Genomic DNA, 72,089 nt, shown 5'->3' with positions numbered 1-72,089 from the left:
ATGGATGTATTGGATGGCTTGATTTATTAGTAAGTGTCAACAATGAAGTGATTCCCAGTAGAATTCATGGTTAGTTTTGTTATTAATTGAAACATTTCTGAAAAAGAAATCTCATATTTACAGAAATTTCATTTAATCTTTTAAAAAAATGCTAAAAATTAGATAAACTGACAACTATAATATTCTAGTGATTTCACCCCCTAAAAAGAGTACATTATAATGTGTTTTCTGATTAGTGAATTTGTGGGTTTTTGGCTAAGAGAAGCACTTTTACCTAAACATAGACAAATGCAGGGTTTCTCAAGCTCATGTACTTCTGGGATGCAGAACTTGTCACAAGCTAAGGCAGATTGTTTTTTGCAAGAACCTCATGGAGAAATAATTGGCAGAGTATGATTGAGAAGGCTTCATGAATGCTTTGCTAGCACTCTGTTAAAAGAACTTCCTCTTCTCATCAATAGAGTTTAATAGAATTGAAGGTTAAACATTTAAATTACAGAAAGTGGAGCAAACACCTGTTAGCTTCTGTGAATAGATGTATATTCAACAACAAAAACTTTCATTTTAATGTTTTGTAGACAAAATCTCTTCAGAGCTTCACAGCTACATATCCCATTAATTATGATGTGAGTTAATTAGAGGCAAGAGTACTAGGATGGAGTGCTGTCCTTGAAAACCTCATGATGTTGGAAAGAAAAGATGTGCAAATGATTGTTTGATTCCTGGATAACTTATCCAGCTTTTGTCTCAACTGGAACCTGGGTCTGTATTTGTGTGAATTTCTCTGTGAAGGATTGCATCTGCAGGCATTTCAGTGATGTTAACGTGGCTTAATATCCATCACAGGCTGTCTCTTTAAAAATGAATTCCATAGAACCACAAACAAAGTTCAGTGGTGAAATTGTAAAATAGGGTTTGCAAAACAAATGTGGTTTCCATTCTTCTTTCATGGCTCCGTGTTCTCCTGGTCGCTGTGTGGGAAGTACCTCAGTTACAGATGAGTGGTCCAGCACAGACAGGAGGAGGACATAAGAAGCATCACTTGGAGAAAACGGACAGCCAGTTTTATTTTTTTTTTATAACAACATAATATTGAACAAAACAAATGCAAAACCAGAGAAGAAAGAAGATATCACAGTAAGATATCTATTGTTTTCTGTGAAGGCAAGCAGGTGTAAAGATCCCTAAGCCATTAAGTCTCCCATTCTTACTACTTTAAGATGACTCTATGACAAGATTATACCTGGATACTGAGGTATCAGGGAGAAGGGCCTTTATTCCCTAGGTACCCTCTTACGAAAGAAATGTGTGTAAATTAGCTGAGGTTGGCTTAGGCAGAGGTCATGTACCAGGTACCACTGTTGTTAGAACACAACGAAATGAATCAAGAGAGGCTAAAAAGAGGAAGAAAGTCAGGTAGACAAATAAAAGAATGCACAGGGATGTGGAAGAAGAGAAAAAATAATCTAAAAATGTCGGGAAAATCCCAACAGAGCAAGGTGTAGAGAGATGGAGAAAAAACTGTGTTAATTTTGAAGATGGTAAAGAAAAAAAAGATTTTTTTGTTTTCTATTAATGAAAGTTTGTTGCAAAAACAGATTTACATGTAGTTGAAGTTGTTTTCAATGTTGTGTCCATAGATTTATGGATGCTTGTCTATATCTTAGAGTCACTAAATCTGATTTCTCTACATTCTTGCAGAAGGTGGTTTTGTGCAATATTTTATTGTATTTTAAGTGTATTTGAAAGAAAAATATTGCTTTTCTAGTGTAAGTGCATAGAAGAGGGTTTTGGTTGCAATCCATGTAATTACAAGATGGAAAATTCCTCTTGGCAGTAGTGCTGACATTCTTCTGCTCCTATCATTTAAATTTCAGGCAGTCCTGGAAATTGTTGCTCGTTTCATACTCACTTAATAAAGTAAGAGGCCCAAATATAGTCTTTAGTCACCTTTATTCATCCTTTAATTGTGTTCAAAATTTGCCTCGTGACACAGTGGTTTTAGATTGTTCAATACATGTTTATTTATACGAACCTCTTCTCCCACACACTGACTATTCCTCACTGTGCTGGGGTAGCCTTAGTGAATTTATCTCTGGGTTAAACAAGCAAATCTTCATTCTGATCTTATTTCAAGGGAGCTCACTGAGCTGGGAAAAGACCCCAAAGCCACTCTGGGTAACAAAAGACATTGAGAAAAAAATATCAAGCACTATTTGTATCCCTGAATCAGTTTCATTGTGATCTGGGTGAACCTGGTTAACTGGGGAGGTCCCAGATGACTGGAAATTAGGCAGTGTGATGCTCATCTACAAGAAGGGTAAGAAGGAAGATCTGGGGGACTATGGGCCTGTCAGCCTCACCTTGGTGCCAGGGAAGGCTATGGAGCAGATTACCTTGAGAACCTCACAAGGCACATACAGGACAGGGGATACACAGCAGGGGATCAGGCCCAGCCAGAATGGGTTTAGAAAAGGCAGGTCCTGCTTGATCAGCCTGAGCTCCTCTATAACCAGTTGATCCACCTAGCAGATGAGGGAAAGGCTGTGGATATTGTCTACCTGGACTCCAGCAAAGCCTTTGATACTGTGTCCCATGGCATTCTCCTGGAGAAGCTTGGACAGGTGCTCTGTCCTGCTACTGGGTAAAAAACTGGCTGGATGGCTGGGCCCAGAGAGCAGTGGTGAAAGGAGCTACATCCAGTTGGCAGCCAGTGACCAGGAGGGTTCCCCAGGGCCAGTCCTGTTTAATACCTTTGTTGATGATCTGGATGAAGGGGATTGAGTGCATGCTCAGCGAGTTCATAGGCAACACTGAGTTGGATGGGAGTGTTAATGGGCTGGAGTGTTAATGGAAGGCTCTGAAGGGTTCGGGACAGGCTGAATCCATGGCCTGAGGCCAACTGTGTTAGCTGTAATAAGGTGAAGTGCTGAGTCCTGCCCTTGGGTCACAATAATGCCAGGCAGTGCTGCAGGCTGCGGGCAGAAGTCAGAGTGGAGGGTGGCCCAGGGAAATACGCCAACAGCTTAAGGGAGACCCCTCAGCTGGTCTTCCCACTTTTTGACCCTTCAGTGGGTTTTCCTCTTTATTTGCATGTGTTACCCCCTGCCAGGGACTGCCAGCACCTGTGAAGGACTCCCACCAACAGCTTATGGAATAACACTGTTTGTAAATATAAAATTGTGACAGGTTAAGGTTCGGGGATTGTCAGTGATAGTACCTGACTGCAAAAACATATTTAAAGCAATACACAGAGAAGCTCTAATCCCCAGTAAATGTATTCTGCATGCATAGAATATGATTGTTACCCAATAGGTATCCCCATGGGGGAGAAGACAGGTTCAGCCTATCGACAGATCCCAGCAGTTACGATGGAGGCTTCCCTAACTTTTTCCCCATTCTCGACTTACTTTTATACTATTTCTTTATGTTTAGGTGGAGCTTGAGTGACTTGAGTCATAAATACCTTTGTTACTGATTGGTGTAAAATTCTCTTGCTTTGCTGTTAAAGATACTGTCAAAACAATATAGAGCCCATGCCCAGTGAGGGGTGGTTGTACCGGTTGTACCTTGGGGGTGGGTAACTTTGGGGTGGAGGTGTGTGTTAACATTACAGTCAGGCTATAATGAACCAAGTGCATCTAAGGAGAGAGATTTCGCCACAGTTGTTGGCTCAGCAGCAGGACATCTCCTGTCTCCCTTGGCTGACAGGTGGTAAGCAGTTTATCAGCTACAAAGTGCCATCGAGTTCCCTTCCCTGCAAGGATTCCAACAGAGCCGGGCCCTCGATGTCTCCACTCTGCTCCACCTTCCATTCCATCTCCCTTAGCAGGTGCTTACTGTTGTATCAGGAATCATTGTGGACCATGCCAACCATTTTCCATCCAGGGAGTAGCAGCTACATTTTACCCTATAATTTCCATAGCATTGTAACTCCTGTTAGGATGTGAATATAATTTCTCAGTTTCCCCTGATTTTACTGCCAGCTGTCTTTCCACAAATGGGATAGGGAATAAGTTTCTTCCTGAATTAGCAATGGGTTAAAAAACAGGGGGGAAAAAAGAGCATAGGATAGATAATTGTTTTCCAAAAGATTTCATAGATGAATGGATGGAGCTGTATGTCACTCAATATATTCTTAATTGATCTAGCAAAGGGTGCAAATAATGAGACAATTTTTGGCTGATATGAAATCATTCAGGATAGCCAAATCTTACTGTAAAGAGTTTTGTAAGGAATTAGTGTTGAGTGGTTGGGTGAGAAAAGACTAAATTAATGCTAAGTAATCCTCCTGAGGGAAAAACAGTTTTAATGATGAAGCTCACAGTGGTGGACTCTAAATTAGCAAAGATCTTGAAACTCTTCTGATTAATTCCTTTAAGACATCAGCCCAAATCTCAGCAACCATCAAAACAGAATATTAGGAAGCACTGGGAAAGAATAGCAATTAAAAAAAAAACCATCAGAAAGCTTGATTATGTGTACATCGATGAGATGGACACACAGTAAATGATCTGTGGAAGTGTAGAGGCAAACAGACCTAGAAAGGGCAGAGAGAAGAGCAGAGAGGGAAGGTTAAAGGTATGGGACAACTTCTGTGAGACATATAACTGTGTAGCAGTTCTCTTCTGCTTGGAAAAAAGACAACAAAATGTGGGTGTGAGGGAGGAATAGCAAATTATGAATGACATGAAGAAACTGAATAGGGAGTGATTACTCACTGTGGGGTACCCAAGGAAACTATTAGGCAGCAGGTTTAAAACAAACAAAAGAAAGCCCTTTCCTGCATAACAATATTACATATTGAGATTCATTTTCATTGGACACCAAAATTACAAGTAAGTTTAAAAAGTGATTAAACAATTTTGTAAAGGAAAGACTGTGAAGAGCTATTAAACATGAGATGGATGATTTGAAACAGAAGTAGCTGGCAACTACTGTTCTACTTTCCCTCTTTCATATGTTCTTTTTTTCTTAACATCAGCTGCAGGCCACTGGCTGAGAAAAATCTTTTGGTTTTTAGTTTGATCTAGCATATCTGTTTTTATGTAAAGCAGCCTAGAAAATATGGTTTATTCAAACTAAATATGTAAGCTCTCATTCTGCTATCCTTTATCCCAGCCTATTGTCAATATAAAAGCTAACCTGGTGTCATTTCGGTGGCATGATTAAATGTCATATAACTGAGCACTTCTGAATCGATAATATGTCAATAATAACCCAGCCAAAACCTTCTATTAAATGATCCTCTTTTAGACATTTGTCATGTATGTAATGGTCTACAAATATTTTCAATGTTGCTAAGAAAAATGAATAGATATAGAATATAAAACTTGAGCCTAATAAGCGATGCCTTTTCTTGGTCTTAATATCAAGAGTCATACATGGTTAGAAGGGGAAAAGGGATTTTACTTCGGTATTTATTTTTAAGGATCCTTAGGTATACATGTCTAGGTCATATGCATCGAGATGCACCCTGGCGAGTGTGTGTGTGTGAGTTCTCCCCCCAGCATCGGGTATAACATTATAGGTTTTACTAATTAGCATATCTATCAAAGATTCCCCAGTGACAGGCTCAAGTGAGCCCCCCTCCCCAAGGAACCTTCTCCTGGATGGTTCTATCTTGGTTTACAGAATGTGTTCTGGAGAGGACCTTGGGATCTGGGGCACACTGATCCCTAGTTACGAAGCTTCTAAAATGTTTAGTCTCTTAGCTTGACAAACAAGTCCAAGAATGTAGGCAAAAAGCACGGGGAATACAGAAGTTGTAAACAGGGGTGTAAAAGAAAAGGCAAAAATCTTCATGGCATCATAAGTGTTGCATGGTTAAGGACAAATGGGAGAGATATACCTCCACAATCCAGCAAAGGATGCGAATTCTGTTTCTCTACAGTTTCTCTAATTTTGCTTTAGTGAAGCAAAATTTGGAAGGAAAGAACAGTTAAGTATTCTCAGTATCTTTACGTTTACAAAATAGTACCAGAAGATCAGTAATCCAGGCGGTTTTTGTCCTTTATTACTGTATGAATATATAATATAATATAATATAATATAATATAATATAATATAATATAATATTTATTTCAAGGGCTTCTCCCAATAAATGTGTGATTTCTGTGGGAACAGAAAACAGCCTTGTTGGAGAACATTGGTGTCTTCACAGATCTTCAGAGCTAATGTGACCATGATTCTTTCTCTGTCAAGGCCCACCATGAACAAAACTGCAGCTTTGGAATTGGCACATGGAAGGTCTACAAAATGTTAGCTGAGTTGTCCCTGAGAGAGAGGGAAAAACCCTGAGGGTTTTTTCCAACGAGAGAAAATGAGATTCTCCTGACAGCAAAGTTAAGAAAAATACAGTTTGAGTTTGCTCTGCCGATTGAGAATGCTGAAAAAAAAAAGACTTAAATTTATGAGGAAGAATGAAGCCCTTAGAGCTCATGCCATGGGAGAAATGCAAGAAAATGGAAAGGCTGGCTGTTAAAGGTGCTATCAACCACTGAAATACTGAGTAAAACCACTGAACTGTCAAGAACTTAGCGCTCTCCTATTATTTTCAAATTTATGAACAGGTACTGTTGCATTTTCTGGAATATTCACTTCTGAAAGCTGAAAAATGACAGAGCTCATTCGAATGGGTGCCCTGCCTCTCAGGCAGCTTCCTAAGGAGCTGGGACTTGTACTGACATTTGTTTCCAGGATAAGAGGTCTGGCAACATTAGGCACGGCAGTGGCATCATGTGATGATGCGTGTGTATCTGGACAGGCTCAGCTGTAAGAGTAGCACGTCTGCTGTGTCAAGTTGGACTGGCTGGAAATACCACGTGGAGGTGGATGTTGGTGGTGTTGGATATATCGCACAATGGCAATGGGCTGAATGGTCCTGTCAGGTTGTAAGCCTGTGGTGTAAGAGAAGAACTGTCTTGAGCACTGCATCAACATCCTGACATTTGAGACTTGGACAGACTCTGAGAACATTCTCTCTTCTCCCTGAGCAGAGCTCAGGTGTCATTGCATGTGCTTCAGTGTCCATGTTTAGGTGCTTCGAGAAATTTGTGTCAAAAATTCAGGTGCAAATTGAATGCAGGTATCAGTGAAGATAAGACTTCAAAATTACTGTCTTGAACTTTTCACATTTTTCTCATCCACACTGTCATGTCTGATGCATCATGGCCACTGCCAATTGCTTTCTGATTATGTTGGATGTATGTTTGCAGCTGGTGGAATCAAGTAGTTATTTGCAGAAATGTGCTGAACTCACTTATTGAACTCCTGGAATGACAGTTCCATGAAACCAGAATAGAAATGGGATCTGCATTTATGCTGGAGTAGGAATACTCAAAATGGAAAAATTCCTCATGATCAGTCTAGGTGAGATAGTATCAATGTAGGTTTGTTTTCTGTGGGCTACTGGAGAGAAAGTATTGGGTGAAAAGAAAGAGCAGGATTCAGTTCCTGCTGTTACTCTGCAATTTTAAATAAAACATCCAAGACCCACAGGCTTAATTTCTTCATGCTGTTAAAATGCAGGTAGTAAACCTTGACCATACTTGAAAATGATTTTGTATTTAAAGTTGATAATACAATTTGGAAATTATTTTAACAAAGAAATTAATATGAGGAGAAGAAATATTTCCTCAAAACATTTGAGAATGGTAAAATAGAAATTTGTCTTCTTGGCGACTTATCCCTACAAGTTTGCTTTGGGCTTCAGAAATGAGGCTGTTTTTTGGTTTGTACAGTCACAGAAGTGCTGGCCCACTGAAGTGAGTCTGATATAAGTAAGGTATAAACAATAACTCCTCTCCTTTTGAGGAACAAAATACTGGAAAATAATTGTCAGTTCTTGTAACAATATTCAGACTATAATATTTTAAAAAATGTGCTCTCTTTCTCTTAGCAATAGTTTCTGCTGTCAGAATTCAGATCTTTCAAGTTTCAAGCAAAGCTGACAGAATTTTCTTCTTAAGTACCCATCCAAAATGAATGCGTTAAACAATGCATTTGTTTGTTGTGTGTTTAGTTGTGAAACTTCAACAATTTAACATAAATGTGTAATCTAGTGCTGCTTGCATGCAATTATACTGGTGATAGTTAATAACTGAAGGAAGGATGGGGAGAGCAGGCATACTTCTTTTCATTTTCTAGGATTAAAATAGTGGAGCTATGGTGCAAAATATTCGTCATGTTAATACTAATTACATTTTCCCATACTTTTTCATGTATGGGACACATTTTAACATGCATTATCCTCTATTAATTGCATGACATTTCTATAGGGTAGTAGAGCAATAGCAGTGTTGGGGAATGTGACAGGGAATGGTGCTTTTTTTTTTACCCACCATTACTCCCTGACAAGGTCACTGTGTGAATGGGTGTTCTGCTTATAGCCTTTTGTGTTGTACAAGTAAGAGATTTTGTGATGCGCTTGTCAGATATTATTAAAAAGTTCAATTAGATTTTCTAAATTTGAGCGTAGATTTTCTGGCTTTCCTTCTGCATCTGCATTTTTGATAGTCTTCAGATTTGTTTCTTGATTTGAAAACATGCTTTCTCATATATCCCCTGTCTGGTCACATGTGGTACTGTTGTGTTTTCCTGAAGCTGTTTTTGTTTGTGATGAATAAGAACTACTGGGATAATCTGTAGTGACGCTAATTCAAATTCACTTGTAGTGCTGCTGCCTAGATACATAGTAATTGTTACAGGACCCTCCATTCTGATAAGGACAAATATTCATGATGAAGACATCACTGATTTTTAACTCATTTGCTCTTTAAGCTCAGAACTACAGTGTTTTTTCCCAATGAAGAGAAGCAAAAGGGCAGGTATATGGAAACAGGTTTTGAGGATGTATATGTATGACTTTAATAACCCTAAAATACCGTGACTAATCAGTCGAACACATGTGATGTACATTGTTTGAATCTTGTGTGGCGCAATATATTTAAAGTATGAATGTCTTGGATACCACAACACCAGCACATCATCCATTGCAACCCCCCCATCCATCCCCACTATTAAGGCACTGTTGTACAAAAGGGATTTTCCCTGAAGATAAAATCAGGAGTGTTCCTCAACCAGCTGTTGGTTTCAGGTGGTAGTGCACCCTGTTAGGATGCACAGAGCTGCACCAAGCTGAAGACCTGTAGACTGTCATTAAGTTTAAAATTATTTAGTTTCTGTGTTTGCAGCCTTTAATAAACTGAAGATAATTTATTTATTCCAGAGTGGTTTGCCTGTTTTTAAATACAGTAAAATAAAACAATCACTTGGGGATTTTTCTTGCATGTGTGGGTGCGTATAGCTATGCAATCAATTGCATAGTTGTCATTTGCAAATGCAGGTATTTGTGAACAAGGGTTTCTGCGATAGTTTCTAAGATCAGATTAGAAAACATTATTCTAGAGTGTCCATTTGGAGTTTGGATATCTGATGGGAGAGAGAGGTAGAAAGAGAGCTTGTAGAAAAAAAACACTGAATCATTGACAGTAGCTGTGAAGTGACCATTTTTAATACCAAAGGTTAGGTGGTGTAATCTATATTTTCTGGCATTTTAAAATCAAAACAGGTTATCTTTCTAAAAGTCTTGGAATGCATAAAATAATTTGCTTTGTGTCATATGTTCTGTTGGGCTCTGAAAGTAAAGCCTGTAGCTCTGCAGTGAAGGAAAACTTATTAACTCAGAGTACTCCCCTCTGAGTGTGCTGCTGTTGCTAAGCCCTAAGTGGTCAGGGTGCTCACGAGACAGACAACATGAAAGTTCTAGAAAGTTAGAGGAATGTTTTTTTGTATTAATAATACCACGTTTGTTTATTTAACTGCACTGGAATATGATAAAGAGGTTATTTGGTTGGCTTTTGCATTTCATGAGCATTTGAAGAGTTTTATTTCATTTAACTCCTCAGCTTCAGTCTTCTTGCTTTAGTTGGCAACTGCTAATTTGAACCAAACTGAGAAAATGCTGGAGACCTTCTTTTGTAATGGCAGTTTGCTAATCTGACTTCTTTGTCCACAGAGAAGTCAGGGAACTGGCTCTCAGAATAGCTGCTCTTTGTTCTATCTATAGTATTCTTAAAGGCCTTTTAAAAAATGGTGATTGCTAATTACCATATATCAAGTACAGAGAACCTATATGAGAGAACAGGAATGTAAGAGAAAATAAAACTGCATTCCAGAAAAAATGTACCATAAAGAAGAATGAGAACCTAGGAAAAACTACTCTTCATCTTCTAAGCAAGAATTTTATAATCTCTTACATGCTTTTGCTCCTAGTTCTTATCCAGGAAATGGATAATTAAAGTTTGGATGAATAGCAATTAAATTAAAACTAAATGTATATTTATTTAGAGAGTATATAGATTTTAGAGGTTTTAGAGGTACAATTTAATATAACACTCACTTATGGAATACTGGAGTATGTCTCAGGTTTACTGGCCACCGCTTCTCCATATTAGCATTTAAATCATTTGTTAACAGTGGAACTTAGTGAGCAATAAGCAATAGCTTGCCTGTTCTTACATCGGCCATTGTGGACTGACTGCTTGTTTTTCTAACTCGTATGGACTGGTATTGTCTACTGGCATTCTGCTTTTGGAAATGAATTAAAAAATATATAATACTCTCCCTAAACAATACTATCTCTTGGCAAAGAAAACCTCTGTGAATTGTATATCTAAAGAATCAAACATATGTTTTTCAATTAAAAATCTAGGCATTTATTTCTGACTTACTCATATTGACTCCACTGTTGTCAGTAACTGCCATTGGTAAGTTCTGCCTTTTAAAGTGCTGATGGTTCATTACAATAGCCTTCATTACATCATATTAAGAAAATGTTGAGAAGCTACTGCTTTTGGTTTCCCAAAAACTCCAGAACCAGTGACTACACAGACATCAATTTATTTGGGTAGGATAGTTGGTGGAGGAATTGACTTGCAAAAGATCGTAGGTGGAGTAACTGCAGAATCTTTTTCAAATGGATACAGTGATAAGACCTTTTTTCCCACCTATTTCTTCCCTTCCTCTTGCCTTATATAGATGCTCTGTTACCAAAGTCCCTTTCTGTCTTCCAGTTCTACCCATGGTCCCCTTCATCTGGTTTTAGGATCTACATTTCACTGATATTTCTTTCTGTCACTACAGCTCCTCTTTTGATAATTTTAGTGAGCAAGTATTCCAGCTTTATCCCTTGGGCTTGTTATTTCCTCTCAGCCCACCTCTCAGCCTTTGATTTGCTCAGTTCCTGTCCTCTTCTGTTTCCTACCTCTGAACACTCTGAGAAGTATTCCCTTAAAAAGTTGTCCTACTCAGCATTCTTAGAATTTTTATAGTGGTTCTGAATGGACTATGTCTGTTCTCCTAACTGTGTCTCTACATATCTGCTTGTGAAAATATGAAACCTTTTAGAAAAGGCCTCACAAGCCTGTCTCTCTATTCCAGTCTTGACTTATTTTGTCCAAATTGAAATCTTAGACCAACTTTCTTGCATAGCCTTCAAGAGACCTGTGAACTCATGTTCAGTTCAGAGATAGCTACTAACCTTTGATTCTAATTCCAGCCTACATTTTCCAAGTATGAATGCTGCTAGGCTTGTCAGTGAGGCACATAGCATGGGTTTGCTATGTGTGTTATTCTTCCATTCAGGCTGTCTTGATGATTCTTTCTGCAATATTTCAAGTAATTCCTGCATTTTTATGTAGCAGAAGTTGGCACTATCTTGTGACGCCATTACGATGGCATACTTTTAGTCTTTTGTTGTAATTTTGTTCCTCTGACAATTCTTCTTATTGCTGCAAAGATCTTCCTTCCTATGTTTCTATTACCTTTGATTCCCTTGCTTTGCAAAATCCATCCTCCCTTGCTTCTCTAAACTTAAGCTGTTGATTAATTCTCGAGGCTTTTCACAACTGTTTGCAGCATACTTAGGACCTTATCTTCAAGGGTGAGGGTGAACACCAACCTCCAGTTGGCTCTGGAACAATTACTATGTATCTAGGCAGCAGCACAGCAAGTGGATTTGAATTAGCATCACTACAGATTATTCCAGTAGTTCTTATTCATCACAAACAAAAACAGCTTCAGGAAAACATAGCACTACTACATGCAACCAGACAGGAAATATATCAGAAAGCATGTTTTCAAATCAAGAAACAAATCTGAAGACTATCAAAAATTCAGATGCAGAAAGAAAGCCAGAAATCTGTGATCAGATTTAGAAAACCTAATTGAAGCCCAGCCTTCTCCATCTACTTGTTGAAGTTCCAGGCAGACACATTTGGTTTTTCCCTGTAGTATTCCTCTACCTAAGCTGGGAAACGGGAATATCCCTATAAGCAGACCAAATCTTCTTCATTATCCTCCAAATCCCTGCTTAATATTCTTCTTAACTAAGACTAATACATGAGAGCATGAGCACAGTCTCCTGAGATCAAGCTGAGCAATGCCAGTTGCTTTATCTCCACCATTGATGTCTGCATTAATTTCCTCTGTACTCTGCAAAATAAGTCGTCTGAGGCAGGAGCAAGTAGCATAAACAAAGTGTTACTGCAAAGCAGTTGATAAGTAATGACTTTGGAAGTCTGGCACTTCTAGGAGATTTTGGAGTGCTGGCCTATGCTATATGAATGCTACAGAACATGTGCCTCTGGCTGAACAATAAGGTGTTATGGGATTTACTTTTCATTTCCTTACTTCTATGAAAGGTTTATTTTATAGAAACCTTTATTGTTTCTCAATTAAGTTATTTGTATAATAATGGCATGTGTGGGTAGCACAGGATGATAAATATTGAATATGTGGAAATGATTCATATTTCATGAACTCTGATCCTGACCTTCTTACAATTACCAGAACAAATTACATTAATTACACCAAATTACATGACAGGTGGAGGAAGTTGTCATTAGTATCCATTACATACAGCAATATAGAAACTCCCTGGTTTTCTGTGGTAATTGACTGTAAGTGTGACCACTCTTACATAACAGCAGTACACACTCAGGAGGTGATGTTTTGTTTGTGTAGTTTTCATGTAAAAAGAGCTTACTTATTTCAGAATAAAAAGGTTTTTCCTGAGTGATAAAATCAGTGGAGCCTGGGTTGCTATGGATTAGGATCTACTGTGTCCAGTACTGCAGCCCCTTTTCCACCTCCCTCTAAGTCCTCTCTAGTGTCCTAAGCCAAGCAGCCATGTGGGTGCCCTACATGGACCTCCCGTCAGTGTTTGTGCCAGCTGCATTGGCAGCAGCAGAGGCTATCTGTGCTCCTCTGGGGTGGACTTATGTTCCTGTCTTTTAGACTTTATTGCTAACTGCTGGTCTTCAGGAAACCTGTAGGAGTGCAATCGTTTGTAAGTTTCAGATTTGGGTTAGTAGTGATTGTGTGTGTGTGAAATTAGATGAGAGGGAGATACTGTGGTAAGAGAAACCACATTTTCCTAGGAAAAGAAACAGTGAAAAATACTTTGTGCAAAGGTCAACATCTGAAAATGTGTGCCTGAGAATGATCTAGGAGGGTCATACAGTACGACCCATGTGACAGACTGCTGTAGCATGGCTTTATGCTCCACTGGGAGCCCCACCGGGACCTCCCACAGCGTAGACATTCCACTGGCTTTTCCTTTTTAGTCGTAGCGCAATTTTTCTGAGGTGAAAGACGGTGATAAGGAAGGGACATATTTTGATACTGTTGCATTTTAACCCCAGCCAGCAACTAAATACCCTGCAGCTGCTTGTTCACTCCATGCCGTTCCTTGGTGGGATGGATAGGAGAGCTGTAAGAAGGTAAAACTTGTGGGGTGAGATAAGAGCAGTTTAGTAACTGAAACAAAGTAAAATATAATAATAATAGTAATAATGGAAATAATAATGAGAATGAGAAGGAGAAAGAGAAGGAGGAGGAAAAGGGACATAAAAGAGAGAGGGTAATAAAACCAAAGAACAACAAGTGATACACAATAGAATTGCTCACCATCCACTGTCAGATGTACAGCCTGCCCTCAAGCAGTGCTCAGCCCCCCCCAGCCAACTCCTCCCAGTTTATACTTCGGGAATGGCATTTTATGTTGTCAAATGTCCCTTTGGTCAGTTTGGTCAGCTGTCCTGGCCAGGCTCCCTCCCAGCTTTTTGTGTACCTTGCCACTGGCAGAGCACGAGACACTGAAAGTCCTTGACTCAGGGCAAGCACCACTTAGCAACATCTGAAGTATCAGTGTGTTATCAACACTATTCTCATACAAAACCCAAAACACAGCAGTGTACCAGCTACTAGAAAGAAAATTAACTCTATTCCAGCCAAACCAAGGACAGATATGTACAAATTTTCTTCATGCCTGACATAGTTGAATTGTTTACTACGCACAATGGAAATCTGCATTTTACTAAAAATAATTTTTTCTTCAGTTTTTTCAATGGGACAAAGAACTGAAGGGTACAGATAAAATCTTGTTCTTCCTTCATTTTATAAAGCCTTTCATTGTGTTCTTCCCTGTAATGTGTGCTTTTCTTTCCTTTGCTCTTCTATCTTGCTCCATTATTCATCCTTAAACAAAGTTTTATCCCTGTTGATAATTCTTTAAGAAAAAGAGTTTTAATTTAAATCTTTCAAGGTAATATTATGAAAAAAAGAGAGAAAAATGTATGAAAATAACTGAACAACTTCCTCCTAATTTTTAAAAATCTCTGATTGTCTGTGAAGAGTTTAGAGAATGTGACTCTAAACATGTATGGTAGAGACAGGTTTATTCCATTATTCATTATCCATATTATTTAATTCCCTTTATAAACAGTTTTTAGCCAGTTGAAAGGCTCAAGTAGTGTAATATAAATTGAGACACATTCCTTTTCTGGATATCTGAGCAGAGCAGGCTTTGGCATTGCATGTCATTTATGGGCACTATATCCCTAAATACCTCTTAGGGGCCTGAGACCCTCTTGTGTAACTGACTCTTGTTAGGGTCTTGGAGCAGCTTCATGAAGGACCATGTGCAAAAATAGCATGTACAGGTATTTTCTTGTACATACATAGTTTTTTTATGCAGTAGGCATGATAAAAGTAAGTCAAACTGCTTCCATGAACTTGAGTTTGTTTCCCAGGTAGGTGAATATATAATTTGATATATGTAAACAAACCCAGTCATGAACAACAAATGGGTCTTGCTTTAAAAAAATGCAGTGAATCCCCTATGTGAGTGATGAAGCAGTCATTATTTTCACGTAAGCTCTTTGGTTACAAAAATGTAGTAAAATCTCATATGTGAAGTTAGGAATCCAATCAAGAAATTAACACGTAGCAAATCTTTGAAAAGAAGACAACATAATCTGTTGGAGGAGACAGTGGAAAGGTTTGAATGAGGACTAAAAAAAAGAAAAAAAACCTTAAATAATCCTTTAAAAAGTGAATGAATGTGGTATATGCACAGTGGTATCCAATGCAGTATCACTGGAGGAAGTGGTATGGTTAGTGTGGCTTTCTGTGACCTTCCACCCCATCTGGGGCATCTTTGGCTGGACCAACCTCAAACTGGGAATGTCAGCTCCTCTGCTGCAATTACCTAGAAAGTATCTTTAAACAGTTCAAGGTTTGTATATGATTAAAAAACCTTGCATCTTATTGATCTACCAAAAACTTTGGAATGATGGCCCAGCACTCTAGTTGGTGGAATAAACAGTGTATTTCTGCTATAGGTGCACTTTGTCACTAAGATGAAGGATGCTAAGAGAGCCCTGGGGCTGGGGACAGTTGTATTGTGTATAATGAGATTTCTGCAAGAAAAGGTCTAAATGTTGTAGAAAACATAGGAATGGAAAACCTGAAGGAAAGAGTAAGGTTTGTGCTTTGCCTTGCACTGACTGAAGCATGTATTTGCTGAATTTGTGCAAAGGAAGCTTTTCTTTTTTGAGGCTGCCTAGCCCAATAGGAGAACTTATCTTACAGCTGGAATCAGAATTTATAAGGGTTTTTATATTATAACAAACACACATACCTTTTAAGCTATGGTCTTGAAATCTAGGCCTTCAACAGCATAGCCTGAAATGTCATATGCACAAGTCAGCCCACGATGTGGAAAGAGTAGAATACTTAGAGCACAGGATTTAGCCATTCCACAGTAAATGAAATACGACTTCTAAAACCTTTTGAAATGGTATTTTTTAAATTTTATGACTTTTAACTTGTTTTATAAAAGTTAAGCCTCACTGCCCTTTCCTCGAAAAACTATGACACTAACACAAAATTTACTTGTTTGATATGTTATTACAATTTTTCTTCAAGCCAGCATTGAGCTTTAATATTTAGTACCATCTAACACTGCATTATAATTTAAATCCATCTTAATGACTTCTGTAATATAAATGTTTTAAGTAAATAACAATTATTTTAACAAGTGTTTCCTGATTCCAGGCATATGTAAAGAAGATAGGGTATGTAGTATAGCTGACCAGATAACTGCTTTCACAAATTATATTCGTTCTTCTTTATTTCACTGCAAAATGAAGAGAGTTCAGGGTAGTTCAAGGAAAGCATTGTGATAAACAGACAGCTTAAATGTGAGCAGTGTAAAGAGCAGCAGCTTGCAGAAATATTGCTATAGATACTAAGACCGTATCCTGCCTCGCTATGGACCACACGTAATTGAATCATGTTCAATAGAAGGCCATTACAAAACAGTGCTGATTTGCAATGCTAATATGGTGAAGACAGCTGTCACTGGGAATTAAATATGATCATTCAAAGCCTGAATAAATGAGGTGCCCATTATCTTCTGGCTCTGCTACAGCCTGCTTAAAGAACACAAATAAATGATACTGTCTCAATAACCAGCTCAGTTTTGTCTTCCAGCCATAGAAATATGAAGAAGACAGAGGGAAGAGGGAGGACACACAACAACATCAACAACAAAAAGCAGAGTCAATTTACAAAGACACACAGAAAACCAATGCCCTACGACTTCATTTGCAACAGAACAGTATTTGTGGAAAAATGGAGAAAAGGCTCTTTAACCAAGCTAACATGTTGTAGTGTAGAGCATGCATACTTATTTACAAAAAAAAAACCAACCCAGTGAAAAAACCCAGGTGTTAAAAACTCACTCAACGATTGTCAAAAGAAATCAGTTAGAGATGCCAAAATGTCAGATGAACTGGAACAGAGTCTGGCAAGAGCGATAAAGGACAGGCCAAGGTAAATTTCTTTTCCTTTTGCCATCCAGTACTTTTAATGTCACAAAATATTTCAATTCAATTTTAATGTGAACCATAATCTATACACAAGGAAAATGTTGACCAAGAGGAAGAAATCTGAATTTGTTTGAAGAAAAAATCTGTGGGAAGTTTGTGTCATTTCACAGAGAGCAAAAACCCCAGCAGTGGTAAGAAAAAGGAAAAAGAAAAGTTAATATAAAAATGAAGAGTATTTCTACTTCAGGTAAGACTGTCAGCCAACTTAGTAGTCCCTCGCGTAGCTAGCTCAGTGCTAAGTGGGATCTGCCTGTTTGAAGCTGCAGCTGGGCAGTGCACAGAAGCCGCAGAGCCCAAGTGAGAGCTGTGCAGGGCTGGGGATCCGCATCATGCTGGGTAGGGATCCTCTGGCTGGCCTGCTCCGTGTCCTGGCTGAGCAGCTGCCCAGGCTGTGGTGCTGGGTTGCTGGCAGAGGGGATCACTGACAGCTGCTGTGGTAAGCAATGCCTTAGTTGGTATTTAATTACCAGCTCATGCCTATAGAAAACACTGTGCAAAATTTGCACCTTAAATGAGAAAGAAGAGAGAATACAGAGGAGCAACTTACAGAAGTCCTACTGACAGCAGGTGTGAAAGTACTTCTTTAGATCTGTGATATCAACTAAGGAGAGCAACATATGAAGGAGTACAGATTTGCTTTTCTTCCATTGAAGTATTTGCCCACCCCCTGCCTCTTCAAAGTGTTTTGCATTTTCCAATAGGAAAAACAGCTGTTAAAGCCTGGAAATGTCAAAATGAGCTGGACAAAGTAGAAGGAAAGGAGCTGAGCATAATGATGACCTGGACCACTGTTTTGTGTAATGCCAGGTCTCAGAACAAGTGACTGTTCTGGAACCTTTGACAAACTTGTGTAAGTGCACAACAGGCAACAGCTTTCACAGTAGAGCTGGCTAAACATGTGAGGACATATGCTGGTCTAGAACAGTGAGATAATTGCAAAGAACATAAAGGTATGGGTAAGGATTAGAACATTCATTCTACAAAAACAGCAAAAAAAAAAAAAAAGCCTTAGAAGGCATATGACTGAAAAACTGCATCTGACATAACATTAAATGCCAGTAAGTGTAAGGTTATATATGGCACAAGAAAGAAAACCAATAGGGTGGATAAAAATTGGGGATTAGCTCTTTGGAAGTTAAGTTTAGATATGGGTGGAGTTTTAAAGATAAGAAAAACAAATGTAAATTTGCAAATTGAAGCACAGGCTGATATTGGTGAAACATTGTGACTAAGTGCACAAACAAAAAGCCACAGTGTTTGCAAGACACATGGCATTAATGCATCTGCACTTGAAATGCTGTGTTTGCTTATATCCTCACGTGTACTGAAATGCTTATGAAGTCAACAAGAAGGACATTTAATAATGGAGAAAAACATAATAGAGAGTACGTGTGTAATGGCCACTAGCACCATATCTGTCTTCTTTAGAAATCAGAGGATTCAGGGACACAAATAAGTCAAGCTATACCTGATGAAGTGGAAATGTTTATATTTTTGAAAGAGATCATGGATGTACGAGATACCCATGTAAAGCAGGTGTGAAAGGAGTTTCAAGGCCAGAATCCTTTGGTATCTAAAATTTTTTGGATAAACTTCTCTTGTGAAAAAAAATAGAGCACGGCTGAAGAAATACAGATTTGAAATCACTATTTCAAGTTCCTTCATCTGTCATTTACTTGATAACTATGTGCTTTGTAAACCCATTATCTGTGAGCCACTAAATAGAAGGCCTATTGTGCCCTACTGTGAGAATATCTTTAATGGATTCTCTATTTTCACAGTTTCACTTGGGGTTTAGTATTCTTCCTGTTTTAAAGCCCAAGGAGTCAAAACCTTGTATTAACTGTTTTGAAACTCTGTGGGTGCAATACATCAGCTGTACATTTAATACCAAAGCCTTTGATTATGTTTAACTGAGGGGGCTCTTCTTCCCTGCCTCAGTGCCTCAGGCATTCCCTGCAGATTTATGCATTTTACCACTTCAAGGTTTTCAAAATACATTTTAATTGCTAGGTAACTTTTTCTGTAAGACTCTTGTTGATGGGGGTTTGTAATTTTTTAAAAATGTGACTGGCAATACCGCAGGTGAAATGCAGCCAGAGAATGAACCAGGGCATGGGCAGATTGTCACACACTGCACAATCCCACAGTGCTTTGCCTGTGCACATCTCTCAGATAAGTGGAATGTGCATCGCAAGGCCTTTCAACCTCTCTTCTCTGACTCTGGTCCTTTTGTGGTGAGACTTGGGGCAGGATTCCTCCCATATGTCTTCATTCCTCACATCTTACAACTCCCTCAGCCACAGCATTATCTTGTCCTTTTCCTTTTTATTAGGTGCTTTAATTACCAGACAGATTATTATGCCCTTGTAATTAGCAATTTTACTGCCAATATTACTGCATTTTTTTAGGCAGGGACTAGAGTATTTATTTCATAGCAATAAATACAAGACTCATTTGATATTTTTCTCCTCAGGAGGGCCTTCAAATGCCACTGGATGAATGTATGATCCTGATGTTTTACAATGAAAAGCTAGGATAAGTCACAATTCTCCATTTTCAATAAGGCACTTAGTGTTTTCATGTGTTGTCATTGTAGCATTTAAAACTGTAGATATGGTAAATGGTGAGCAATTAATATATTTGCCAAATGGAAGTATGGCTCACCCATAAAGTTTCCTGCTAGCAGTGTGAAACCAAACTTTAGTGTTGTTAAATAAATGATTGTTCTGTTAATAAATAAATGTTCTATGTCAAAGTGACCAGTGTAGCAGGTGAGGGAAAGAGGTTTTTTACCTGGACTTCAGCAAAGGATTTGACACTGTTACCCACAGCATCCTCATAGAGAAATTGTCTGCTCATAGCTTGAACAGGTGCATTGTTTGCTGGGTATAGAACTGTCAGAATGGGTGATGCCAAAGAGTGGTGTCAAATGGAGTTAAATCCACTTGGCTCACAATTGCTACTGGCGTTCCCCAGGGCTCAGTCTTGTGCTCAACCCTTTTCAGTATCTTCATCTGGTTGAGGGGGTCGAGCGCACCCTTAGTCAGTTTGCAGATGACACCAAATTGGGTGGAAGTGTTGACCTGCTGGAGGGTAGGATCTCTCTGCAGAGAGATCTGGACAGGTTGGCTCAATGGGCCGAGGCCAGTTGTATGAGGTTCAATAAGGCAAAGTGTTATGTACTGCCCTTGGGTTGCAACAACCCCAGCCAGTGCTACAGACTGGAAAGCAGAAAAGGAACCTGGGGGTGCTGGTTGACAGCAGCTGAACATGAGCCAGGGTGTGCCCAGGTGGCCAAGAAGGCCAATGGCATCCTGCCCTGTACCAGAAATAGCTGGGGTTTTTTTTCAGACTTGCACAACTCACAGATTAAATCAATGTTTACCATAGTAAATGGTATGTAACTGATGGAAACTAATTGCAGTGTCTCATAAACAATGATTGCTGTTAAAATTTGATCTTTATATCTTAATTTTTGCCTATCACTGCAGGACTCTCTGAGATTTCACTTTTCATGATAAGACAAGCTTCACTGTTTCCTAAATTCCCAACTGCATACTGCCTCATAACTTTGCATTAGGGCTTCAGGTATTGCCCAGTTCTTATTTTCACGGTGTAGAAGAGATGCACTGCTGAGTGGAACTCTATAAAATCTCTGAAACCTTTAAGTTAGAGACCCATGTGCCTAGATCCCTACATAATCTAGCAATAATTACTCTTTTCCTGCTATATGTGGCAGGTAGATGGAGGCAATTGGGCTAATTAAAACTGTCTTGGGGTGACTTTATGATGTGATATCCCCTATCACTGCTCTATGCCCAGACATGATTTCTGTGCCTTTCTGTGTCTTTAAAGCTGGGTGTGAGAGGAGAAAAAAAAAAAAAAAAAAAGCCAGACAAACTTTTCAAAGCAGTTTTGTGCTCCAAGGTCACTACTCCTGCGCATTCTTGTGCTGCGGCAGCCAGAGCGGAGCCCTTTGCTGCTTTTCAGCCAGCTTTCAGCTCTGTTTCTCCGGAGAGAGGTGGAGAGTTAAACTCTTCTTTTCCTGGGACTTCGTCTTTTCCTTTCCTCTCTTCTGGACTGCTTCAACAACATAGAACATACCGGGAGAAATTCCCACTGAGGCCCTGGAGGGCCCATGCCAACCCAGCTCCAAAGACAAGGAGAAAGAGCACTCCCACAGAAGGACTCTAAAATCTTCCCTGGTTTCTCTCCACTGCGAGAGGTTTTATTATTCAGAATTATTATTCTGTTCCCGTGTGTTTGTTAAATAAATAGGTTTTTTTCTCTTTCACTTTCCTCTGAGGAAAATTTTTTTCCCCCTAACCTGGTGGGAGAGGAGTGGCTGTAACCCGCCTTCTATCAGAGGACGTCCAAATTTGGACATTCTTCTGAATTTGTCTCAAACCGGGACAAAATCCAGCATCAAAACACTGAGTTTGTTGATGTATTTTTTTGTACTTCTGCTGTTAATCCTGTGCATAAATTGTAATTTATTTCCTTTTCTCATTATGTGTTTGAGTAGGGTAAGTGTTGGTCTACAGTGTTTGTGTCGTGTTGATAAGGTTGGATTCATAGCTATGAGGCTGTTGCACAGCAACGAGTTGTTTTATCTTTACATTATGACACTACAGTAATTTTTGTATGTTATACTCAAAATACTAAAAGAAATGGTAGAGGAAGGAGTAGAGCTTTGTTTTCAGTTTGCATTTTTTCAGTCGTTTTGTGTCTTTTCCAATGGTCTAAATTGTATTATACTTCCTGTCAAATTTAATTAAAAATAACGCCCCAAACTTCATACTAATTAGCTGATGGGGAGAATAAAATGTTTTTTCTGTCCATCTCTATTTTTATTCTTGTTTACTTTTGAAGTGTGAAAGGGGTGGAAAATTCTTCCACTAAAAGGCCGATGGAGATAATTGAACTCTGTTCATACAGTCCCAGGTAGAAATCAAATCCAAGACCCAGAGGTGAAAGGTGAGCTCTGTAACTACTATACCAAACTATCCTTGGTAATTATCAGCATGAGCATAATTATTAACATTTCAATTATACTCACAGTATTACATCTCTCCAAGGGGTTTAACTCCACTGATTTTCAACTTGTCTTATTTTTTTGGTAGACATCCAGTTGGAACAAAGTTGCTGGATAATATTTTTGACACAAAAGGGTAACATACTTTTCAAAATACAGGATCTATATGTTTTGTCCTCAACTACACTTGTATGCTTCCAGATTTTGATTGCTTGGTAACACTGCTTGGCATAGCGAGTAGATTCAAATAGATTTAAATAACACAGGAAATAAAAAACTATACAGGAAATAAAAAACTGTATCCAAACTCTTCTCTTGTAAAATACATAGTTTGAAATTGAGACCTGGATTAATAATAATTCATACTTTAATTTTAAAATGTTATTCACTCTTTGTCTGTTGTTTAATAATTTTTACATAGGTTTATTAAAATTTACTTAGACAACGTATGAAGCCAAAAAATGTATCTTACTTTAAAATATTTTGTTGTTAGGTATCTAAACTTTTTCTGAGTATTCAATCTTAAAATGCTTAATAAAATAAGGATTTATGATCAGTGGGAATCACATGAGATATTTTTGTGCCTTTATTAATTCTATATAATCATCTTTACTGCTTGTACATTATGGCTGAGTTCAAGTTACTGGCTATGTGAGCATCTCTGAGTAAAGGTGTTGTATTATTCTGTATTTATAGAAGTGGTACTTTCAGGAAGGGCTTATGAGAGAGACCAGCCTGTCTGGAAGAGGAATGGAGACTTCAGCTTGAAGACAGAGTATAACAGCAAAAGTGACTCACATCCTAGAGACACATGAATCAGCACAAAACAAATTAAACAAAGCAACATTAAACAGCAGCAAAGGTAGTATCCTATATTCCTGCTTCTCATCACATGGGTGTGAAAGAAACCTTGTTTAGCAACTGTTTGTTTGCTTGTTTAGAAATCCTTAAATCGTCATAAGAAAATGCCAAACATCCAACAGGGCTGGAAGAGAGAAGGTACAGGGTGACATAAAATGGAGGATGCTGCAAGCAATAATGAAAAGGAGAGATGAAGGTCAGAGAGATAAATGTCTACAGTAATACCAGGGACAGATGCTGTGGGCATGGTAGTACAGAAAGGAAATCTGATATTTTTAAATGAGGGTGGAAACTGATAATTTTAGTGTTTGTGGGTGTTGCTGAGTAGGGGATAAGTGAGAAAACATTCTCTTATTTTGTATTTCAGATACAGATGGTGAAGAAAGGTCCTGTGAACGAGATGCAGTTATTTTTTTATCTCAGCAGTAAGCAGGTGATTCAGCATCAAACGCTTCAAAAAGTGATAAATTCATTTCCAAAACCCAGTAATCATTACTAAAAGCACATCTCCAAAGAATTGAGATGCTTTTGACTCAGCTGGGAACACATTCACCATCTGAGTAAGTGTTGCAACGACTGAAGGTGGTAAAGGCCAGGTAAATTTGTTACTATTAATGTACTTCAAAAAAACTGGGAGCATCTTTTCTTCTTCCCCCAAACCTAACCAACCAACACTGCCTTGTCTATTATAAAACTCACCTGGTAACAGCCAGAAACACTCCTCATGTTTATTAGTACAAAATAGCTGAGGTCACAGTTTCCTGCCCTCTCTACCATGTTAGCAAACTAGGCAAGCATATATTGAAAAACATTAAGATGATAACTAGTAATAGTAATTTTAAAAATAAGTTGAATGAAAGAAAAATGGTGTGAGTGTGAAGGATTAACAAATATATGAGAATGGGTTTAGAATATTTTATATGGGAAATGAATAGTAACATACACAAAGCTGTTGAGCTGTTGTATCTGCAAAAAAAGCAGGTAAATTCACAGAAAATTTCTTGATCATTGTAACAGAAAACTGGAGTTTGGACCAAAGTGATTATACATCTGCTTCTGTAAATTTGAAAAAGACTTTTTTAGCCCTAATTTCCCTGAAATAAATTTATTAGGAAAATCTCCAGCTAGGGGAGTGATTATGTATCTCAAATGTATTGTCCACTGTCATCTACAGGTCTATTGCCTGCCAGCAAGTCACACTATTTTGGGCAGGAAGACAAGCAGCTGGCAGGGCTGTGCAGTCTCAGATAGGTATTTGGTGCTCCTGACCATTCTCAGCCTACTGACCCAGGGAAAATGGTGAATAGAACTGTATTTTAAATAGTTCCCAGACACAGATTGCCTACCGTGTTTGTGACTGATTAAATTACAGCATATTACCACTACATCAGCAGTGGAGTCATCCTGAACCTGGCAATATGGGAGACATGAGCTGCAGAACCATTTCATGATGATTTTGTAATGAAATTTGAACATATACACAGTGTATGAGACCATTTTATGGCTGTAGCCCTCCTTCTCTTTCCTGACAGTGAATGCCTACTCACTCCTTGGTCCACCATCTGTGTGTGAGTGTGATGCTGCCTGTCTCCACAGTGCCCATGCTTAGGAGAATGTTGTAGAGTTGCTGTACTCCAGATGGAGAAGCTGCACTGTCCCCAAAACTGATTCATGAGAAGAAGGTTAGCAAGGATCTGCTAAAAAAGAAGGCCAGGGGTAAACGATAATGATAGGTGCCTGAAATACGAGAACTGGAGCAAATGGACTGACCATCTCTTAATAAAAATGACATATGATGGGCAGGGTTTGAGCGCATTGGCTGTTCACACAAGGCACCACACAAGGCACTTCAGACAATCCTGAAAGTTGTTAAGAAATTCAGTTGATAGTACAGGTAGCTCATAGTTATTTGTATCATATTCATGTCTCTTTTTCTTAATGCTTTTTTTTATTTTTGCTCAGAAGGGATGTTGTGACACTGGGAACTTCAACATCCAAAATTACCGGGGGTAAATGGTGCTATGGAAACCTGTTTAGTTACAGCTCACTACAAATGGTTAAAGAATGAATCCACTCTTTCGCAAGAAATGTTTTAAAAAGTCTGACTGGCTAGTGCAGAAGAGGTCAGAGTGAAGTTGTTATGTAGCCTTCAATTAAAGAGCAAGGCTTTGGATTTTAACAAAGCGAGGGAGTGAACAGTACAGGAGAAATGTTGTCTTAGCTGCTTGCAGTTAGACAGCATGTAGAGGAGGGAGCCAAGAGTAAGATGTGCTAGAAGGGTAGTTGTTGCATTAGGGGAAAACAAAATAATGAAATGGGGCTATAATGGTAACAGGAACAGTGCTCTTCATTTTCTTTATCCAAATGGTAGAAATAGATGAAGAATAAGGTCAGTGTTGAATGTATTGCCTTGAGTGAGAATCTGATGAAAATGAGAAGTCTAATCCCAGGAAGAGGCAGTGTAATTGAAGTACAGATGCTTCTACAGTGTGCAGAATAGTGAATGTCTCAATCCTCTATGATCATACTTCTGATCTTATGTCATGTATATGCATTGGTGAGTGCATGTGTACAAATGTGCATGCACAGTAGGGATGTGCATTGTCATAACTACTTGTTTCCAAGAAAGTATCTCCAAGCAAAGATCATTTTGCACAATAGGAATACCCTGTGTTAACAGCAGCCTCTACAGATTTAAGAGAACCAACAGGTTCTGCCTGCACTGCACCCCAGGTGTGGTGATGGTTCCTTGGCAGCAGAGCCCCCCAGTGCCACTGCTTTTTACGCCATCTCCTGCATCTGATCCTGCAATGTTCAGCTCTGAAAGGACGTTCTTTTCTGACACACTTGAGAAATTAGGATTGTACCACTTATTTACTCCTTCTTTCCTACTACTGCAATTTTGCTTTTAGAGTATCTGATTCCTAACTCTTTTTGGTCTCATGTAGTGCTAGTGTATAACTGAGGATGCAGAGCTTCATCATTCCCCTCCACCATATCCAGCAAAACCAGGTCCCAGAGCAAGTGAGCATTTGGACACCTGAAGAAAACAACCTACTACTTTTCCTACTATACCCCACATTATTTCCACTGGCCTGCCAAAAATCCTGAAACCAAACCAAACCACAAAACCGAACAAACCGACCAACCAAAAACCACCAAAACCCACCCAAATAAAAGAAATAGGGCCATAATCCTATCTGACATAGACTGGCTAATTCTATTGCCTTAAATGTATTTTAAAGTATTTGATGATCTTGTGCTAGGACTCCTAGTCTGAGCATGTAAGGACACCTGCCTTATTTTGACAAAACTTCACTGTTCTCGGTGGGTTTTGCACTGGTGGTAACTAAAAATCTGCCTGTTGTTAGCAACTGATATGAAGAAGCTCAATATTTGCTCTGATATTTGAGTATCTTAGTTTTACAACCACCAACCAAGCTATCTCCTTTGTTCTGTCAATGTCACAGTGTTACAGTGGATATTTTGATTACATTATGTCATTTATGTACACAGAACAAAAGAGTGCAGGGAACTTACAGAACATGTGTCCTGATGTTAGCTAGACTTGTTGCTGCTCTAAATGGTTTGGCTATATGTCCATGTGCAAGATGGGCTTTGACAGCACTTATTTATTTATGTGTTATTTTTCATCATGAAGCAGCAATATATTCAGAAATGACAACATATGATCTACCTTTATAAATAAAAGGGTCAAAACAGTATCCCTGTATGACTAGAGAAACAAATGGAGGTACCCAGAGCTCTCTGCTCTTCCCATTGTCATTGGCAGGAACTGGTGGTGTTCTGGATATTTGTTCTTAACCACAAAATCACAAGGAGTCTTGTCGTGTAATTATACTGAGTGAGGACATACAGCAAAATTCAATAAAGAATAGTCATCTTAATTTTTTTTCTAGTTTCAACTAATTCCTGTGAAAAAATAGGTACTTAAATAACATAGGCTGTAAAAGCAGCAGCAACCAGCCATAGTGCATGTGTATAGAAACCATCTAATATAAATTAGTGCCTTTTAAAAATCATGGCAAACTCTGTTTTCTGTAATTATAACAAACCCTAGAGTTTTACCCATGTAATAGTAATTTTTAGTGTCTTCACCATTATTTTCCTTTTTATTTATTTAACTGCAACTAACTTGAGCAGACAATGTTAAGTGGGGAAACAGATGTAGTTAAATAGCCTGTAATTATGCCTTTAGTCATCTCTTACCATCACAAGGCTCCTCCTGCTACTATGACCAGAAAAAGTGACCTAACTGATTTCACCAGCAGCCTTGCCAGTGTCTGATGCAGAATAGATGGCCTTATTAAGCAATCAGAAAAAAAATAAATAAAAATCAACCATTATAGTGGAATAGTAATCAGCAGTGTTTATACTAGTCCCACAATGCACAATCAGAACCATGAATTCTGCTAATTGGGTACCTTTTGCATCCAGAGGTGCCTGCAATAGGAAACAAAAGGGACTTGAAAATTAGTGTTTGTAGCAATTAGTTTCTGTCTAAAGGCTTAGCCCAGTTCATGGAAGCCATGATTCAAACAGAGATTATTATAGTAACTATGGTATTTAAATGTCCTCTGTCATTATTTAGCATCAAATTTAGCATTGCAAGACTAATTTGGATTTACTCTTTAAAATATGTTTGTAGGGAATTTTTAAAGTCCCCAACTGCAAACCATTTATTTTATGCTTTATTATGTTGTTAACTTTTCAAGATTAAGAGTCCATTTCAGATTCACTGTAGAGCTGATTAAATGTGTTTGATATTGAATAGATGAGATTTACAAATTAGATATTGAAGAATGTTGGACTACTATTTTTCACAGAATGATCTATGCTTTATAGCATATTGAGGAATTTTAAACTTCATAGAAATGTAAGGACTGGAAGTTTATTATTTATAAACACAGCTACAAATTCACACCAGGGAGTAGTGGTATACAAATGCTTAAGAAGAGAAAATTAGGTATGCAATTTTTTGAGTAAATTATTAGTGCATTTTCAGATGGACTTCACTGAAAGCTCAGTGGATTATATTAAGTTGGTTTTACCTTTTGCCCTTTTCTTTCCTTTGAATCTTTAGCATTTCTGATGTAATAATCTGATAGACCTCTGTTCTTCAGTCCTTACCATTATAGACTCCCTGCTGTAGGTGCTTGAAGGACAAATTACCAGTAGTACAATTCGAGTAACCTCTTCACCATTGTATCAAAGAATCAGCTGCATGTCCTTGCTTTGCTAAAGGTGTCCATATGGTTACAGCAGGACTGTGACAATAGCATACAAAAATGCCTAGAATTCAAGAAAAGAAACCTCAGGAAGATACATGAAAAGAGAGGCAAAACATCTTTAAGTCAACCCTCAGTCTAAGCTCTGCTCTTTAAAGGTTACACTGAATAACGGAAATATATCATCTGCAATTTATTAATAAGTTGTCACCCTCATTAGTTAACTACTGTTTAATCAGTATGTGATTAACTGTGTGACCTTAAAAAGATTGTTATTAATACAAAACATTGCATTATGAAACCATTAAGTTATAGGAAAATATTGGTACTTTGAAGACAATCAAAATGATAAGTGTGATAGTTTTTAGAAATACTATACCAACATTTCCTCTGACTGATTGCATTACATATTGATAGCAAGTATCAGTATGTAGTGCAATCAGTCAGTGGAAAATGAGTGAAATGTGAACTAATGAGAGTTAATTGTCTCATATAATAGCAAGGACACAGAATTCTATCAATTAAATTAGTCTGAGTTGAAACAACTATCAGTGTAATAATGTTGATAATATCAACCAAATTAGATGTAATGAAATAAATGGTATGCTAAAGATCAAGGATACCCATTGGCTTCAACCCCCACCTCCTGCTAACTAGGGAGAGAGCCTCATGACTTTGGGCTCAGTTTGCTTCAAGTTCTGCCTAAAGCACAGCCTGAAACACGTGGTTCTGTACTCAGGGCACTGGTATTGGGGGCTTTGTTTTAATTATCAAAATTTGCATCTGGCAAAGGGGGTAGCCCTCTGGGAGGTGGAGGCAGTGAACAAATAGTAGTGATAAGCCATTAAAGACTATTGCTAACTTTGGCACAGCTGTTGGTTAGAGCAGATGTGGTGGGTGAGACGTGCTGGCTTGAGCACTCCAGGTGTTGAGCCTTTTGTTTTATCCTTTGGAAACTACTACAACTGAACATCTATATTGTGTAATCAGTAACAATGTCATAGTGCCCAACACTGCTTTCTCTCTCCTCGCTTAGTCCTGTTCCTTCCACTCGCTCTGAGGCAAGGCTTCCAAATATGTTCCAAAGTTGTTTGCAAACAACTAAATGACATGGGGACTGAATGATGAGGGTTAGGTTTTCAGAGAGATGCTGAGAATACAGTAGCTCCCATTGAGGCTGAGGGGAACACTGGGATCATCAGTCCTTCAGCCCTGGTATTCAGGAGTTCAACTGGAACTAGAGCCTAACATCACCCACTTCTGAGCTTCCAGCCTCTGAAATTTCTGCTTTGCTTTGTATCGCTGTTTCACCTCCTCACACTCAGTCTTTGTGATTCTGTGATCTAATTCTCAGGACCAAGAGAAGCCCATTAAAAGACAAGTAAATCCACCAGTCACTCCTGTAACGGGACTTGGGATTATTAACAATATGAATTCTCAAAATTAGTAGAGAACTTTGATCTGGGTTCATGCAGTAAGGCAGAAAGGCATTTAGTTGATTATAATGGTTCTGATAAACTGATCGCTGACAATCCCTCCTCAGTTAACATCCTAGAAGCATAATCTGATAAAATAAAAAAACCCAACCAGGGCCAGAAATTGAATGTTAAACAGACAGTGACTTTTATAAGTTTAAAAGTGAAAGAACTTGATGTCCAGACTGAGTGGGAGCATTGTGAAAGATTCAAAGGTGAAAACTTTGTGATACAGTGAAATGTTGTCTGTAATGCCCACTTTCTGCTCTAAGGCCTTTGGACCGTGCTATCATGCAGTGTTTGAGCTGGTGAGACATGGTAAAATAAGCTCACACAAAGAGAGCAGATAAAGGACTCGAACCATAGAAGGAAGTGAGCAGATAAACTCCAAGGCTGGCAAAACAGGAGAGACCAAATGTGTGCAACTTCAGAAGCAAAGAGAGGAAATAATGTTAAAAAGGTCTGTGTGGCCTGACTTACCACAGGTAATAGTTAGCCCTTATGCAGTGTTCGCTTTGCCAACCTGTAGAGCTACTCACGGTCTAAGACAAAAGAAACACAGAAAAAAGTCAGGGCCGCACAGCTCATAGGTACTACCAAGGTGCTACTACTACTTGTGATATGTGCTTATCTGAAACTGCAGCTCAGGAAAGCATTATAGAGGGAGAATGCCCCAGCCAAACTGCAAAATTTGGCTGATGGCTTTCATGCTGATCTTGTGAAAATCTGTGACTGTGTATGAATGTTTGAATTGGCCATTTGTGACTGGATGAAGGGAATTTTTTTTATCCATGACAACGAATTTGATGCGAGAATGTTATAGCTGAGCCATCTTACTGATATCCCTTTCAAGAAAAATTCATCTCCTTGTGATTATACAATCACAGGAAGCAAATGCTGGGAATATCACCATGCTACAGAAAGCTTCTGCCAGAGGAGGGGAAGGCACCTAAATCATACACAGTGCTGAAACCACATCACTGAAAAAACATAATCACCCACTAACTACATATTTTATTTATTGTTTACAAGGCGCTTGACACCTCTTATCTCAAAAGTTTAGGGGGATGCTGGCAGATTCAACAGCATGCCACTGAGCTCTCACCACAGGCCTCTATCATCAGTATCCAACCACGGTGTGAAGAACAAATGAGAAGGAATGATTCCATTGGACTGGGCATTAAAAAATGCCATTTCAACAGGAATATGAAGTTTATTTTGAACCTCCTGAGAAAGGATATTTAAAGATGGAAGGACCAGGAGTTTCCAGTGGTGTGGCTGTCTTAACTGATCTGTGATACATTAACAGCATGATCTGTCTGCAGTGACAGATGCAATACAGTTCTGGAAGTGAGACTGGGCAACTAACCAGGGACATGAATGGTCCTAGATATGTTGAAAAAAACAAGCACATACACTGACATAAGACCTAAAGATAAATGGTCTTCAGTAGTAGAAATACAGTCAAAGAAAAAGGGACTCTCAAAAACTAGCTGACAATCTTATTTAAACCTTCTATGAATGGAAAAACATTCAGGAAAGAAATTAGGGCAGCACTAAGGGGGTAATAACATAGGGAAGGCTAGTCAACATGAAGATCAGATAGATGATGGATGGATTGATGAGATCACAAAGATATGAGTCAAACTAGAGAAGCATCTGGAAACTGCTACAACATCATCACAGGTCATGCTTGAATATGCAGATGTATTTCTGAAGTTATAATAATCAGTGAGTGAATAAATTTGTTAGCTAATTCTCATAATACATAAAGATAAATGAAATATTTAAATTGTATCAATAATTAAATTGTAAATTTAAATTGTAAATTTAAATTGCAAATTTAAAATGTATAAGAAAATATTTAAATTGTAGAGTCTTACATGGGATTACCAATGGTTGTTTTTGGTGGACCTTTCAGTTCATTTTTTTCATTCTATTTTCCACTTAGCAAGACTATTATCTTACCTATTTTTGAGTTGCAATTAATTTCATCCCCCTCATCTGTTAATAGACTTTCTTTCATGTGTACTTCCCTAGCCATAAAAGCCTTTTTAATCTTCCCAAGCCTCTTTTTACTTATTCTGGATTTGATGGTAATGCTACACTATGTCCTTGATAATTAGTTATGTTGCCCCAGGAGCAGGCCAGGTAATTAAGCAGGACTTGGAACTCTGGTCTCTCTCTGTGCTCTGCTCCTGAGAAGAGGGCTGGACTGTGGCTGTGTGCCCCCAGTCTAACCAGTAATTTTGTCTGACAAACCAGAGGGAAAAGCATTTGGCAGATACAGTGACTGATTTCCCTGATGATTTGCATGCAGGTGATGGGTCCTGCTCTCCATGCCAAATTTTTTGCTGCACAGGAGAGCAACATGCAGCAGGTAATGAATTACTTTGCTGTTTCTGTGAGCCTCACATTCAACGTTTTTAGTGTTCTTAGTCTTGAGCTAAACGAGGAAGTCTCAATGCTGTGGTGGCCAGCAGGCACATAGGTACTGTCAAAATGTTGTGGTCAGGCAACCTGTGCAGGGAAACAGCATCAGGTCCTGGTGCATCATCAGTGCAGTAGCATCCTTCTATTTTTTGTCTATGTGTTCCGGTTTGGCCAAATTTAGAAATATATATCCTCTGAGAGAAGGTACAACCACCCCTCCCCCCACCAGGTTCGGGAAAAAAAAATAAATTTTCCTCGAAGGAAAGTGAAGAAGATAAAACTATTTATTTAACAAACACACGGGAAAGGAAAACAATGTTAAATGGTAAAATCTTTCGCTGTAGAGGAAAAACCTGGGAAAGTGTTCGAGTCCTCCCTTTGGTCTCCTCGGAGCTGGGGCTTGGCCCAGGGCCAGGCCCTCTGTGCCCGGTGGAAAATCCTCCCGATGTGCTCTGATGTTACAGCAATCAAGCAGTCCAGTAGAAAAGGGAGAAAATCCGAAATTCCAGAGAAGGAAAAGTTCAACTCTCAGTCTCTCTCCGGAGAACAAGAAACTGGAAAAAACTGGCCAAAAGCTGACTGGAAAAGCTGCAAGCCGGGTGCTTCCTCGCTCCTCTGCCCCAGCTGGAAAAAAAAACCTGCTATCTTTATGTGACCTTGAACAAGTTGCAAACTGCTCTGAGAAAGTTTTGCTCAGTTTTTTCTTCCCCCTCTCAGGCTCAGTTCAGAGGCATAGAAAGGCCAATAATTAATTTCTGGGCGTAGGCAGCGATATGGGATACACATCATAAGGTCACCCCAAGACACTATGTCATGTCAGCTTTCTCTGTGTCTGAATATTTTAGACTGGTTTGCTAAGGAAATGGCCCTTGTAGGATTTTACTTCATCTGTACACATCTCTCTGCCTACATTTTAGTTATTTCTTTTCTCCCTTTCTCGTCTTCCCTCTCCTCTATAATTTTTCAGCCTATTCTCCAAATCCAATCACACAGGAATAGAGAATCCAAAGATGTTTTGAATACAGGTGGTCAGGTAAGGAAAAGAAATCCTGTGAAATCTCCCTTATTTCACATCTCTTTATAATCTCAGATACATCAGCAATACTGCACAAAGCCCATGTTTAGGTTTCTTTTTTCCACAGGAACTATCTGTGGTTCATACACTAGTTCAAATTTAATAAAACTTTTTCTGAGAGCTGCATTTTCTTCTTAGGTTGTTTTGTTTTTTAAATCAGATACCTTTTTATTTATGTCTTACTATTCTGTTTTCAGATAGCTTCTGACTGCTGTTTCTTTATTTTTCTCTATGAATTAACATGGTTTCTTGTTCTGGGTCATAAAAGTTTGTAACTTGAGAACCTCCTTAATACACGTGTGACTGTATTCGTTATCCAACAGAGGCACAGGAGGTCAGGTTTTCTCCATGATGGCTTTTACAAGCTGGAGAAATAATTAGCCTTCCTTGACCCTGTGTGCTTTGTAGTCAGAGCTGTTCTTCTCTCCAGGTTTGATCAGTGTGTGCCATTCCACATGCTCGGTGGGACAGGAAGATTGCCATATGTGGCCAGCAGTCTGCCCTTGTACAAAATTCAGCCTGTTGCACTGTATTGCCATAAACCCCTGAAGCATTGTCCACTCAACTGGTGAAACTTGCAGGGCAAACCAGTGGGATGAATTAATCTGTAGAAGGAAAGAGCAGAAACTAGATGGATATTTTCTCCATAGTTAATACTAATCAAAAATGATGGTATGGCAATGTGTCAGGATATTTATCAAAATGTAGGATAAAATTCTAGATAGTCTTTACTTGGCTCTTCCTATGTTTTTGCCTCTATTCTTCTGTCTTGAATACTCTTGTGAAAAAAACAGCGGTTATGACATCTGAACATGATGAATTTAATGACCTAAAAATATGCTATTGTCCACAACTGTAACTGCTTTCAAGTAACCTTCACATTTGGCGGCTGCTATGTTTTATCATGTATGCTGTGGCTCTTTTTTTCCCTCCCTTTGCTTTTGTATTGCTTTAAAAAGACAACAGAACATGCTGTGAGTTAATGTTTCACTTGTAAAAGGTTATGGATTAAGCTCAGCTGGTTTCTCAGGCTGACACAGGGTTCATGATTAGAAGAATGAAAACAAACATGAATTGAAAATGTCACTAACCTTTATTGGGCCCTGAAAATCCCTAAGCCTGCATGACAGGAGGCTTTCCTGTTTTCAACAGGATAAAAAAGATTGAAACAAAACAGCACGGATCTTGGCTATTTACATCTTTTAATGAATGCTCTTCACGTTTGGGTCCCTTTGTCAATCTCCCAGTTTTCAAGGGTTTAGCTGTGAAAAGTGCGGATGGTATCACATACTCTTATAAACCATGGAGTAGACATCTGTCTAGGATGCTTTTCCCTCCAAATTATGCTGAGTGTAAAGGACCACATTTTAAGCTTCATTTGCGACTATGCATGTATTAAGGTATCCAGTCTGAGTGTTCAGCAGCAGAAAAGCTGAATAAAACTGTCTCTACATAATGCAACCAATTTTATTTTAATAAAGTAGATCAGAGAAAAAATTTACAAACTCTAGATGATAGTGTAGTTTGAACTTTCAAACTGTTTATTGAAAAAACCCAACCAGCCTATTCACTTAAAAAATAATCAGTTCTTGCTCTCGTTGCTGTGGTAGAACATGCCCTGTATTAGCAAGGGCAGCAGGAACACAAAGCCAACACAAACTGGCCGGAGTGGAAACCAAAAGTGTCATTGATCTGGGAGCCTTTGTTCTGTCAAGAGCACAGATCCAGGTCGAATATCTTAGATCTACAAACCGAAATGGCATGGTATGACTACCCTTCTTTGGCACTGACTCTTCCATGCATTAGGGAAGAGTCAAGCATCATGTTTGCCCTTATGGACCCAGATATTCCCTGCTTCCTTGTCGCCTTACACTGCTCAATTGACTTTTTTCAGTCAAATCACTGAAAATACAGAAGAATTATCAAATGTTTTTTCATTTAAGAAGAAATAAATGTATATGTTTCCCTTCATTTTAATTTTTTCTAGCTGCGTGTTTTAGCAACAGCTGTACCATTGCTTCACTGATTTCATAGGTAACCTGAGAAAATACTTTATGGAGGAAGAACACCAGGGGATCCTGCAGCCAAATCTATTTCCTTCTCCTGATCTATAAATGTCTGGTGGATATGGAATTTTTGCCTCACAAAATCACATTTACCTTTTTCACAAAGTGAAGTGAGGCAACATAGACCCATGCTTAGTACATAATTATTTAACATATCCTACTATTTCATGGTGCTACTCTGACCTGTAACTGAGATTTAATGAAGTGCTTTGGCAGAGAATTAATATTAGGGGGAACATAAACCTGCAATTTTTTAGTCTCACTTCATCCAATTATAGTTTGTTCTTACATTACATAATCTATTTTACAGTTTTCAGTGGAGAGGCAAGAGTGAGATCTTACAATATTTAATGATGTCTAAGGTTTTTTATCTCTAGCTATTTTAGCCTTTTGCAAATATTGAGGGAAGTCATATTTGATAAAATTTCCTAAGGATTCTTAATAATTTAGAACCCTAATCCACAGCTTCAAAATCAGCTGAGGCCTCAGTTTCTAAAGGTACGTGGACATGTGAATTCTATTTATTGAAAGTGATAAACCAGATTAACTGAGTTAAAGACAAATGTAATAAATGGCTCAAAAACTAGAGTTTTGGTTCCTTAAACAGTTGAACTGAGGTTGACCAAGAAGGATTTGCAAGGCAGGATCCAACATCCAAGTGTCTTGCCACACATTGAATACACATTAACAACCCCACATTCTCTAAGTGAAGGGAAAAATTTCGGAGCACAGTGAAGATCTACCCTAATTATCCATGGGAAGAAATACCAAGGAGCATTAGGAACATGACAGTCAAATGAGTATCATGCCTTGCCAGTTACTGGATTGCCTCTGTCCCCTGTCCAAAGTCATCTTGGAGAAGAGGAACACGTGTTTCTGTAACCTTGTAAATCCATAATTATGTGTGAAGGGTGAGGTGAGTCTCTGATGGGCTTCTACAGAACAGGGCAGCTTGATGCAGTTTGATGGCTAAGATGCTCACATGGAAAACAGAAATACAGAAGTCTAAAGGTGACTTGATCCTGATCCCAAGGAAACACTTGTGATATTGCTACTACCACTACTACTACTGACTGGGGTAAGAAGGGTTGGAATGCGGGAATGGCCATGCTTTGTCTGAGGTTAGACGTCCTTGGGGTGTATTTGACATGCCAGCTCTTGAAGGGAAGGTAGGTGGTAGAAAACCTTGTCTGGGAATGTCAGTGCCTTTAGATGTGAGATAGACATCAAACTGTGAGTACTTTCTTTGTGTTGAAACTCACTTTCCTAGGAGGTTTCTCTTGTGGAAACTTGCAGAAGTTTTGAGGATTTGAATTTTGTATTTTTGGCTTGGGTTCTTAAAGTTGTATCAAGATCCTGCATAATCCTCTTGAATCTAATTCATGGAGGCAACTTTTTAAAGATACGTAGTGTAAAAGTACATGGAAGCACTTTACTTTTATAAAAAAGGTGCATGGGCAATTCACTTTGTTTTGGTACTATTTGTACAGGACACGTACAGATTTTCAGCATAAATAAGTCTGAATTAGACCCTTGGTCTCTTCAGTACCCTTATCTATCTATTTGCCTTAATATATTTTTAGACACTGAATACATGTGAAATTAGGCATAAAAGCCCAATGGGCCAAAGTTCCAAAGGCACTTATGCATCTTTGTGAATTTTTTTTATGGCATTTTACTGCCGCATCACCTGCCACATGGTAATAGAAATGTGGAAAATAAAAGAGAAAGTGATGATGTTTTCATTTTGTTTTCAGCGATAATAGTTAAAATCACATACTATTTCTCTGGAAAAAAAAAGAACCACACTGAGCAATGTAACACCGTTTAGTTTAATTTGATAAGCTCTTGAGAGCAGTTTCACTTAATACATGGTTCTATATAATGTCTTGGCTTAGTCTCGGCTGTGTGAGGGTGAAGCATGAACTCAGGCATAACTCACTGACCATTGTTTTCAGTCTAAAAAATACATGGGCACACCTGATTTATAACCAAAGTAAGGAGCTAGTGACACTTGGCATGTGGAAATTACTGTTTTGCTTGGTGCCGGTTTCTGCTAAACTTTACCAACGTACTTTTGTCTTGGTCCGAGCACTTTTGACTGTTCAAGGAGAAAGGTTTCCTTCAGCAGAGAAGTGAGCCAACTGTTTAAAGGGTGTTTTTTTCCCTAATAAAATTTTACAGCACTTTTATGTGAATTTAGTGTTGGTGAAAGGCCCTGCACGACAGCCCAGGGAACAGAGGCCCTAAGTTCGTTCACAGACCATGCGCAGTGCAGACAGGGGTAGTAGCAGCACTCCCGCCCTTCCGTACTCACACGTGTTCTTCACAGCCCAAACATGATTACCTGTGGTGGATAAAAGATTGATGTGGTCTCTGATGCTCTTCTGTCATTTGATTTTCATCTGAGACTGCCACAGGGCTACAGCCAGATTCCAGGTGTGGACAGGTTTTGTGGTGCGGACGCCTGCACATAACCTTCCTCTTCACCAGGTATACAATAACTTCTACCAGGTAGTCTTTTATTTTAAACCAGTTGGATTTGCACCAGTAATCTCCAGTGAGTGAAACATCTTTCTTTTAGTCCAGCTCTTTAGCCCAGATGAAACGTGATGATTAAAACAGTGGAGAAAATGTTCTTACATAATAGAACTAGAATAGAAATGCTTATGTTGGCATCACCAAGAGTAGTTCTAACACAAAGTGTAGGGGTAAATTTGTATTATAATTGGTGTGCACCTCAGAGGCTGCATGCAGTATATTCAAAGGCTGTAACTCCAGACAGCAAAGATGTTAGAGACAAGGAGCCCTGTCAGAATTACTTGGACTGCACATAGGCTGAGGCTTTGCATTTGACATACATACCCTCTTGCATTAGCTGGACAGGCTGTCCCACTGGAGCCCCAGCCGGATCTGAGGAGGTCATATCACCCTTTTCCTCTAAAATGAGAGGAGGTTGGCTGCTGTACATTAAGAAGCCCAATGCTGGGAGTGATGTCAAGGGACAGGGGAAAAAGATATCACCACTATAAGGTGGGGGAGGGTGTGGGAGACCAAGCACACTCAACACCGTGGGCTCAGCAGGAAAAGAGGCTCAAGCATTTTTGGGCAGTCTTAGGCAAGAAAACCAGTATGAAGGTGGTTCAGCAAAGACATGGTACCTCTAGGTATAAAAATTAGCACAGCTCTGAGTATCTACATTTTTTTTTTACAGATATCTTGAAGGTTTAAGCATTGAAAACTGATGCAAATTATGGCTGAGTTTTGTGGACTGCTTTTAGCAAGTTAAGAGAAGAAATTGTGACATTTTGACTTTATTTTGTCTTCTTATTGAGAATTTTTGAAGTTACATGAATTATGGTCTGTGAAACAGTCATGGTGAGGTAATTAACATTTTCACTGAGGCTTTAAAATACAGGAGGAACGAAACACTTAGGAATGGAAAATGCACTTCTCTTGGCCTGGCATTGGCATTTACTGGAGCTCAGAGGAATACTTTCTAAGGAAAAACTTAGAAAACTCTTGTTATTTGTGTGAGTAATATAAAGATTACTGGTTCTCTTGAGGACCTGTCCCATTGTGAACTGAGATTATATGCCTCACTTCATATTTTCCTGGTGATTCAACTGTGAGGGACTTGACTCTTCATTACTAATTTTCCTTAAAGAGTCATTTAAAACTATTAAACCTCAATTAATTTGAGTTTGGATTCAGTACAACTGATTATGTTTAGAATTAAATGCAAAAATTCAATGATAAAGAATTTATTTTACAACAGTGTTGTATTTTGTGATGATGCTATTTCAATGTATACACAAAAATATGGCTGAATATTTTCTTATTTTCTTCAATGCTCTGCTTGGATTTCTGAAAGACCTACTGGAATCTTGTAATATTTTTTATGCTTAGTGTTGCATACATTGAGAATTGGGAGAAGAAGGGTTTGAGAGGAATTGTGTCATTCACCTGTCCACCAAAATCCCACCTATAAAGCATTCTTCCCAGATGGCACTGAAATTTCTGTGTGTTTCCAAGCTCAATTTGTCTTAGACAAGCTTATTTCATTGCATTTCCTGTCATGGCTCCCTCCAAGTGCTTTGCACACAGTACTTACGTATGTTTTCTCATTTAGCAAGTCTTGTTGGCAAGTTATTTCAAGTAATTCTGTTCATGATCCACAGCAGGATTATTATAGATTGATGCATGACGGTGTCTTGGATTCCAGGTGGAACAAAGTCATTAGGATATGAACCTGCATACACACACACTGCTGGGAGGATAATTGTATTTGGTTTAACAACATTAATTTATTGAAATAGGCTCATTATCTGGCCCATAATTTGCAACCCGAGTTTAATGTGTCTTTTTCTGTCTCTCCTTTCTCTTCCTCTCCCTTGTACCCTCTTTTTCTCCTTCTCATCCCCTCATCCCTGCCCTCTTTCTGTCTCTCCCTGAAATCATGGGCAAGTAGCAGAAGCCTGAGCTACCATCTTCGCTACAGTTTGAAGGATGAGTACATGCAAATAACACTCCCTTGGATTTGTGCAGCATCACCGGTGACTTTTGAGGCCTCTGTGGCTGGCATGTATTGTCCTTGGGACAGTGTCACTGAGATGATGGAGAACTCTTATAAATGTGGGCCACCTAAAAATAGGGCAGCTACTCAGTAACTAAGCTCTCACCGTGCTTTGCTCCCCATAAGGGATGCTTAGATGTATTGGGGCCAGCAAAAACTCCCTGTGCACTACTTACAACCTCAAAATAGAGCTTATGCTCCATATAAGTGGCTCCAAAGACTTATTCTGGCCCTCTGTGCTGGAAGGACTGTTGTGCAGCATGCGTGCAATGACTGCATCCTGATGAGGAGTGGTGTCATCTGATGCTAAATGACAAGGGAGCAAACCAAACACAGGAAGGTCTTTGCTTGCTGCAACAGCTGCTCCCGCTGCTAATTGATGCTGTGTATCTGTGGCATCATCCCAGTGCTTATTTTAGGCTGTTTCCAGCTGTGAAGGTTTTTGTCTCACAGCTAGTGGTATCTGTGCAGCTGGCAGAGTGAGGTAAAAATAAACACAACTAATTCAGCAAAGCAATGAGAAAAATATACAAAGAAATGTAAAAATAATGTAAGTCAAGGTTATTTGGGAGAGACATCTGAGTTTGAGCAGAGAGTGACTGATCAGGCACAGAAAAATGTTGATCACCTGCCTGTGACTATCAAGAGAAGTGGAAGATCTTAATGTGAGTTTAGGACTTACTAAATTTGTTGGGTGACGAAATTTTCCAAAGACCAAGCTCTGATGGCACTATTGACAGTTCCTCTACAATGCCCTACACATATGCTTAAATATTTACTGTGAGGGTGGCATTTTGAAGAATGAGAATATATTTATTAATATATTATTTTCATGAACTCCCTGCCTCTTTCCCGAGTAGCAGTTAAGCAACTACTGCTAATAAGAGCCCTTTTTTGTCCCTCTTTTAGTTTGGATAGTTCCCCTTAAGAAATAAAATTTGTACCATCAAACTTACTCCTCCCCTCTCCCCACCTCTTCGTAATACCCAAGTTAAAAGAGCATTCAGGATGGCTGCAAAGACACTATGCAGATATATGAGACCCTAACCACCCGCTTCCCTTATTTGCAAGACAAACCCAACTGGTCTGCAGGTCTTCTCCTGCAGTTTAATATCTCACCTGTTTGAATTCAGCCTGTATATAGGCAATTTTAGAGGAAAAATATCAAAGTTGATTTCCTACAAATTCTTAATAATATTTAGACATTCTGACTATTGTAGGAACCTTGGCATTGGAAAATTGTCATGAAAAGAGAAGACCTGATGCACAAAAAACCTACTCCCTGGGTATTCTGTTTATGTGCTTTTAATTACCTTACCTGCTGGTCAAAACAGCTATAAATACATGTAACCACAATTATTTTAGACCTCATTAAACAGCTGAATGTATGAAGTTCTGGCAATTTGTCTTGAACTTTAGTGACTAGAAACATAAATACTTATACAGTTATTCCAAATATATGTTTCCTGGTTCAAACTTCAGTTAAATCTAGTGAGTTTTCCTCCTTAAAATAGAATTTGATTGATTTCAGTAAGTTTTTCCAGAGATATCTGTATTTTTTATTCTTGTAGTTGGCTACTGTGTGGAAAATGTAGGTCATATGTTTGTTAATGCCAAAACCACCATATAGTTTCATTAACTTAGGAAATGAATTCTACTTTTCCAGAAGGAAATATATCAACTACTGTTTTGCCTCAGAGTTTTGGATATACCACCACAAGCTGTACCTCAGTTCTGTGGGTGGGAATCTGCAGTGCCAGATTATAGCCTGAAAATGCCAACCTCTGCTTGTTTTAAATATGTAACAAATTTCTTCTTGCCAGAACTTAGGGAACTGCCATTCCCAGGTCAGTCACATTACCTAGAATGCAAATATGTTCTACTTACAGTAGCGAGACATGAACTAACAGAAAGGTAAAATAAACGAACTTTACTTGATTTTATCAAGTTGCTTTACTTGATAACCTTGCTCAGCTATTTTATTTACAATATCATTAAGTGCTTTCTTAATGCATTCTGATCCATTTCATAAGGGGAAACGCTACCTAGAAACACAGAAACAAACATTGCAACAGAAAAGAAGCAAGTTCATAAAATAATATTTAGTTAATCTGCAACGACAGAGAAGTCCCTACTTGATCTCTTTGTTTCAGGATATCCATTTCCTACAGTTTCCAGTAAGTTTGGATCCTACACTGGTGTAGAGATATACTAATATTGTTATATGGCAGTGGAATATGATATGAAGTCATATCTCTTTATACAAGCTTTAAATCTAAGTTGTTTGTCCAACATCACCACATATAAATTGATGAATTTAATATAAACATTGATAATTGATATGGATTCATACATTGATGGATTTAATTTTAAAAAAAATCTTTCAAAGTAGCTACAATTAATTTGTGTTTAATATTCCACCACAGTGTTCTCTCTGAAATAGAAAGAAATTTGTCACACTTTACTCAAAGGAATACTTTTGTGTTCATATTTAGGACAGCTCAGTTATAGATATGTGAGTAAATAAGTAGAAGTTTTATATCCACTCATCTCATGTTCAAACATCTTCAGTATTGAAAAAAAAAAAAGTCTGTTTTGAGTTTTACAGAAAAGTATATGAGTGAAGCTCATTAAAAATGGATTTACACTCAATAAGTCCTGGCTGGTAATGGGACTTTTTCTCTTGGGGAAAGAGTGTGCAGTGGTTAAATTTTCAAAGACATCTACTAAAAACATTTGTTTTCATCTGGATTCATGATTTTGTACAGTACATTTTTTTGAAATGTGTGCGATTCAAAAAAACCTAGACAATGTTCAACCTGTGAATGAAGCTTTCCAGGATACGTGTTTGCACAACCAGAGGATAGATGACATCTATCTAGTGCTAGAGGAGGTTTTGTCATTAACTCCTCTGAGACCAGGATTTTATTCAGTGAGTTTGCATTTTGCTTTAGGGTGGGGCAGTAGAGTTGAGAGCTCACATAAAGATGCAGCTCCTGTAAAAGCCACTTTTTGAAGCCTGTGAGAAACACCAGTGCCAGTACAAGCAGAAAAGCATCAAAGCGCAATTTACACAATTCCTTAAACTCTAACATCTCTTCACATTGTTGTTCCAAATCCTGTATCTGATGAGGCTACATCTCAGCAGCTTATGCCAGACAGCCAAAATCCAAGAGAGATACCCCCAAATTTTGCCCACAAGCCTGTAATTGCTGCAGTGGAATGAGTGCTGCTGAACAAGAGGTCTCCCCATTGCTAAAACACTATCCTTAATACATCCCCTCTCAAATAAAATCACTCAGAATGATTTCCATGGATGTCCTACCTAAAGGGACAGTGACCCAAGGAGAAAAAAGCCTGAGAGGAGAAGAAAAACTTCCTTGGATAAATAAGAATCAATGGCTTAAAAAATTTTTTTTTTCTTTTTCTTTTTTCTCAGAGCATCCCATTCCTTTTATCAAGCCACCTAGGTAGATTCTTGAATCCACCTCCTGGAAAGGACGCATAAACCTGCTGCCTGAGCTGTCTTAAGAGCTTGATCAAGCAGTGAGGTAAGTGCCTTTTACTACATGGAAACTACAAGGTCAGAAGGGGAAAAAGTACTGACAAGATGGTGATTATGAGCATTAATCATAATAATATCAAGGTTTTATTTAGCACTTTTCATCAGAAGATTTTAAAGCACTGTAAAAAAGAGATGAGTCTCATTATCTCCATATTTTAGATCTAAAATGTGACCTCCAGTATGTTAAGACTTGTTCTCTGAAGGGGTAAAAAAAAGACTTCTAGAATCAACAGTACTTATTCTTTGTTAAATTTCTAACCAACACAGAGAATGTTTTTAAATCTACTATTCTGTGGGTTGTGTAAGGAATTTTAATTGCTTTACTAGTAACTTGATATAGAACTAATGAATAAATATAATTTTTATCAGGATGCTGCCATCAGCTGATAGAACCAGTAAACTGACATTTGCAGGACAAATTCAGAAAATTCTGTTAGCATGTTCAGTTCTGTTGCTGGTTACTGCTTCATTTAGTGGGGATTGGTAACTGGATATCTGCAATTTGCAATGCACAGTAAAAGGATCAGCTTAAATCACCTCCATAAAGGGTTTAAGCCAATCCTTTTCCTTTGCCTTTGCATAAACCTTTCAGAATATCCTAGCTAAGATCTTGCACACTAACTAGCAACCGGGAGGTGCTTTTTTTCTATTAAAAGAAGATGATGCTACCAGAAACAAATAACTGTGCCCTGAATGCCCCACAATGGAGTTATGCTGTAAAACCAGGAATATTACTGTAAGCTATTACTGAAGGGCAAATTTTTACCTTCTGCTGTCAGGAAAATATTTATGTTTTATTGTGTTAGAAGATAGACCTTGACACCTATCAGAAGAATTTTATCCTAGGAGAAAAGACTTATGGCTGCAGACCTGCAGAGAACAAAACTCAGTGTTCGCCTCTCCGCAATGCCTCTGGTGTAGGGAGGCATAAGAATTTGCTTGGGGTTTTGTTTCTGCCTGGGGCCAAGGCTGATCTGTGCAAGTGAGTCTTAATGAGAAGAGAGATTTTTCAAAGTTGTGAGGAGTTTTAAATATCCAGGAGGAAAGTCAGAAATATAAATAAAAATATAAATTTGTCTGTGTTCAGAAAAAATGGCGTTACTGAGGCAGTATTTGAGAAGGTTTAAAGTCACCCTATAGAAAATGCAGGTTTGAGACCTGAATCTCAGGAAAATTTTGTGAAATTATGTTGCTATTTAGAAGGAGGTCAGTTTGGAACAATATTGTGAACACTGACAGTTACAGCTTCTGCTTCTAGTGTAGGGCTTGACCCGTTTTCGTTTATGCAAATAAGATTTGAGATGTGGAGTACATATGGGAAAAAAAAGCAAAACTGCTACACTTCAGGAGACCATGTGTCTTCCTCCAAAGAGTGAGATCTTTTTGTGTAGGAACTGAAAATATTTTTGTCTTATAGCAAACCATCATGTGTTCTGCTTTTGACTAAAAATAACTAATGCCAGACACAATGTCTCAAGTATGATCTGCTCTGTTTTATTTCTCTTTCATTTGTTTTTTTTTGTTGTTGTTGTTGCTTGCAGTCATGATAAGGAATAAACAAGACTGATCATTTTAAGCTCGCTTAAAGCATCAGATTTTTCAGCTCCATTTGATATAGACCAAATAGATCCTGCACCAGCTGGGCTTAATTCTGTTCATGAACTTTATGTTCCCTGGCTCTGATGAAATTGTTCTTCTAAGAACTTTAGCTCAAAAAGGTCTTATCTATGTGAAAGATCAAAGATACTCAAAACCCCATACCAAACTGCCCCCAAACCTACATCAATATTGGTTCCAATTCCATAAATTTAATGGTTTTAACAAGAAAATACGAGCTAGTATTTCAAATATGTGTCATGCCAAACCAAATCTGAATTTGCTACAGAAACCAATACAAGTTATTTAATATATTGTTTTCCCTGTATTTTTGGTTATATACTGTTTGCCAACAGTCTTCCAAATATATTGATTCATCTAAAGCATTTGCAGAGCATCTGCAATAATTTGTAATCTGCAATTTCTTCAGGCGAGATTTTTTGGTATTACAAGTCTGAAGCATTTTGACAAAATTGACTAGTTACTTATTTGGATTCCTAGACGGATAATTTAAAACAAACCAAGTTTCTCATTAATATACACATTATTTTGTGCATTGTACTGTAGCTATAAATTATAAGGAAATAATTTACAAAAATCTTTGCAAGAACGATAATATTGGATATGCAAAATCAAAGTGAATGTCTTGAAGTTTTTAGAAAGTCCTTCAGGGATGTTTTTTCATATTCTGTCCCTATAATAATACCTATATATAAGATGGGGTTTGCCTTCCATGTGCGATTTAATTTCCAAGTAGAAAGAGTGGGGGGAGAAAAGCATTCACTGAAGTAGCTTTACATTCCTGGAGTAAGTGAACACTAAAATTATTTTTGAAGACTTGGAGGAATAGAACAGTTTATGACTTACTCATGTGATATGCTGACTTCTGTCAGCCTTCAGGAGGCAGTGAGTTCAGAAAGTCAGCATTTCCCAGGATTTCTAGGACTGATGCCCAACCAGTTCCTGAGCAGTAGCCCTGGGCCACCTTTCCCCTTGGTTTATGATGTCGTATGATATGGAATAACCCTTTGGTCATTTGGGGCCAGCTGTCCTGTTGGTGTCTCCTCTCATTTTTGTGTGACCCCCCAGCCAACAGCCTCGCTGTTGGGGAGGTCTGAGAAGCTGAGAGGTCCTTGACTTAGTGTAAACACCACTTAGCAACAGCCAAAACAGTGAGTTATCAATATTATTTTCATACTAAATCCAAAAAACCACAGCTCTGTGCTACTAGCTACTAGGAATTAACTCTATCCCATCTAAAACCTGGACAGCAAGGCAAATGGAGCGTTACCATTTTAGTATCTTTTGGTTTGGTTAATAAAATAGGAAGGCCTGCATTATTGAAGAGAACTGGGATGTCATTCAGGTGGGCAAGTCAGAAATTATTTAGCTGCAATCCTTATTTTGAAATTTCTTTTTTGCTTAAGAAACTATGAAAATAAATGCTGAACTACAGATGTGGCAGAAATTTTGGGCTTCAGAGGAAGACTTGAAGAAAATACTGATTTCATTAGGAGCATATCACCCACAGATTTCATGCTGTTATTCTCCAGTGTGAGCCACGGTTCCATATTCCATGGCAGGAAAGTGTCTCTAAGGAGACGTGAATCACAGCCTATTACATCACAATGTGACAAGTGAATGATGTTGGATTTCCTGCTTGAATGCACAACACTAAGTGCAGCTCCCCACTTTAACTGCTGAGGATGGGAACACACCCCCGTGGAGGCCGGCACTCCCCTACTGGGCCCATCCTCTTTGAGCACTCCTTGAAGGATGACAAATATGGCATCTCTTCTCATACTACGTGTAGCTCACTCTTTTTACTCTCTTTCGGATAGCAAAATGCCTCTTGAGCCTCCTCTCTGCTATTCCTTCCCTTTTCATGCTTGTCTCTTGGGAAAGCAAGTTCTGAAGACAGATGTTGCTTTCTCCTTTTATTACTATTCCACCTCTTTGCAGAGTCTCACACTACACCACAAGTTACAGCTCATAAGTGGATACATATGAAAATAATATAGCTACATGCTCTCCATGCCACTGATTTAAGCATGCCAGTACTGACTTTACCCTCCTTTCATGGGCGTTATCTTACAGTGAAACTTCGAGAATAAACAGCTGTGAATATTTAACAGCCACTTTTCCAAGATCCTGGTCGTTAGGTCAGAATGCCATGGTGTCTTAATTAGTTTGGTGTGCCTCCCCTTTTCTTTTCTGATCTGAATGGCAATTATAGGGTAAGTAACTACTCTGCTTTGTCACCGTTCCAGTACAGCAAATTATGTTCTTGTTATTTGTCACATTGCTAGTTTTTGTGAATGGATAATATTGATTAAAATCTGTTTTGCAAATAAGACACAATTTATGAATGCAATAAGCTTATTCTAGAGGGAGTTTACTTTTTCCTGATCACTAGATAAAATATGTTAAAGGAGATTAGTTCTGCTGTGGTGGAATACTTTGACAAGATGTTGAAATCCCTGCATCCAAGACAGTTCTATTTGTACCAGTGGAATAAAAATTAACATGTGCTCAGTGTACTAGGTCTTGAGGCCAGGACATTCACCTTCTAGACTCATTTTCTGTTTGCTAAACCCATTTAATTACAGATTTAAAATGCTGAAGAAATGTGCAGTACATGTGCATCTTAGGTAACTCTGGGAAAAAATAGTTTACCATTTTGAAGTCTGAAAATGAAAGTCAGGCTCTTTCAGACCAGCAGATTTGGAAATCTTCCACACATTCCCACAGAAATCCTTCCTGGACCCGGTCAAGACTAGACATATTTAACTTGGTGATAACAGGCTGAAGATGTTAAGGGAAGTTATTGAAGCAACTGTAACTAATGCCACAACAGGTTGTAAACAGAAGAGAAAAAAATTAAAATTATTAGTACATGTGTTGGAATTTCTGTTTAAAAGCATCTTTTAGGTGACTGAAATAGCTAGATAAAATTTGGAAAAGAAAACTCCATGAGAAACTCAGTCTGAGTCCCTGCAGCATCCAAAATGGTTTTTCTACTACTTCTCACTTTAGTTGCCAAATAAGCAAATCAACAATGAGGGCTATACTTTCTTCCGAAAGTGTTTTGGAAAATTCCTTTCTAAGAAAAAATTTAGGAGAAATAAGTATGTTTCTTGAAAATGTACTGGTGTACAAGAAAGATTTTTTGGGTTTTTTCATTCCTGTTCTTTCTAGGGTTCCCCATCCATCTTAGCAGGCAGCAGACCAGGAAAATAACTGATTGCTTTTGTACTTTTGGGAAAATCAGGTAGATTGCTTTTCGGTGTGCTGAAGAAATGCAATGCAAGATTTCACACCACTAAAACTCCTTCTGAGAGTCAATCCATTTCTTGAGACTGTGCCTGAATACCCCAATTAATTCACTCCAGTTGATATTACTAACATCTTGCCTTTCTACATCTTCTCTCCAATTGTAATCAGCTGCTTCATAATAATTTGTTTCAAAGTGAAATAGATGTAACTTTTTTCTTTATTACCATTTATTTATTTATTTGTCACTGTGTCCTGCCATTCCAAATACCAGCAAAAAGCATGGCAGGGCCACAGAGGTATTTTGGTGGTTCTTCAAAAGAGGAAAGGTGATGGTAGGCATTGGAAAATATTTTATTATAAGCCTTACTGAAAACATTTGCAAACTAAACCAAATAACGGAAGCCTACTTTATTGCACAACTGACCATATGAAAATAAAATGTGAATAAAATTGTTTTGAAAACTCCAGTTTACAGAAGGAAGTTCAGTGTAGTATGGAAATTGTCAAGGAAAAATTGTACAGGGTTTATCCATACTCCAACTGCACCGAGAAACACTGTGTGGTGAAAGGGTTAAACCAGACCAGGCAGCCCTACCACAACAGGGATATTTTATCATATAACAACCAAAGCATTACCCTGCTGTATTTAAAGGGTTTATATGCTGGATTAAGACATCCCATCATCTTTGGTTCCATGGAAGAATGGAACAGAACCTGAAATAGAAAGCAGTCTTATATGCGGGGGACTTGACAAGTTTTTCTGTGTTATTCAGTCAATTTTTGCTGTCATTCTCCAGCACAGCACTTGAATCCATTCAACCTCTAATAGCATGAGAGACTCTTTATTCACTGAGGAGATGTTGATTAATCAAATTATGCAAGGAGTTGTCTGAATTTTCTTCTTAGAATTCAAATACTCCAATGCAATTATTCTGTGAAAAACTTACGCACTTTCACTGGCACTGATCACTGGTGTGGCTGATGTGCTCTGATAAAGTCCAGTGTTTCTAAGAATATACTTGGGTCTAAAGTAATAGCTTTTCTAATGATCAATAGGGATCTGAAATCTCATAGTCCTAATATCAAGATTTTTTTTGAGGATTGACCTGAAATAAGCTATAATCATGTTAACTCTTCTAGCATTTTTGATGTCTTACATTGTGTTGCAGTTTGCACTCCAAAGTGCCAAGCCGGCCAGGAACATGGGAGTTAAGCTAACCAAAGTGGTGCTAACTCTGACTAGAGCCTGGCAGCCCTGGAGAGATACAGTGAGGATCAGCTGACTGACGAGTCACCTAAAGGAGGTGCTGGGGGTCTGGCTGTGCTAAAAGGTGCAAGCACCTCCTACACTCCCATCTGCCTGCACTGAGATGACTGGGATACCTGAAGGTCTCTCAATTAGCACTGGTCTCCTACACTTAGGGAACTGTCTGGTGCCCTTAGTGTTCAGCATTATTCATGATCAGACCCTTGAATGTGTGTATACGCTTAAAGGAGCAGCAGAAAATGGCTAAAATATTAATTAGATAACAGTTCTGCTTTAGTTAATCCGAGAAAATGAGTGGAAAGCAAAAATATAGGAGGTGGAGTACATACAGTGCTTACTCTATATGCTGCTTTGTTTTTAAAAGAGAGAAACCAAGTTCTTAGAGGTTCCCATTTTTCTGTTCTTATGAATGATGATGCCATTCTGGAGTTTTTCAGTGAGAGAGAGAGGAATGTCTTTGAAGTGTTTTTGCTAGGGTCCAGTCCCAGTGCAAATACAACATAAAGATGTTGAATAATATTTCAGTGCTCTATGTTTTATGGAGAATTTTGTTTTTCTTTCATTTGTGAGGTTTCTTACGTTCATCTGTTTAATGCAACGTCAATAACTGAACCTCTTTCTCTTTTTAATCTCCACAGTGTGAGAAGAGAATACCCTGCAGGTATTCTGTTGAATTTATGAGATTATTAAACAATTTGTGAGATTTTTATTTTCAAAAATTTATGTGATTATTAAACAAATTTACGAGATTATTAAATTTACAAATTAATGACATTATTAAAAAATTATAAGATTATTAAGCAATTAAAAAAGCTTATCAGACTACCACTAGCAGTCTAGGAAAAGAGCTAGCCAAAAATGGAGAATTTCCACTCTATAAAAAATCCAGATGTTTGAAAATTTGTTTTTGTATCTAACACTCTAATACTAAACAAAGAATGATGGCTGCTTCTCTTGGATTAAATATTACTCTGTATATTTCCAAAGTTTTCAAGTGCTCCTGCCCCGTACACTTTGACTAGTTGTGCTACTCACAGAGCTGGGCTTCACTGGATATGTCCAGTGAAATGCAACTAGTTGGTTGGAAGTCCCCTCCCTGGAGGGATGTGGGAGCTACAAGCAAGTGGCCCACACTTCCTGTGAAGCACAGCAGTATCAGAGACAGATGCATAGATGCATATTCGATATGAAACACAATGTTTGTTTATGAAGAAACAAAAAAAAAGAACCTGTCTATTTTGACTGGAACCAGCCTGAGCCTCAGAGAAATCCCTTTCAGTGGAAAACTGAGAATGACAACAGGATTGCAGCAATTAGGCTAATTCCAGTTCTGCAAAACAGATGTTTTCAAAGGGAATAGTTTACATAGGGAAAGGTCTGAGCAGATCTTCCTTGTAGGCTTAATGACACGACATACCTAAACTTTTTGAAAGAATGGAATGTTTTCCCCAAAAACTGGTGGTTTTTTGTTCTATAAACAATCCCATAGTCCTGAGAGGTGAGAATTAACAGAGAAGAGTAAAATACAAACCAAGGGTAGAGCTGGAGATGAAAATCTTATGGTAAGTTTATACACAAGGCAGGGATATGCAGAAAACACCCAAATACAGTAGGAACAATATGAATCTCTTCCTTTAAAGTTTAAACCAAAGGCCACAAGAATCTCTATTGGATTTTGTCTTAGGCAAAACTGACATTATAACTTTAAATAATAGTAATTTGAGTGTGTGTATACATTATCTATCTATCTATCTATCTACCTATCTGTCTATAGATATATCTCCAAATACACCAAATAACATTTAGGAGATGCAAAGAGAGAGAGATTGCAAGCATACATATGAAGAGTTTGCCTACTATCAGGTGGAATTTAAAGTTGTATTTGTTTGACTTGGTAAATGTGATCTTTCTCTTTAAGTTAATCCTTAAATTTTAAAACATAATTTGTTTTGATTGAATTTCTAATGTTAATTAGTGAGGCTTGCACTGTTAAAGACATCAAGAACATATAATTATGTTCCTTATAATTATACCATAATTGTTTTAGTATGTTAAATGATCTAATAGATTTTTTCCTGTTTCAACAGCAGCAGTACTACCATCTCTGTTTTATGAAATAACTGGCAAGCATTCAGTAGGTGCTTTCAAGCATTTCAAGTAAAGTTTTGATGGGTATTCATCTACTAATGAAATATTCATGCATTATATTTTCTCTATGACAAGTGACTTTCACTGAAGCGCCTAATGCTTGGTTTGCTTAGACAGATATAACATTCAATCAAACTAATGGAAACTGTGGAGTACCGTTATACTGGTTATTATTAAATCAAATTCTCTTGATAAATATTGAGTCTCTGATGTTAAAAAGCATTTCTAGCATGATGCATGGATAGCAAAGCAATAATCTGGCCCCTTGTTAAAAATGTTAATACTACAGCTGTCATCATTTAACAATTAACATGATTTCCCAAGTGGAGAAAAGCCTCAGAGTATTCAAAAATACAATCTGTATGTTGTTTGATATTTTCCATATTGTGTATGCATTCACTGCCAATGTAGAACACTTGGACAAGTTTGTATTACCAGGAAAGTATGTATACTTTCTCTGCTTAAAATTTAATATTTCCTTCAAGCGTCATTACTTTCACCCATGTAAATACGAAGAAATCAATTTTGGTAATTTCACAGGCAGGAAGCTAATGGTCCTATTACGAAACAGTTGGTAAAGGCCTCTAGAGAATTGCCTGGGCATATTGATGTTGTTTTTCCTACTTGCTGTCTGGTTGCTAAATTTCATTAAATTAATCTAAAATAAATAAAATGTTTTCCTGCAATACTTTTCCACGTGTTCTTTTGACACTTTTTGCAAGAAAAACAGGGTAAAAATGTGAAGTGGTTGACAAATAAAACAGGCTTCATGCCAGGTTTTAATTTATTAAAGTTCAGAGGTCAATATTATGCCTAATTTGACCACTTCTGCATATATATGACAGTTGTGACTCCATCAGCTTAATATATCCCTAGACAACATGAACCCATGGAGGAGGAGGAGGCCACAAAGATGGTCAGAAAGCTTGAGCACCTCTCAAGAGGTGCTGGAGAGAGGCTGAGAGGGTTGGGGTTGTTCAGCCTGGAGTAGAGAAAGTTCCACAGAGACCTTATAGCAGCCTCCCTCTGCCTCTCCCAGAAAGCTGGAGACAGACCTTTTTCCAAGGCCACACAGTGATTGGACAAGGGAGTAATGGCTTTAAACCAAAAGAGGGTAGATTTAGATTAGATATTAGGAACTGGGTGTTAGACACTGGAACAGGTTACCCAGAGAAGCTGCAAATGCCCCATCACCATAAGTGTTCAAGGCCAGGTTGGATGGGGCCCTGGGTAACCTGGTTTAGTGGAAGGTGTCCTGCCCATGGCAGGAGTGTTGGAACTCGGTGATCTTTAAAGGCCCTTCCAACTGAAATCATTCTATGATTCTGTGAACTCTAGGTTCATCACTTTTTAGATGATACTGTACTGGCTTCTTCCAGGGATCAGAAGGGAATCTGTAGAGGAGCCGGTTCATGAGGGAAAGTGTCAAAGGAATGCTGAGAAAGAAGATGCAGAGATGATCAGTAATGAAATTGCACTGTTTGATACCAATTAAAGGAGTCACCAAACATGCAAAAATACTTCACCAAATATTTCACCTCTTCTAAGGCATCCAGAAAATAGACACCAAGAGTCAGACCCTCTATAAAAATGTACAATTCACAGGCCCTGGTGGAAAAAAATTGTCCTTTCTCATCATATGTCACGAAGGCACATGATCCTCTGCTTTCACAAAAGAGTTTATAATACATCAATGCTGTGTGTATGCAATGCACAATATTCTGGGATCAGGTCATACTTGCTTGAAGTTAAAAATTAGATCCAGATACATTCTGAGGTCTGTATGAATGGGTTTGGATTAAATCTAAGCTAATCTATCATCAGCAGTCATCAGCAGGTAGTGGCCTCCTTTGTCACCCCACAGGTGTTGAAACTCTGAAAAGGTATCAACACCAGGAGGACTGAAGCCTATTCCTTCTTGTGGACCTGATTCTGCCAGCTTTACTTTGAAATATTTGATTTAAAATAGTATTATACATTATTCAGGGAGCAGCTAAATTATTCTTTTGACATTGCTGATTTGTTTTCTTTTCTTCTTACATTTAAATTTAGAAGGGCAAAGCATGGTGCTAAGAAAATTAGGAAATGTATATAAAATTATGGAGCAGTAACTCTGTAGGGAAAATGTTTACTCTGCAGGCTTTTCTCTTTAAAACACAACTGCTTTAAAGTATCACATTAAATTCTAATGTGTGTGTATTTAAAGAAGGTACAATATATGTGAGAAAGAGACATGAAGTGCCTAAGGTGGGGCTGCTGTGGCTAAGCACTACTTCTAGCAGAATACTACAGTAGTGCCATGAAATCCTACGTAAGTGGTCAGAACATAAGTAAGAGCTGCCTGTGGGTAGTCCCAACCCATTCACGAGCCCCTTTTAACAATTTTCCTACTTTTTTAAATACTGTTTTTGGCAAACATTTGATACTTGAAATACAAAATGCATGAGTCACCTACTGAGATGGGCACAGTATGTGGTTCATTGAATTTAGCTAAATTGTGAGTAATCTATCAATAGTCCTCATAGTGAACATACTTGTAATAATTTCACACATTACAAACAAGAGTAGGTATGATTTTTCAAGATTTTTTCCAAGCATTTTTCACTGGGAGTTTTTACCTTTTTTACTATGCTCCATTCATTGTTCTAGAAAATTGCTAACTTTTTAGTGGTGTAGGATAAAAAGAAAAGGTAGCTTATTGCTCGTCAGTGTAAACAACAAAGAACCAGAAAAACAAAACCTGACATATTATAAAATACTGTCTTACAAAGCAAAGTCCTCAACATGAGATTGAATGAATACAGATTCTTATACAGCTATTGAGATATATTCTTCTGCCAGCATACCAATTTCTGTTGAGATGAGTAATTTTAAAATTCAGAGGCAGCAGTTCTGAAGGAGAGAGCTGCAAATTACTACAGATTCTGACTCGCCAAGAACATGGTCAGTTCTTGTGGGTTTTTTGGGTTTTGCGGTTTTTTTGTGTGTGCAGATTGCTGGGGTTTTTTTTAAGAGGAAAACTAGCACGTAGATGAAAAAAAGAAGTGAAAAGTATGTATGTATAAAGTAGCATCATAACTGGTTTGTTGGATACAGGGAATATAATCTTTTTGCTGGAGAGAAACATGAACATTAGGGCATAAAATCTTTGAAGAGCTTTTAAAACAAATTCCTTAGACGAACAGATGTTCAGCATCCCTATGATGAAAGTGAGGAGGTAGTCAGCCCCCAAATACTTCACTTTAGCCCCAGCCTCTGGTAGGAATCTTTCCCTGAATGTTTTTCATGAGCGTGAATGATTATACGTGCATTTAAATTTGTCCCTGAAGTAGTTATTTCAGGAGCTATTTGAGACTTGGAAGCTGTGAACCCTCGTGCTCACAGCACAGAAATTGGCCCCTGCTCGGCTCTCTCCTCTCGCGCCGCGTTTTATTCTTGGGAAGACCACCCGGCTCCAGGAACTTCCCGTGCGCGACCCTGACGATGGAATAACTGGTCTGTTATGATAAACCGGTATCCTGTGACTAAATCCCTTCGGAATTACAGTTTCCCCTGAAAAAAATATAGTAATAATTTAAAAACTATACTCTTCTCCTGCCTTAGTCCTTGCACTTCCAGCGACGCTCTGCCGAGTCACCTTTAGCGCTATTCCTATGCTTTTGGCCCTTAAGGTGCCGGACGCCTCAAAGGCGGTGGTGCTGCTGGCGGAGCCGGAGCCGCGGGGCTCCCCGCTGCTCCTCAGCTTCCATGGGCTGCCCGGGGCTCCCCGCTGCTCCTCAGCTTCCATGGGCTGCCCGGGGCTCCCCGCTGCTCCCCAGCTTCCATGGGCTGCCCGGGGCTCCCCGCTGCTCCCCAGCTTCCATGGGCTGCCCGGGGCTCCCCGCTGCTCCCCAGCTTCCATGGGCTGCCCGGGGCTCCCCGCTGCTCCCCAGCTTCCATGGGCTGCCCGGCTGCCGGGCATTCTGCGGGGGAGGGAGCGGAGCCCCGGCGGCGCCGCCCGCCGCTCCCGGCAGATGGCGCACTTGCACAAGGGACACGGTGGCTCCGGGAGCGGGGCGGGAGCGGAGCGGGGCCGGGCGGCGGGAGCGGGTGTTCCCGCGGAGGGAGCGGGTGTCCCCGCGGCGGGAGCGGGTGTCCCCGCCGAGGGAGCGGGGCCGGGCGGCGGGAGCGGGTGTTCCCGCGGAGGGAGCGGGTGTCCCCGCGGAGGGAGCGGGGCCGGGCGGCGGGAGCGGGTGTTCCCGCGGAGGGAGCGGGTGTCCCCGCGGAGGGAGCGGGTGTCCCCGCGGAGGGAGCGGGGCCGGGCGGCGGGAGCGGGTGTCCCCGCCGAGGGAGCGGGTGTCCCCGCCGCTGCCAGGTGGGGCGGCGGTGCGTCTCGAAGCCGGCGGCGGCGTAAAGACCCGCGGTTTCTCTTACGCGACCTTAGCACCTCCTAAACTCTGCACCTCCGCCTTTGGCCGCGGCGCCGCCGGCTCTGCGCAGCGGCCGAAGATCTCGCAGAGGCATTCGTCCGGCCTCCGTCGCCTGGCACTCGGCTTTTCCTTTCAAAAGTACAGAATATTTGTCAGTGTGGAGGAGGAACGATGTGCCAGTGGCAGGGATGAGGCTGAAAATGAAACCATGTGGCTAAACCAAAGCGCTGGTGGTACATCAATGGGAAATGTAGGAGCGGGAGGCGTGTGAGGTGTGCTCACCGGCTGACACCTCTGCACACACCCCGTGTCCCATTGCTCACGTGGTACTTCTTAACAAGTTCCGTGAAAATATATAAATATAAATTTCTTGTATTCACTGTTAAAGATATCGTTATCTATCGGTGAAATTTCCTACCCAGAATGCTACTACTGAATTGCTAGTGCTTCATATTCTTTCTCTTTACAAGTCGTCAGAAGGAACTTCTGGTTGTAATATGAGTCTAATAAATCATGAGTGTTTAGTGTTTTGGAGTGTTTTGTTTTTTTAAGAATAAATAACTATTTAGCTAGTATATATACATAAATATCTGTGCAATCCAATGACAGAGAAACTCAAGCATATGTGGCTATTCCTGCTTGCTGGATAGCCACCAGCCTGAAAAACAGAATGCAGAGTGAGTAGATGGAAGAAAAGCAACATGAACTTTTCCCGCCTTGTTTTTTATTCAGCCTCATCTTTGGCTATCCTTATGAGTCATGCATTTTTTTGGCACAAATTATCATCTGGACAAAATGCTTTACCTGCTTTGTTAAGCAGCATGAAGATCCCAGGAGAGGTGAAGATAGCATTGGGACCTGGAAGACCATGGTTAGAAAAGCTGTTTGAAAAACTGTTTTAAGAGCTGGCTGAAGCTGGCTTTTATATTTGTAGGCTTTACCTTTCTTATGCTTCTTTCTTATTTCATACTGTTTATGAGTTACAAGGAAGTAAAGCTTTAGGAGACAGAAAATTGTTTTCTGTTAAATCCTAGCAAATGGCTAAATCAAAAATATAAAATGCAAATATCATGGTGTTAAAAGTACAGGTCCCTTGTTAACTTAGGTGATCTATGTCAGTGATTAAGATCCTGGCTGAAAAAAGTTTTGAATTGTATATTGTGGAAAACAGGAGATGACAGACATGGGAAGATTTAAGGAAACCATGGCAACAAAGGGCTCAGTAGCTCTATACAGGTAAGAAATGCAAGAAATTTATTTGGAAGAGAAATAGGCTTAGGAAAAGCAAACTCTGCAGCTGTAGGGAACCAGGGAAGCAATTAATGCCTGACAGATAAGACCAAGAGAAAAAAGATTATCTCCCCTTAGGGTAATTACTAAGAAAACTTCACACATCATCTCTTTCCCACTCAGGGTTTCTATCTGCAGTGTCTCAGGTGTATTGTGAAAACCATAAAGAATCAGTGCTTAGTTAAATTTCTGGTCAGAACATCCGAGTAAAGAGGTCAAGGAATCAAACCAATGCTGCAGTTTTTCCCAGATGTATGGGACAAAAAAACGGGTATACTGGCGTTTATTGGACAAATAATGGGTCTTACTGCACAAACAGGTGACTAATCCTCCTATAGAAAAAGTCCACTCAGAAGGACTTCTACAATGATCCCTTGACCTTTAATTTCTTGATTAGCTGTGCTTAAGGGAACTGTGTAGCTTGGTGGTCCTTAAAATTTGTTAAGTGTCTTAAATCAGCATATTCATGGCTTCTTGGCATTATTTCAGGTTGTCTGCTTGTTTGCACTCTATTTTCTGCTTTGAGAAATGTATTGTGTTCCTTGAGTACTCATCAGTGTGGACCCGGAGGCTCATGTATGCTTTGTGTGTGAGAAATCAGAAATCTGAATAGCAGGATCTTCTGAGAACATGTATATAAACCCTGACTTTCATGAGTATAAAGAACACAGAATTAATGGCTCTTCCCCAGCACTCTTCAGATGCAACCTGCATCTGCTCATCCTTTTAGCAGACTTTAAAATCTGTAAACCTTTTTGCAAAGGTGTGAAGAGCTTTTTTCCTTTTCTTATCCAAAATTAATATTTTTTCAAAGTCTATATCTGCTAGGCCTGTTCAATACCATTTTGCATCCATGATGTTTTCTACGCCAAATTCTGAACCTCTGAGATTCAGGTACAGGTATGGTCTGTCCTATATAGAGAAAGTCAGGCTCCAGAGAAGTGCTCAGCATGTTTATGTCTGTCTGAGAAAGCAAAAGTTTGGCTATTCTTGGCTTAACATTCTGAACACTAGTCATCCCATGTAATTATAACAACTGCTGTCCTAATAATGTCTGAACAATTCCTAAACCCACGATGTTGAAGTCTCCATGAGGGAGCTTCTGGTGGAAAATAAACATGGTTCCAAAAATTCTCACGGGATTCTTCAAAAAGATGCCTAAGAACATTGTATTGCTCTGAAGCTAAAGACTCAATGTCCTCTCTTGCCCCATGCATGGAGATGCAGAATACACTGCTAGGTGATTTATGCAAAGGGAATCTTTGTACTGCCAAACAGCACTGGCCATACTGATAAACCAGTTAAGGAACAGTGGTGCATCCAAAGAGAGGATTAAATGCCTTGTCCAAGGATACCTTCTACAAGGAACTAGCAGTTAACACTGATGTTTGTAGCAGCTGAGTCACCTCATAAGACCATAACTCAGCTACCCCACTCAACTAATTGCTTCCACTGGTTTCAATTGAAAAATCTACCTCCCTCTTTGTGGACAGGAAACTCCAGGAAAATTTTGTTGGATCACACTGGAGTGATACTTTGGATGACCATTCTGGCTACTAAGAGTCCATGATCATTATGGCGCACCAAGGAAGGGATCCTGCTGTCCACCAGCATCTTCAGCCAGATGATCTGTGCTAAAGTCAAGCACTGCCCTCCTTTGCATGAGCTGGATGAATTGGGTTTGTCAGTCATCTGTAGTGGGCTGTACTCTGGCACACTCATGGAGCAATCACTTATGCTATGGTATGTTGCAAAGTATTTGAACCTTGATAGTGTGCCCCAGCCAAACCATTTTTAGTTATTTTTACCAGAGCCCTCAGAGTAGGACTGGGTTGCAATTACCCTCACTGGCTTCACCTGGCCTTTCCACCTTCAGCTGCAGCACATCAGCCCCAAGAGGGTTTTTAAGCTCCAGTCTGAAGGTTTAAGGAGAGTGGTGGGGTAAGTTTATATCTGTTTTGCGTCCTGTGCTGTCTTGTTGTTTGGATTTCCTGGACTAACTTGGCTGCTGATCACTGGATGGGGTTTTGTTGCTGTCATCATCTTGATCCTGCTTGCCTGGATCAGGAACCCCACCTGCTAGAGCCATCAAGAATTCTTCAAGGACTGAAAGGTAAACTGTGATAAAATGGGAAAGAAGAAGCTGAAAAACCAAATACCAAGACAGCAAGGAATAGATAAAAAAGGACTGTGCTGCACTAGATTAAAACCAATCATGTTATCAGAAAAGTCTGTGCAGAGCTCATGGACAAAATAGAGAAACCAATCAAACAATGTGAGATCTCATGCGCAGTAGTTGCAAAATGTATACATACTGTACTATGTAAAAGTTGTAAAATGTATAAGTAGAGTAGTATGTAAAAATAGGTAAAATATATAATTAAGTAAGAAAATGTATAAGTAGAGTGATGTGTATGTGTATAAGTAGTATAAGATAAGCAAGTGAAATGTATAAGTAAGGTATTATGTCAAAGTTGTGAGATGTGTGAATACAGGGGTATTTTAAACAATAAGATGCTTCTGCGTAATCATATTGATTTGTTGATCAGAAGGCATGAGCTCCCACAATGGTGGTGCTTTGAGATGCCAGCCTGGACACCTACACCACCCTAAGTTCTCAAGGGTTTTCAGGAACTTCCTGTACAACAATGGAAATGCTCAGAGTGCTTCACCCACCCCAGCAAATGTGAGACCTGGAAAGATCTCGTTGTCCTACACACCTTCAAGGCCATGAGAGTCCAAGGAGAGCCTGTTACAGCTGGGTAATTTACTGCTCTCCCAGTGCTGTACACCAGCCATACTGCCTAAACAACATTTAGGAACTGAAAAAGAGAGAAAACAGGAAGATGTTCACCTGTTGCAATTGTCAGAAGCTGCTAACTGTTGTCACAAATGCTACGTGTAGGTCAGAAACATGGCCTGAAAACACAGAAAATTCAAGTGCAGCAATTGAAAACTTTGGAAAAAATAAAGAAGCTTTAAGAAGCTAGAGGCTGCAAAACTACAGGGAAAAAGAACCATTACTTCTTGATGCTGGATTCTAATCTGAATAAAAACAGAGTTCAAGGTTTGCTACAAAGGATCAAAGAAATCAGATGACTAACTGGCAAGAATGAAAATGAGGATTAGAAGTGGTAGATGGGAACCTGAACTGGAAAGCAAACCAAAGCTTTCTACAGCTGAAGAGGCTTGGCAAAAATGATCAAACCATCATGGATAACAAAAGCTTCAGGCACAAAGAAGATGAAATAATGATTGCAAAATCCTAGGTTGTGATAAAGGAGACCAATTGCCTAAAACCATACTTAAAGTGCCTGTTTCTTCTATCTGGCTTTTTGTGGAGTTCTTTTGATTAATTTAGTTTTGGTTAACATATAGCATTAAAATTTAGATGATGACCTAGATAATATATTTTCTTCAAGTTTAAATTATTTAAATAATACATATAGTAGAACCAATTCTATCTTTTATAGGTGCAAAATCTCATAGGGCTGGTGGTGTTTGAGGGGATGGAAATTGGACAGCAAGATTAAGTGGGTCTAATGCACACCTTCCTGAATTGGATGTATACTGATCTCTTTTCCTAGCCAGTATAATCCAGGCAGTGTGGGGCAACTGAGTTCTTATCAGCTCTGTTAATTCAGTTCCTCATTAGCCAGCTGGTGCTGCTGAATTGGTACTTGCCCTTTACCAGAAAAGCTGCTAAGATATTTATCCCTTCAGAGTTATATACATGTGATGAAGCCAGTCAGGAAGGGATCTGTATCTTGTCTGCTGACTGCTCAGCTCCTCCTACCCAGATTGTCACACTGACCACAGCTAATGTATTTATCTCAAATAGGCTATGACAGATTCAGCTTCTCTGCTTCTGGTGTCATTAATAGTCATAAAGTCCATGGGACCATCAAAATATTTCCAAGACATTTGAATTGTGACTTTCTCCAACTTTGAGCCCTCCTTCTGGCTGTGGAGGCAATCAGCTGTACATCAGGTTTTGCTGAGCTTGGACAGCTCTGTAGTGTGCTGTGATCTGCAACACTTCTGGGCTCTTCAGAGCTCTTTTGCAAGTGCTAGTCACTGCTTCACCTTTCTGATGTCATCCCCTCATGCTTTCTGGGATGTTGTAGGAAGCTTTGATGGCTAGGTGGGGTTACAAATAAGCAGGAGAAAGTGCTATTACCAGGGACAGCGAGGAAGAACCTCAGATCCCAGCAGATATCCATTTTTTCCTGCAGAAACAGCGGAGTCCTACTGTTTATCCTCAAGATAACATTGTAGTGGTCTGAGGATCAAAAGTCATAACAGACAGCCTATTACAAAGAGAAAGAGGAGTCTGATCTCAGAAGTTTTAGGCACGTCTTTGACCCTTTATGTAGGACTTTACACCATTTCCAGTCCTGGGCGTGGTGACCTTGCACAGTTCTTGTTCTTCCCAGCTTCCTTCTGCATTTGGCATCCTGTGGTGAGAAGTGAGTTCACACTGCTTTTTCACTGTGGAGTCCTGCCATTGGTGGAATAGCTGTCTGAGGCTCTTTGCAGATAACTAATTCAGAAAAACTCCTCTAAACTGTCCTGATGACTGAACTAGCTCATTGCTTTTTACTGTGTGAGAGATGAGGATGGATAACAAAGGTGACAGAAAATTACCTTTTTCTTATCCTTTGGTCTGGGCTTGAGTATAACTTGGCTGTAACTGCAGTAAAACTGGTGTTGGGATTGATTGCAAGTTATTACACAATCTGTCTTTTAAAAGACTTCTGAGGTGAGCCAGGTGTTTTTCAGCAGGAGGGGAAGAAGAAGGTGCTGTTTCTTGGGTGCTTCTGTTTTATATTTAAAGTATCTCTAAATACAGTTGCAGAGGTTGGGTCATGAATTCTGCAATTGGGTGCAAACGTAAATGTGAATTACAGAGTGAGTAGAAATAAACATTCTTTATAAGATTGGTTGAAAACTTCTGCCTGAAAAAATTCTTCAACATCAGATAAGGCAGATAATCATTAACTTATGTATTTTTTTTTTCTTCCCTTTTCATAATATAGGCTTTCCTTAACAATATTGAGAAACCCACATGAGGGATTTGAAGAGGTGCCTTTTTTAGTGACTGAAGTTGTTGAGGCTGGAGTTGAACAAAACTCCAAAATAACTAGAAAGTTGTAGCTTTGGTTGAACAAAACCCATAGCTTACTACCAAAATTATACACCCAGTAATTCCCACCTGGAAATTGTGGTTTGTTTGTCTACTTTTCTCTCTGAGCTGGACTCCAGTATCTGGATGACTTTTGTAGGGCATACATTATCAAGGCTGGCAGTGAGGACTAAGCTGGAAAGGAAACCACCTTGTACTGAGCTTGGGGAGGTTTGTCCACCATGGTGAGTGCCAACACAAGTCACAGAGGCAACATTTCCAAAACTGAATTTTTTGTATTTAGCCAAAAGTATTTAACTAAAGTTTCTTTTGACTCTTCCATCGAGATTGAAAAAATGTGCCTGGGAAAATACAGCTACACAAGTTCCTTTTTTCATCCCAGTGTACTAGTGGATCTTTCTGCTTCCCAGTTTCTATCAATATTTCTGCAGCTAAAATGTCTGTCTTCTTCCATTAAAAAGTAGAAAAATATGTAGAAATGCTAAAAAAAAATGGTTGTGATGTACTCTGCTCTGGCTGCAGGCTGCTACTATTATGTGCCAATTGCCTGGGAGCTGTGGGACCAGCAGGATGCTGCAGCTGGGACCAGCATGTAGCACTGACCCAGTGCAAGGTTCTACAGCCTGAGAGCTGCTCTCTGGTAGCACCATAAAAAAAGACATAGAACTGCAGAGAAATTTTGGAGAATCCAGCTTACATAATTGTATTTCTCAAAAGCCAAAGTCTTTCTGCTTACACTGTTTTTGAGGCTGGCTGGTTCTGTTCTTTGTTCTAAATACCAGCCCAGCTTTGTGGCAGGATCAGCTCCTCCTTGGATCTAGGAGGAGAACACCATTTTTTTTTTTTTTTTTTTTTTTTTTTTTTTTTTTTTTTTTTTCCTCCAAACATCAGTGCAGGATTGCTCTCTTCTGCTCGAGGTATCTTTGGCCATTGGATCCTTTGGTATTTTTCAGTGGGTGCTTGACTTGACCTATTGGGGTTTGTTTGATCTTGGTTTATGTGTGTTAAGTTTACAAGTTATATTGTCCCATATAAAATATACATTGTATGCGAAGGGCTAAAATTCCAGTTTATGTTGTGGTGTAGGAGAAGAACATCTGTGCCTTTCAGATGTCTGATTATGTTCAGAGGGTTCAGTTGTAAATAGGGACAGAGCCATGTAATAGGAGAAGGATAATGAAGATGTGGTTTTGGATGAACAGAGCCATACATGCTTGCATGTTTCATGATTTAAATAGAGACAGTGTGGTCTGATATCACAAGACTGGTGGAATGTTTTTGTTGTTTTGAATTCTTTTTTCCCATTGTTCTGACAGTGACTTACTATATGCTCTTGGGTAAGTCACTTTCTACATTTCTTTCTCTTTCTACTTTGCATTTGCTATTTGGATTGCAGACTCACCAGGGAAATGGAGCTTCTCCCCTGACATATTTGTATAGCATTGAACTCAGCAGAACTGTTCCTTAATTAGAGTGTTCAAATATGGATGTAGTGCAAATAATAATAATTAATTAGATATTAAATCATCACAGTATTTACACAACATTGCCAGCATTTCACGCAAATGTTTTATCCAAATATTTTGTTTGAGTTTACCCAGGTATCCTTTTTGCAATAATGTTATACATCTTCATAAGAGAGAAACAATATTAATTTTTTTGTGGTTTAGGCTTATTGCCTCTCTCTCTCTCTCTCTCAACTCTAATGTAATAATGTTCCTTGCAGCTAATAAAATTTTTCCGACCATTAAAAAGGTTCTCCTTGGTTGAAGGTTATTACACATTAGACAATAACTAGTCTGCCCTCCATGACAGTCTCTGTCCTTATGAAAGCTCTTTAAGTAACCTACCATGTAGATTTCCATAAAGAATGTCTTGCAGACACTGAAATGCACAGATTTATTTAGTTGTTTTTCTTATGGTTTAATCAGCTGATTCTGTATAGTGTGAACTTATTTATAACAAGCTGAGTATGCTGTTATCCCAAAGTTTAGTTTGTCCCTAATGTTGCTAACACTGATGAAAAGTGCTCAGATTGACCACCAGCCTGAGATCTGGCAAACTTGAAAATTATTCATGTATATGACATCCCTCTGTAGTTGAAAGAAAAAAAAATCAACTTAAAAGATGAGAAGAAATAATGCTACCACTATAAATGGCAAAGTCTTATGAAATGAAAAGCTATACAAGCCATACTGCCAGGGCAAAAGCAGTTTTGACTATTGATCTGACACTGCTGGCAGTGTTACCACCCTGTCCCATGTCCTGGGTTCTACACCACTACGGGAAAGCAAAACAGATTCTGTTATTGCCAACATGACACAGAAGAAACATTGTTTCTGAACAAGGTTCAGGGGTTGGAAAAGCAACAGGCTTAACTATTGTAATTTGAGTTTGAACCTGAAAGCTGCCCAGCTGCTGGAGCAGCAGGGTGTGAAAGCACACACAGGGACCTAGAGGGTTCTTTGCCCTCTCCCTGCAAATCTGTGTGTGGCCTGTAGGTATTTCCCAACACCTCAGGGGGGCAGGGGTCAAGGCCATCTCATCTGAAGGGCTAGAACAGGGACTCATATTAAAAACACTGTTTGCCAGAGATTGCTGTGGCCTTTGAGCTGCTCTCTTCTGATGGAGGAGTCATTCTTAGCACTACTACCAGAAAACATTGTCCTTCTCAGTGCCACCTATTTGTGTCTCTCACTGGGAGCTAGCACAGGGCTGGTTAACAAAATCTAGATGGAAATGTACAAAAGACAAATTTGCATAATATCAAATCAGGGTTTAATGAGATCACATCTGCTGTTTGCTCTGTGATAGGTGGTATGTGATTGCATTTCCTACTTCATATGGTGGTTTGAAGGGTTGCTGAAAATGGTTATTTTCCTTAAATTTGGTTCACTTGTGCCTATTACTCAGAAGCATAGTGGGGCAGTGCCTCCCTTTGTCTCTGCACTTGCCACACATCTCTGCAGATTAGATCAATTTCCAGAATAAAAGACCCTAGTCTTAGCACATTAGTTGTGGTTCTAACCAGTGTGTAGGAGTGACATTCATGATGATGGAGGAGAAAGAAGATCTTCCTGTTGTTTTTCCCTTGTTTTTTAGGTAAGAAGCTGTTAAAAGAAAAGCTTCATCCTAGGCAGAGCATCTCAAGGAATCTGGAAACATTTTAGTCACTAAAGTATTGTCCCTCACTAATTTTTCTGATGCTTGCTAGCAGCTCCTTGGGAAACTTGGGCAGCAATATCTGCATAAAATCAGGATTCAGTTCTTGCAGGAGCATTGCGCATGTTCTTGGAAAGGTATGCCACCCTCCAAGTCAGAGAGGCACCTGTGCTTCTAGGTGGTCCTGCTTTATCACAACATTTCAGTTAAAAAAATAATTCTACTTAATCTACTAAGATAAGGAATAAGTAATATGGGGTCTGTAACCATGGGGACAAATACAGAAGACAAGAGAACACATTTTTAGCTTGTTTTTCAAACAAGCTCCTTTTTGTTGTTGTTTTGTTGCTTCAGCATCTTGGCTACCTTGAAGGCTGGCTATTAGCTTTGCCATGCTACCCCAGAGGGGTGTTAAGCATTCCTAGGGCTATTTTATTTCTGCCAGGGCATCTTTTCACCTTCCCTGTGCTACAATATATGACTTCCAAAATCCCTCATAGTAACTGGGCAACATTGCCAGTTACTGTGGTGGATTGACCTTTTCTCTTCCTCAAGCTTGCTGAAGAAAAAGCTTAATTTGTATGTCTTCCCTTCCTTGGCTGTCTTTTCTTGTTAATAGTTTCTACAAGCAATGTTAAAATTTCCTGGATTGTGTATCTTGAAAAATATTGTGTTTTTTAGACTTACTTTGGCATCTAAAGTGTCATTAGAAGATGAAATATGATTCAAGGCATAGTGTCATGGCTAAGAGGATATTTGGGATAAGAAACAACTATGCACTGTTAGTTAAGTGGGGATGAATTAGAAATAGGTTCCACAAGAGATCTCTGTTCTGTATTCCACTTGGACAATGGACAGGTCTGTGGCATTGAAAGGAATGGCTTCCAGCAAGTTTATTGTTGGCAATCATAGACAAGCATTTGGCACACTGGTTCTCTTAATTTCAACTGAATAAAAGAAGGCAATCAAGCTCCTTTATGAAAGCAAACAAGGAAAAAAAGAGAAATCTATGTCCAAAGCAGAAAATAGCTAGAAATATGAAAGACTAAGGTGGTGATTTTTGGAGGGTGGGAGGAATTACCATTGTTTGGTAATGCAGAGCTAGGGCAGTGGTTGGAACACAGCTGTGGAAGCAGGAAAGCAAGAGCTGCAGCAGGAGAGGGAGGAGAACCTGAAGTAGCATTTACCCTTAGAAGAAGCCAAGACCAAGCTTCTTTTGAGAAGACTGCTGCTTGAAAATTTTCCAGGAGGATCAGCTCCATGTCTTGTCAGGCACCGAGGTGAGACTGACCAGTCTGTCATTCTTTTGGTCATCCTTACGTCCCTTTTCAAAAATGGGCATTATGTTTCCCCTTTTCCAGTCAGTGGGAACTCCCCCAGTCTGCCATGACTTCTCAAATATGATGGATAGCGGCTTAGCCACTTCCTTGGCCAGCTTCCTCAGGACCCATGGATATATCTTATCAGGTCCCGTGGACTCATGCACCTTCAGGTTTCTTAGATGTTCTCAAACCTGATATGCTCCTATAGTAGGTAGTTCTTCCTTCTTTCAAGAAGCAGGGACTGTTCAAGAAGGCATTTTTGTGGAGGAGACCCACAGTGCTATAAAAAATAAGTGTATTAAGCTTGCTTTGTTCTTCAGATCCAGAATAATTTTAAGCAACCTCTGTTCCCACAAAATTCTTCATTGTTTCAAACACATCTCACCTTTCTTTTAGGAGTTACAGACAGGCAGTAGTGAACATTACATTTTCTTAAAACAGAACATTGGGGGATAGGAATCAAAACTTTCCACAAAATTAGCTCCAAATTTGTGATGAGTTTGAATAAAGGAAAGACAAAAAGAAGTTGAAATTCTTTAAATATTTAAAAAAGTAAGTAATTTGATGTCTCAAAACTGACTTCAGAGTCAAGATGCTGAACCTGGAAGTGGGTTTTAAAAATAGGCTTGAAAAGGCAGGCTTTTAAAAACCAAAATGTAACAATTTCTCCCTCTGTTTCAGTTCAGCCATTGAACTAGAAAGCCACAATTTTTTTTTGGTAGTCTGAATCTGGTTCTCCTGTCCCTGAAAACAATGTGCAACCTTAGCAGGCATTTCTTACCATCTGAAATGGTGAGTCTAGCAATTTTAGATACATAGTAGTTATTCCTTCTGACACTTAACCCTCTAAAATCAATAGCTAAGGCTGTACCTACTTGGCGTTCAGTCTCTGCCTCTTTCACCAGCCTGGCAGGAGCTTAGCCAGCATAGGTGACGTCTCATCAGTCTAGAGAAGAGAAGACTGAGAGGAGATCTCACTAATGCATATAAATATTTCAAAGATGGATGTCAATAGGATGGTGCCAGACTCTTCTCAGTGGTGCCCAGTGACAGGATGAGAAGCCATGTCCACAAATGCACAAGATGATCTCCGGAGGTGCTTTCCAAGCCTAACAATTCTGTGGTTCTGTGATTCATTTTCCCTGCTCCCAGTTGGTCATTGCCGTGCCCAGACCATCCCAGGTCTGGACCAGGGGTCCGCTTCCTTGACCTGGCATCTGCCTTCTGCTGTGGCCTGGGATCCTTTGATTTTCCCTGACCTATGGCTTTGGTTAAGGAAGTGTTTCCTCCAACTCCTGTATTTAAAAAAACCTGATGCTGTTTCTGACACTGCTTCTTTAAGTGTTTTCCACTATTACAGGGACATATCCAGAACTATCTCAGTGATGTAGTGTAAGCGCTTGCTCTGGGGATGCAGGTGAAGTTAAATTAGGTCTTTTGTGTTATTGAAGTTATAGACTTTGTTGTTTTGATTAGTTTAATATTCTCATTTGCTGTTGAAAAAGGTGTAAGCAATTAAAAACTGATTCTACTAAAACCTCTTGTATGCCTGTTAACGTTTTTATTTCAGAACCAGGTAAAAAGAACTTTGTTGTAATATTCAGTTTTTGTGCTTTTTGGTGTAAAGTGGGCTTTGTTAGTGGTGACAGTCTTTATTAATGACACTGCCAGTCACTCCTTATGGTCTGGAATGATTAGTTTGTTCTAAAATGAACTAGAGATTACAAATATCTCATTTTTTCCTAAAGGTTAATCTAAGACTTTTATCTGAGAAAAATCCATTTACAAGTAAGAGTCAGACTAGCTTTATCCACTGCAGCAGAAGTGATCCCAGTGGTGATCATTAAGGAAAGATTGTAAAAAGCAGTAGAACTGGAAAAGATTTGGAGGAATCCTTGCAGAAAAAGAGGCAGACTTCATTCTGAGAGGTGTTAATGGGAGCTTAAGGTTATGGATGCAAGATGTGGGTATTCCTGTTGAGTACTGTGTCCAGCTTTGGATATGGAGCTTCCAGAATAAAGCAAATCTCTGGAGAGAGAAGCTACAGGATTGATAAGGAATTTACTAAATATTTGCTAAACTGTGTGGAAAGCAGGAGGTGTCTGTATCAATTTATGCTAAATGAAGGGAAATACAAAAGGGAACAAGACACAATTCTTTCAGTATGTCACAAATGGTTATGAAGAGGCTAATGATCAGTTATTCCTTATGTCCCCTGCAGGGAAGACAAGGAATTTGATGGGTTTTCTGCAAATGGGTCAGTGATAATATCTGCATAAACCCAGAAGTCTGAAGCATAACCCAAACACTATTTGCAATAGATTTACCTGCTTTTTCAGCTTCTGAGTGTCGTGCTAATTATTTTATAGTCTTACTGTTTAATCTTCCTTACTTTTGTAAAAACCAGTTCTATTGATAATTTCATCAAGATTTTTTGTTATTCATAATATGAGTATTTGTTCTCACTCAAGACTTGTTGGAAAATGACAACTGACAACTGAGCCATCATTCTCATTTTGGGGTGGCACTCATGGAGCTACTAAAACGGGCCACTACTACTGCATGGTGGATGGTGGTTTGTACCACATAAACCAGAGCTTCATGGCACCATCATTCTTACTCCTTGCGTTCAGCTGAGCAGAGGTGGGTGCTCAACACCCTGTGGTGCAGAGCATGGGTGTTCAACATGTACAGAAGAACTGGTCCAAAATGTTGAGCAATTTGACAAGAGCAAGGCTGTAATAAAATCACAGATTTTTTGGGGGCCATCTATGAGACAAGGATTATAAGCATTTACAGAAAAAGTAAGATTTTATGTGTCTTTGTATTTTGTTAGAAGAGAAATCATACATAACACTTCACAGAGTAACATTCCACATGATAATTCCAAGCATTATGGCCATCTTAACTAAAATGTAAAAGAAGAAGATGATTTTATTCGCAAAATTAGTATGAGAAAGTTGAATTATGACTGAGATGCTAGATGATACTTTTTTTTGGAGATGAATAATTCCACATGAGCAGGCAGAACATAGGCTGCACAAATAATACTGAATGTTAAAAAACTCTGTTAGAAAGGCTAGTATTTGTACAAAAAAACACTGAAAAAATTACACATGACGTAAAGCCCCTGCAACAAAAGTACTCCATTTGTGTCAATGAAAATCCTGTCCTTCACTTCAGTGAAGGCAGGTTTTATCTACCATTTCACCTCACATTATCTTATAATATGAAAATAAGATTCAGCTACTAATATAACTAGAGAATTAGAGTACAAGATAATCTCCTCTGTAAAATGGCAGGCTTTTGTTCAAAATGTCTACAATCATTGGTTTTATCTGCCTTATCATCTCTTTTCCTCTCTGATGAATGCAAACTGTTTGGGTAATTTGCTTTGACCAGATCTGTGTCTGGGAGATCTTAAGTGGAAAAACTATTTGCATACTTAAGAATCCTGAGAACAGAGAGTGGCATTATAGTTTGGGATTTGGTTGGGGGTTTTTATCCCCTGTGCTGGGCCAAGAGAGACACTTTACATTTATATGTAGCAATTACCATTCCTAATTTTTGTAATGGAACTGTCTTGTGAAAAATGTAACATATAAAATGGAGGCTGCCAGGCTAAGATTCCTGCTGTTTGCTTCCTTCATTTTTAACATACCAGCCCATTAAAGTTTTATATCTGTTTCTCTCTTCTCTGCTCTTCTGCTCTGGCTGTTTTTACAAAGTATTGTGTCTCAAGAGATGTGGTCTGCAAAGAAAAGGTAGTTCACTGGAACACTTATGCAGAAATACTAAGGGGTTGCTTCTATTATTTTTTTAAAATTAGTTAGCGAAATGAAGTGTTGCACACGCACACACAACATTGTAAGAACAGGAATTGCAGCTGCTACCTTGTGCCATTTTTTGATTGAAAATGTCAGCACCACTAAAGACGACTGCAGAAGAATTACTTCTGCAAAATACAACTACATAAACATACATGTTGTAACAGTGCTTACTGAACTGCTTCTGCGTGTGTGTGCTATAGACAAAATGCACAAATCTGCTTGCAGGCAGACCTTTGTCCTATGGCAAGAGTGATGGGATGAATAAAGCTCACCACTTCGGCTGTATCAGTACAGAGAAGTCCATGGAAAACAACTACCCTATCCTTGCCTATGGAAAATTTTATTTTCAGAAACTCCAAACTAGAATGTGTTATTAGCAGTCTTTTTTTTTTCCTTGTATTGAATAATCCAAGGGTAATTCAGAGGCTAAAAGAGCAGCAGTGCTAATTGGAAGTATTCTCTCTGCAAAAACTGCAAAGCAGAGAAAAATAAACTCAAACTGGAAGTGGCAGAATGATATCACTGGTAATACTCATGCACATTTCACTACCCTTTTTGAGCCCTGGTCACTGGCAAAATGTAAAACTTATTATTAAAAATAAAGATTTTCTTAATATTAAAAAAATGTTGTGGCTGTTGCTGATAAAAGCTGAAACAGATGCATTAGCTTCCACTAACAAGTTCACACTTTTTCCCATAAAGAATATGGAAATAAAACTCACATTTTTCTCTGTCTCCTATGCTGGTCCTTCAGATTATTTACAAATAGATATTTTAAACAATGTTCTGAACTTGTGTTGATAGTCTTACTGAGGAGTGAGATACCCTATTTTTAGGAATTCTGCTTCAGGATGTTTCAAAGCAAATGTTGAATTATTGCATTTTAGACTATAATCTAGTTAGAAACTCACATAACATTTCCATGATGTGTAAATACTTATAATTAATTTCCATTATCTGTTACGTAGCATGTGCAATGCCAAATGTGGATTTATGATTTTGATAGTTTTACAGATATTAATTTCACAGCCCTTTCATTTTGTGAATTTTAGTAGAAGTGCAGTATTA

At 39.0% G+C, this 72,089-nt stretch overlaps 1 long non-coding RNA gene across 1 annotated transcript; it reads left to right on the top strand.

Annotated features, from left to right (window-relative positions):
- The first annotated feature begins 22,970 nt into the window (after positions 1-22,970).
- LOC116446093 lies at positions 22,971-52,319 on the top strand. The gene is made up of 5 exons (XR_004241046.1): positions 22,971-23,137; positions 23,217-23,332; positions 23,504-23,569; positions 43,450-43,561; positions 46,599-52,319. It is a non-coding gene; the product is annotated as an uncharacterized LOC116446093 (long non-coding RNA).
- The last annotated feature ends 19,770 nt before the right edge of the window (positions 52,320-72,089 follow it).

Source organism: Corvus moneduloides, chromosome 6, assembly GCF_009650955.1.
Source record: "Corvus moneduloides isolate bCorMon1 chromosome 6, bCorMon1.pri, whole genome shotgun sequence".
Lineage (NCBI taxonomy): Eukaryota > Metazoa > Chordata > Aves > Passeriformes > Corvidae > Corvus > Corvus moneduloides.
This window is presented reverse-complemented; position numbering and strand designations above follow the sequence as displayed.